General features: G+C 35.2%; 4 protein-coding genes across 4 annotated transcripts; 2 read left to right on the top strand and 2 right to left on the bottom strand.

Moving 5' to 3' along the window:
* The first annotated feature begins 12,609 nt into the window (after positions 1–12,609).
* Positions 12,610–28,269, top strand: LOC120089935 (putative pentatricopeptide repeat-containing protein At3g13770, mitochondrial). The gene is made up of 4 exons (XM_039047382.1): positions 12,610–13,237; positions 22,967–24,838; positions 25,005–26,854; positions 28,179–28,269. Exons 1-2 carry the CDS (start codon positions 12,766–12,768, stop codon positions 24,409–24,411), a joined length of 1,917 nt encoding a protein of 638 aa, XP_038903310.1. The 5' UTR covers positions 12,610–12,765; the 3' UTR covers positions 24,412–24,838; positions 25,005–26,854; positions 28,179–28,269.
* A 5,741-nt stretch (positions 28,270–34,010) lies between these two features.
* On the top strand, positions 34,011–37,052 carry LOC120090105 (chaperone protein dnaJ 6-like). Its single transcript, XM_039047617.1, has 8 exons — positions 34,011–34,298; positions 35,131–35,229; positions 35,360–35,461; positions 35,612–35,671; positions 35,754–35,860; positions 35,939–36,021; positions 36,355–36,445; positions 36,555–37,052. The coding sequence occupies exons 1-8, from the start codon at positions 34,197–34,199 to the stop codon at positions 36,754–36,756; spliced, it is 846 nt and encodes a 281-aa protein (XP_038903545.1). The 5' UTR covers positions 34,011–34,196; the 3' UTR covers positions 36,757–37,052.
* A 1,452-nt stretch (positions 37,053–38,504) lies between these two features.
* On the bottom strand, positions 38,505–46,457 carry LOC120092181 (exo-poly-alpha-D-galacturonosidase). The gene is made up of 3 exons (XM_039050414.1): positions 45,735–46,457; positions 39,839–40,170; positions 38,505–39,159 (listed from the first exon to the last, which is right to left on the bottom strand). The coding sequence occupies exons 1-3, from the start codon at positions 46,370–46,372 to the stop codon at positions 38,669–38,671; spliced, it is 1,461 nt and encodes a 486-aa protein (XP_038906342.1). The 5' UTR covers positions 46,373–46,457; the 3' UTR covers positions 38,505–38,668.
* A 487-nt stretch (positions 46,458–46,944) lies between these two features.
* Positions 46,945–52,188, bottom strand: LOC120092182 (transcription factor bHLH48-like). Its single transcript, XM_039050415.1, has 7 exons — positions 51,149–52,188; positions 50,897–51,016; positions 50,734–50,799; positions 48,831–48,899; positions 47,863–47,934; positions 47,475–47,691; positions 46,945–47,378 (listed from the first exon to the last, which is right to left on the bottom strand). Exons 1-7 carry the CDS (start codon positions 51,686–51,688, stop codon positions 47,341–47,343), a joined length of 1,122 nt encoding a protein of 373 aa, XP_038906343.1. The 5' UTR covers positions 51,689–52,188; the 3' UTR covers positions 46,945–47,340.
* Positions 52,189–72,089: the final 19,901 nt, after the last annotated feature.

The raw sequence follows: 72,089 nt of genomic DNA, 5'->3' as shown, positions 1-72,089 counted from the left end.
CTTTCTTCGATGTGTCACTGTACACAGTTAAACCCCCTGATCCATCAGGTATAGTGAGAATGGGGCTGTGGTCAACTTTTCTTTTGGTTCATGGAAGCTTTACTCACATGCTTGGTTCCACACAAAGGATTATTCTTCTTAGTGAGGTTAGTTAAGGGTAATGCTATACTTGAGAAGTTTTTCACAAATCGTATATAATATCCTGCTAATCCAAGGAAGTTTCGCACTTCGCTGACTGTTGTTGGGCGAGGCCAGTTGTTAACCGTTTCAATCTTAGCAGGATCCACTGAGATTCCTTCTTGCTTTACAATATGCTCTAAGTAGGCAACTTGTCACATCCAAAACTCACACTTGGAGAATTTGACATACAACTTTTCATTTCTTTATGGAAAGAACGTCCCTAAGATGTTTTTACATGTTCTGCCTCTGACTAAAATATCATCTATAAATACGATCACAAAGTTATCAAGATGATCCTTAAAAATTCTATTCATCAAATCCACGAAGGCTGTGGGGGCATTCGTCAATCCAAAGGGCATCACAACGAATTCATAATGCCCATATCTTGTTCGAAAAGCAGTCTTGGGTATATCTGACTCCTTGATTCGTAGTTGATGATATCCAGATTGTAAGTCTATTTTGGAGAATACTGAGGCTCCTTGTAATTGGTCAAATAGGTCATCAATGCGTAGGAGTGGATACTTATTCTTTATTGTCAATTTATTCAATTCCCGATAATCTATACATAAACGCATTGATCCATCCTTTTTCTTAACAAATAAAACAGGTGCTCCCCATGGAGACACACTAGGGCGTATAAATCCCTTATCTAACAATTCTTGTAATTGTATTTTGAGTTCTTTTAATTCTGCAGGTGCCATTCTATATGGTGCTTTTAGTTATTGGTTCAGCTCCGGGAATTAGATCTATACAAAATTCTATTTCTCGATTCGATGGTAAACCCGGTAGTTCTTCTGGGAATACATTTTCAAATTCTCTTATTACAGGAATGGCCTTAATTTCATTCTTTTGGTTTCGTAAATCTACTACGCTTGCTAAATATGCCCAAGCTCCATGGTTGAGCAAATGTTTAGTTTTTAAGGTTGAAATTATTCTTGGGGCTAATGGTATATTAGAACTCTTAAACTTAAACTTGGTTCCTGTTGGAAAGGTGAATATGACCTCTTTATTATGACAATCTTTGCTTGCATAATTTGCTGCTAACCAGTCCATACCTAGTATTATGTCAAAATTACTTATGTCTAGGATGATAAAGGTCATCCCTAGTTTATGTCCTGATACTAAAAACTTACAGTTTTCCCATCAGAACTTTATATCGTCTTTTAACATGAAGGTGGCACAATTTACTTTCTGTTCTTCTGGGATGTTCATGTGGTGGAAAATAGTTTTATTTCTATCCAATTCAATGTTATAGTTGGATGCACGGATGATTCGTCAAATATTGAAGGATTGAACATCCTGTATTCTCAAATCATTTTTTTAACTCATACCTATGTTTACTAAATTATTTACTAAATTACTTATTCAAAAATTTCACTTACCAGCGTATTTGGCATAACTATAGGCATCACTTAACAGGCCAAACCATCAAACACCACGACTCTTCTAATGCAATAGAGCCTATTTGGCCCAAACGCTCTGATACCAACCTGTAACAACCGGATCCTTACATATTATGGCCCGACCGCTACGACATGCATGCTTAGAATTTTCTATTATGAAATGAGTTTTGGTAAAAATCTCAAAAGAACATATCTAAGATTTTATAAATTAGGTAGAAAACTATATAAAAAGTTTATTTTACAAAACACCAGGATCCATAAAATACTAGTGTAGTGATACAAAAATGCATATGCCTATAATAGTGAGTTTGATGTTTGGTCATTTGAGCGACGTCCAATTCTGTCATCTACGCTGTGTCCTTACCTACAAAGTCTGTAAAAATATAAGATGAGTATATAATATACCCTGTAAGTAGTTCTCACGTAGGGTAGTGACCAAATGCACAATCACAAGCAACATGTCATGAAAACATATGGTTGGAACCGAAAACGTATAATAACATATGGTGGTTGGTTATGCTTCCAACATAAATCTCTCCGCCCTAATAAGAAGATGAGGACCTAAGCAAAAACTAACCCACCTGATGATTAGCGGGTCATGCAGTCAGTAGGGCCAGAGTCGCATCCAGTATCCAACCATTAGCATAAACGTAAATTGGACTAGAGGGGTGCAACCATACATACCCTGCTATCCCTAGCACAAACATAACGTAAGATTGGGCCTGGAAGGCGCAACCATACATGCACTTGCCAGTCCTGGAAGCATAAATTTCTCTGCCCTGATAGGAAGATGAGGACTTAAGCGAAAACTAACCCATCTGATGATTAGCGGGTCATGCAGTCAGTAGGGCCAGAGTCGCATCCAACATCAACCATTAGCATAAACGTAAGATTGGACTAGAGGGTGCAACCATACATAACCCTACCAGCCCTGGAAGTATAACCTAACACCTAATTAAAACTTGATTTTAAAACATGATCGTAAACAAACATAATGCATGGGGTTCCCTTGCAGAGAAACATGTTCTAAACATGTAATGCAACATAACAATAACATAATCATCAACATAATAAAGGTACACTACCATAGAACACTTAAAGAGAGGGTGAGATAAATTACTTACCTGACTGTGATCTAGTTATTCCTTATTATTCCTTTGTGATTTGATCAGTAGAGCTTTCTTTTTAAACTAGAAGGAAGGAAATTGGGCAGCACCTTATTCTCTTTTAACCTCACAGAACTTCCTCACTGCACACTTATTCTTTCACACTTTGTTACTGAGTTTTTGTTAAGAATGGTTCAATCTTCAGGCAAAGAGTCCTATTTATAGTGGTTTTCAAGCTCTTCTCGGTGTGACAGCTCATCCTACAGGTGGTTTCTTTAAAATTTACTTAGGGTTTAAGGATTTCTCTTAATAAGATACCTAATCTTGACTAACATTTGCCCTTACGTCATCATTCTTTGTTGTATTCAATTTTAGGGTTTTTTCATGTTTAATCTATAAGATCGTGGCCAAATTCAACGCATAATTCGTGCTTCTGTCCAAGATCTCGCTCACTTCTGCTCTCAGAATCTCTCTCTCTCCAGCTTTCTCGCTAGGAATCTCTCGCTATCCAATTCTCTTCAATCTCGCTCTCTCCTATTTTCAGATATCTTGCTCTCTTCAGCTTTCTCGCTGGGAATCCTGCTTTCTCCACTCTCGCTCTCAAATTTTCTCTTCAGTCTTGCTCTCTCTAGGAATCTCGCTCTCTCTACTCTCGCCAACCTCAATCTCGCTAGCATCGCTCGCTGGGGTTTCTCGCTCTCCAATTCTCTCTTCGATCTCGCAGCTCTCTTCTCAGAATCTCACTCTCTCCAGTTTTCTCCCTGGTGTGGCTCTCGCTCTCTCCCACTTTCTTGCTGCAAATCTTGCTTTCTCCAATTTTCTCTTCAAGAGCTCTCTCCAGCTTTCTCGCTAGGTGGCTCTCGCTTTCTCCAATTTTCTCTTTAAGAGCTCTCTCCAGCTTTCTCACTGGGTGGCTCTCGCTCTCTCCCATTTTCTCGCTGCAAATCTCGCTTTCTCCAATTTTCTCTTCAATCTCGCTCTCTCCAGGAATCTCGCTCTCTCTACTCTCGCTTTCTCCAATTTTCTCTTTAATCTCGCTCTCTCCAGCTTCGTTCTTTCCAATTTTCTTTTATTTTTTATTTTTATTTATTTATTTATTAATTAATAATAATATTATTTTTTAATTGTTTATCTGCTTCCTAAATTAAGGTTAGAGTATTTATATTTATCATCCAATAAATTTCAATATTTAATTTCCTGTAGTGTATGCATACAAATCTGGGTTGTTACAAGTTCGCTTCCGCTGGACTGAGTTTGAGTGAAGATTGTCTTCAACTGGTACGTTTACTCAGTCTTTTGTATTTTAATTGTTAAAGCATGTCTATAATTAGTGCTACAATGCATATCTGTTCGTTAAAATAAATGTGTGGTAATTCTGTCACAATGAAATCGGAAAGATCCGCATCCGCTCATGGATACTCTTGTTTAAGAGTTCCTTCAAAATAAGCTTATCTTCCCTTTGCCAAAAACAACCTTAAATCAAGACCTACAATAATTAAGCCAAGAATTAAATTAAACCTTTGGAGTCTAATTCGAATTAACCAAATTTATCTAAATGTCTCCAATTTAACTTACCGAAATTGTTGCTCGGTCCAAAATTAGTTCCAAAACTCAATTCAGTTGGCCAACCTAAACATAAAAAAAATCCAAATTTTATTAACTTAGGCCCCATTTAGTAATAATTTGATTTTTTGCTTTTGTTTTTTAAAAGTTAAGTATATTTCATCCACATTTCTTTTTATAATTTGCATCCTTATTAAGTACGATGGTTGAATTCTTAGTCAAATTTAAAAAACAAAAATAAGTTTTTGAAAGCTATTTTTTTAGTTCTCAACATTTGGCTTGATTATTTAAACTATTGGTGTAAAATAGATAACAAAGAAAGAAATTTGGATGTGGAAATAGTATTCATAACCTTAATTTAAAAGAAAAAAACAAAAAAACAAAATGGTTACCAAACAGGAACTTAATTTTCAACCATTTTCATTAATCCAAAAAGGACCAAAGTGCTAAAACTCACCAAAACTTACCAAAATCCTAAAAAAAATCAATCCTTGTTATGTTGGATAGTACGTTCCCAACTTTAAACTTAATTCCAATCTTCAAAACATAATGGCATCAAAGTTTCGAAAACAACATTCAATGGGTAATGGAACAATTCGAGTATCCCACCAAAAACTTATCGAAAGCATTCTGAACGACTAGACAGTAGCCTAAAACCTCCCAGAAACTCCAATATAACCTTTCAATGTCAAAAGGAAAATGAAATTAAGTTTAATTCGTAGTAGGTGTTCAAGATTTAAGCCAAAACCCTTCAAAGAGAATGTCTAAAACCAACAAGAATTCACCAAAAACACCCTTGAATGTGCTGGACAGTGTGACTTGGATCTGGCGTGGCCGATGGTGGCGAAGCACGGAGATATGATAGGGAAAGATGGCGGTGGTTGGACAAAAAACAGACAGCGGTGTTGAGCTGAGCGGAACAGACCGCAAGAGGGAGAGCGAGCGACACAACTAACTATTGGGTTTTATATCCTAAAACTCATGGTTTGTAAATAGTAAAACATATTCTGAAAATTCAATAAGTTGTTTTTGAATATATGTATTGCTTATTTCGTTTTAAAAATAAATCCAATAAACTAAAAGATCTATGACTATTAGATGAGTACTTGAACTTTATGTGGAGACATAAAAGTAAATTAGGTTCGAGTAAATAGTCAAAATGATAAACTAAAAGATCTATGACTATTAGATGAGTACTTGAACTTTATGTGGAGATATAAAAGTAGATTAGGTTCGAGTAAATAGTCAAAATGATCTATAGTATATGAATGAGGTTGGATGCCTTATTCTGGTAATTCTATTGGATGTGGCCCAATAGTTGTTACAAGGAGTTGTAAAATGCTAATGATGTGATCCTAATTCGTATATGTTATGACATGAGGAGTGACATGAGGAGTGGGGGCATCTTGTGCAATGAGTTTGTACAAGATCGAACCACGAAATTAGTCACTCTTACTTTATAACATTGTTTACTGTTTAAGACTGACTATTTCAAAACGATGACCTAGGTAACTTGACCTTAATTCTGAACTAACTATGAATCCCTATTTATTCGGGATTATCCTTAGATTTGCATAGGTGAGGGTTGGCTAACAGCGCCGGCTCAATAAACCTCCATTTCAGAGGTAAGACCGGGTAGGTAGCTGGGGTGCAAGATGAAATTCACTCCTACCCACTTTTAGGGATAGTAAAGAGGTTGTTCCCTTAAGTGCTGACTTTGGATCTTGAACAAGGAGCCTCACCCTCTCATTGGCCCGAGAGGGACTCAATTTGTTGATTGGATCACAAATCAATTGTTCATTAGAGAATTAGTGAGACTTGAGGAACAAAAGGTAATCTGGGGGAAAACAGACATTTGACCAGTCATTATTACGAACAACATGTGAAGGGTTAACTTACTAATCATAGTTATATCAAGTAGACATAATATATCTACAGTGAGAGAGGTGCAACTATGAGTTTTAGTGGAGTAACCCATTAGTTAACCAATGGGGGTTAATTCGGTGTAAAAAATTTAGCCAATTAATCTCGGATCGTTGGAGCCCATGATTTGTAGGTCCACGAGGTCCCCTTACTAGCTCCTAAATGGATTAGCTTTAAGTAGCATGATAAACTAATTTGAAAAGTTCAAATTAGAATTAAGAGAATCAGTAACTATACGAGATATAATTATGAGTTTAATTTTGGAATTAAACGAAAATTGGAGAATTTAATTAATATTTAAAATGATTTAAATATTAAATTCATGAAAGTGGAATGTGTGTAAAATTAATTTAATATTTGATATTAAATTAATTAGAATTAATTAAATTATTTAATTAATTATTTATTATTAATTTTATTAGAAAATTAATTTGTGAAAGTAATTTTATAAAATTAATAATGTTTCCAATTTTGAAATCAAATTAATTTTTGAAATCATTTTGTAAAATTGGAAAAGTTTGAAAAAACACGAAATGAAAATATGGATTTTTCCATTAACACCTTCAACTAGCTCACACTAAACCCACTTAAATTTTGCTTCAATTCTCCAAGCATGGGTTGTATCTCATACAACCTTCTCTGTTGCATGATAATCCTGCAATAAATAAAGAAAATTGAAGTGGAAATGAGGCATACATCATTTGAGTTTTTTTCTAAAAAATTCTAGTTGAAGAAAGATGTTCTTCGAATGGGTGTAGCAGTGAGTTCTTCTCCAAATTCCCTTCATTCAAGCTTATTGAGTCCCACAACTCAATCTAAAACTCCAAGAAAATAATAGGGAAGATCTTGAGGTGGTTCACAACAACGAGATTTGGAGAAGATCTAAAACTCCAAGAGAATAATAGGGAAGATCTTGAGGTCACAACGAGATTTGGAGAAGATTTGCAGCTGATTCAAAAGGTTCTACAAAGGTATTACTTGAAACCCTTTTATTTTTGTATGAGCATGCTTCATTTATAACCAAAATTGATGAATTAGAATGTTTATTGATTTGTGTTGCTTCCACTGCATGCTGAAATACTCCTACACTAATAACGACTCACGAACATAATGACACGGACATGACCAATGGCAAGAACGATCGACGGACAACAGAGCTTGAGCGGTAGCCAGAAGAACCTGAAATGGTGATTAAGGTTGAAGTGCGGCATGCTTGAAGAAGAAAACGAGAGGGGGGGAACGAGTCTGATGCATGAGTGAAGAGGAGAGAGCGAGAGGAGTTCTTTATTTTTCTTTTTTTTTTCCCTTTAAACTCTTATACTTTTAATCCTAAACCAATGGGTATATATAATAGTTCAAAACCCCTTTCCTTTTCCTTCTCCAATTCTACATTTCAATTTTTTTTTTAATAAAAATAAACTCTCAAATCCTTTTGGAAAAATAAATTTAAATCAATTATCCTATAAAAATTGATTTAAATTAATTATTTTCTCCAAATTATCAACAATTTCTAAATCTTCCAATTTTAATTCAATTTTCCAAATTGAATTAAATATTGAGTGAAATCCAAACTCTCATTAAATTAAATTTAAGTATAAATTCTCAAATCCTTCATCGAAGCAAAATTTAAAATTAAATGATTCTTGCACAATAATTCAACTTAACCTCAACAATTCAAAATAACCCTCACTTATTTCAAAATAATTTAAATTACCTAAAAATTTGTGATGTCACATTGTTGATCATAATATTTGTGATGTAAAAGCATAGAAGTGTTATTGTGAGTATAGCTCAATAGTTATTGATATGTCTTTCTTGAGGTCGATGAGGTTAAAAATTTTATTCCTCATCATTTGTTGTACTAAAAAAAGAAATAGAATCACAAATATGTGTATGCAACCATTCGTAAAATATAAGAGAATAACCTCATAATAAATTTTAATCAACTTTTCCATATCGAAATTTAATAACCAATTATAAAAGTCAAGGTTTAAAATGTCGATGTTGACAGAAATATCGAGATCTTAATTTTACGAAAATTTCTATGGAAATATCAATAAAATATTGATTTCAATGGATATTTCTGAAAAGATTATAAAAACAAAAATTCAAAAAAAAAATCTTAAATTAGTAAATAAACTGTTTATGATTTCAAAACAAGTTATTATGCCTATTATTTATATTATATTTATATTAGTGGTGTTTTGATGATTATTTTTTATGTTTCATGAGTTTTTCTACGATATAATGAAAATATTGATTTATCCTTAATGTCAATGTCAAACCCACAGAAATGTGAAAATATCGAAAGAAATATGACATTTTAATAGAAATTTAATACTATATGTAGAACATATATTTTCACATTTTATAAGTTAATAACTAATTAATCCAACATGATTCTCAACTTTTTACTACCAAAATTTAATAACTATATATGTCTTTTTATTTAGAAAGATTTGGGAATATGTGTAGAGTTCATCAAATAATGATTTTGTAAAATTTATCGACTCAAATGAGATGTAAATTTGCTTTACAATCCGGTTGATTCACATAATTATTTTAGCCCAGAGTTAAATTTTTATTTTTATCAGAAATTTATTTATTAAAAAAATTAATATTAAACCTAACATTATTTATAGCATTTCCAAGCAGTAAAAAATTCTAACATGTATAGCTCAACAAATATACTTGACTGTTTTACTAAAAGAAACCCTTCATAAAATCATCTATAAAAATAGTAAAAAAGTAAAAAAGTAAAAAATTAAAAAAAAAAAGGGAAAAAAAAAAAAGAATCCTGGCCTGATTTGCTAGATGTAGTTGGGAATATAATAACTTGAACACCATCAAATATGGTAATTGTTTTTGCTACTTTGTTACGATCTTGTAAGAAGAATAATGTTATATTTTAGATCCTATTTTGAGTTGATTTTATTAGATAAAATAAAGTGAAAATAGATATGAATTACTAATCAAGGTGGTCTAAATTGATTCACTGTAAAATTAAAAAATTTAAGACTTTAAGTTGATTTTTTCCAAATATATAATAAAGGATTAAAATTTGATATGTTGTCTACATTAACTTTGGGTGTTGTTATTATCATTATATTTTAGGAGATTTTCAAAACAGAAAAATAAGTAAATTATTTACACAAAATAGTAAAATTTGATTTTCTTTGATATAGGTTGACAAAGACTGATAGAAGTCTATTAATGTCTATTAGTGATAAAAACTGATAAAAGTCTATCATTAATATTATATGATAGACGCTGATAGTGTCTAACAGTATTATTTTTGTTATTTCTGTAAATAGGTTGACATTTTTTCTATCTGTGAAAATTTATCATAGAATTTTGATAAGTAAGTGATGATTTAATTTTTCACAATATTTTCAAAATCATTTAAAATGCAAATTAGTGTCTTCCACTATGTATTAGATTGTGTGTTTTTTTTTAATAAATTGTTTATTAGGTTAAGAATATTTTAATTTTATTTATCAGTATAATAAGTAGAGAAACATAGAGATTTAAACCTTCGATCTAAAACCGATAGTAAATGTCAATTGTTACAAAATTATATTCATGTGGCACAAACATTAGTTACTCTTAAAGATGTGTGAATAGAAAATAATTGTAGAAATAAAAGTGGAAATGAAGACATATTTGGTCTTTTTGTGTTACTTTGTGCAAACTTTAGATGGTGGGAGCAAGGTGCACTATTTTCAAATGATCTCCTTCTTTATATTTTTGACCATCATATTTCTTCTTACTTTGAAACCACTCTCTCTTTTCCATTCATTACTTCTTCCTTTTTCATAATGTTATTTTTTTTTTATTTGAATTTAGTTTTCTTGTGCATAAACTAAAGTAAAAAGATTCTATATCGATGAATATATATATATATATATGAGCGTTTAATAGAGATGTGAACATATATAATTTCCTTTTAAAGTTGCGAGTTCTCTTTTTCTTTAATTGTCTTAGGTTGTTTCTTACTTCTTTTTATATGGGTTATTTTTCATGGTTTCTCTAACCATATTCTAATTTTATTGTTGTCGGATCTGTTTTCTTAGCAATACTTTCTTTTCTACAAAGAAGAAAAAAATAATGATGAACTCTATTTAAACGAGACATTTTGGATAGAATTCAAAAATAAAATTAGGTAGGTTTTGGTTTTATGTGGACGATAGACCTTTTATGTTTGGATAGTATAACATCATATCATTACATAAAGAGCAATGATTAGGTGCAATTAACTTAATCTCATGCTCCCAAATAAATTGATGCATGACAATTTTTTATTAGACAGTTGTTTGAACTGTATAAAAATAAGTATAGCCAGACAACACTTAAAATGAGAGCTATATTTTAGATTTTTGGTTATATTCTTTCTCTTGTTTTAATTAATGGAGGCTTTATTTTTTATCTTCCTCGCACATTTCTTGTCTGAAATTTACTTTGGGAAGTCCAATGGAAAACAATTTCTTGGAAAGATGAGGTAGCTTAGAGTTGTTTTTAGCTCATATATGGATCTTTCTTTTTGACGTATGGTATTTGGCCTCAAAATAATTTACAAGACAGAGAAAATATAGTCATGAAAAAAATTGTTTGTTAGGATTGCGTTTAGCTAGTTAAGTTTAATCTTAAAGTTTTGGTCTCAATAAATTGAATATTTATGATAAGTAAGGGGATAACTTTATATCTTTAGTTAGCTGTGTTTTTGTTTCTTTGATAATTTATCTATAGATGTGACATTGTCATTAGGATAGACTATGCATTTTGAGTAGGGTTTGAGTACTTTCTAAATAAACTTTTATTGTTTTTTAATCACTATTTAAGTGCATGGTATATATAGATAAATGTAGAATTTGTTTAATACTTATAAGTTCAAATGTCTAAAATAAATTGGTTGTCAAGTGGATATTGTTTTTAAATTAACTCATCCTAATGCAAGTATACAAAGGTAAGTAAAGACATTTTTTTTCTTTCTTTTTTTTTTGACATAAATGTAAGAACATAGCTAAAGATGCATAATTTGAAAACTTTGATTTAAAAGGCAACATTGTGGTTCATAAATGCAAAGTAGTTGGGGTTATAGAGGGAAAACGGTACAATAGTTTGTGTAAATTAAAGGTGAGTATGAATGAGGCAATGAAGCATGTGTTACAAGAAAGCCCTTTCAAGTGGTGTTTCATCATTTTATGCTACATTGATTTCACCCTCACATGCTTTGTTTCCCCAAATTTACCCTTTCCTTTGACCTATATCTAGTAACCCAATTATTCTCTTAAAATTAGGAAATATTGTTAGAGACTGATTAATTTGTTGGGTTGAATTGCAACAACTTCATAATTTCGAGGATATTAATGATAACAATATATTATAGACTATGGTTTCTTCAAGGCTTATTGACTATGTGAAATCATCATTAAACCCAAAAGTTTAAGCTGATAGGCTTAAACAATATTTTATAGGTTTGAAAAGGTAGAACTTTTTGCTTTTATACTATGTGTTAAATCACCACTAATTTAAAAGATTCAAGTTGATATAATTCAACAGACTAAATTATAATAAAATTCTTAAGGTTTTTGAAGATAATTTAACACTTTTTTTAAACAGCCCATACATTTATTGAACACTTTTTTTTCAACTTGATTATAATGTTATGTAACAATATTACAATCTTTTCAGTTGCACCAAACTCGCCTTGAGCACATATTAGCATTATTCTTTTGGATTAGTTGATTAGATTTTAATTGAAGATTATACTAGGTTTGATATTAACAACACTCCCCTATGTTTTGAGAGTTAAATTTGCAACCATTTTCATAGTTCCTTGCCATAGAAGAATAATTATAACTATGTGACATAAGAAGATTTTCAATAGGATAAATATATGATATTGTGAGTTCTCTTGAATGTTTGGACCAACCTAAGCATAACTTAATTAATTAGTTAATAAGTCATGAATCATCGCTCCACAAACTACTTTAGTCCTTTAATCCGTAAAATCAAAGATATTGAAACCTTTTTAATGTATTTCTTAAAATTTATAGACTAAAAGTATTTTAAAATTTTGATGACAACTCAATATCAAAAGGTTGTTTATTATTATTAAGAAAAATATTGACTAAACCTTTAAACTGATATCAATTTAAATCATAAACTTTGTAAATGTACCAATTTACCCTCTCTTTTAGATTTCATTAAAAAAAATATCATATGAAATAACTGTTTTCATTAAACTATTAAATTTTTACAAGAAGATCAATTTAAACCTTTTATGATAAGAATATTTTCGAAATTATCAATGCATCAATTCTTATAAGTACTATGTAGACTACTTCAAATGTCATATTAATAAAATGGACCACTATTTTAATTGATACAACTCATAAAAGGATATTTGTCATTTGCCCTCTTCTTTTAGTTTAAGCAACTTGAACTAGAAGATTCAAACTCTTGAAAAATGTTTTGTTTTTGAGTTTACTTATTTAACAGTCACAAATTGGGGACCATAAGACCACCATGGATGAATAAACTCGAATGCTTAAATTTGAAGGAGAAATAAAGTTTAAAACACCTGAAAAATGCCATGGAAGAGCTTCTGTTTGTACTCTCAGGTCAAACATCTACTTCTCTCTCCCGTTTCTCACTACACATTCTCCCGCCAAATATCAATTTCCCCATTACCCAACTTGAAAACTCTGTGTTCCAATGGCCAACTGAAGGAAGCATTGCTGCAAATGGCCATTTTAGGCCCTGAAATGAAGTTCGAAGGTTACGATACAATCTTGAACGAATGCGTTAGTCAAAGGGCTATTAGAGAAGGCCAAAGAGTTCATACCCACATGATTAAAACTTGTTATTTGCCACCCGTGTACCTCAGAACGAGGTTGATTGTGTTGTACAATAAGTGTGACTGTTTAGGTGATGCACGGGAAGTGTTTGATGAAATGCCCCAGAGGAATGTGGTTTCTTGGACGGCGATGATTTCGGCTTATTCACAGAGAGGTTTTGCGTTTGAAGCCTTGAATTTGTTTGTGGAAATGTTAAGATCAGGTACTTCTTTTTGTTCATTCTATTTGTGTAAGTGGGTTTGTGAGATGGACATCTGAGAGGTTTAATTTGGTTTTCTTTCCTTAGAACTGACATTTTGTACTTGTTTTATGGATTAAAAGAGTATTCACAGTTAAAATATGTTATTCTAGGGCCCCCAAAAGGATGGACCTCCCTCTTCTTGCAATTTAATGACAAAGAAGACGTTGCTGAAAAATAATGTGTTAGGAATATTGTTTGGAAGAATATTAGAAATATTATTAAGATGCTAGGGACATATTAGTATTTGTATTAGACAGATAGCTGGAGTTCCAATTGTTCCATAAGATTAGTCAAGATCCATGTGAGCTTGCATGGATACTCATGGATGTAAAAAATAAATAGAGTGAGTTATGGGAGCTGGTTGACAGTATTTTTAACTGCTTGTGGGAGATTCGAGGACTGCGGTTCTTGAATTGCTTGGGGTACTGTAATTGACTTCCTCATATCAATATTTTTTTGCATAAATTTCCATTTCATGTTTTGGTTCCTACCATAACAATGAATTTCCCTGTTCACATAGATTGGTTCATAGATATTACTCCCTCATCAGGAAGGAAAATGAAATCATTAAACCACCAGGAGTTAGCTTATTGGCCAATAATGGTCAATGTAAATAAAAATGACTTAGATGGAATGACATCTAGTGACCATCTATAGAGGATTTAATATCCTATCTTACGAGTTTCCTGAGTAATCAAATGTAGTAGGCTAGATGATTGTCCCTTAGGAATATTCGAGGTGCACGCAAATTGGTCTAGAGATGATAGTTTGATTAACTACGTATACTAAATCCTTGCCAAAGTTCTTGTAGATAGATTACAGAAAGTCCTCTCAAGGATGATCTTTGAGTTTCAAGGTGCATTTATTGTTAGCAGACAGATCCTAGATCAATCTCTTATGGCCAATGAGGCGATTGAGAACTACAAAAATCGTAAACAAGAGGGGATTATTTATAAGATTAGTTTTAAAAAAGCCTATGATCATGTGGACTGAGTTTTTTAGACAAAGCTCTACATAAGAAAGGTTTTGGATATGAGTGGATACCGTGGATTTGGAGTTGCAACAGGATTATGAGATACTTAATCCTTGTTGATGGCAAACCTAGCGGTAATTTTTACCCCTCTACAGGCCTGACATAAGGAGATCCTATTTATCCTTTCTTGGTTTTGCTTGTGGTGGATATTCTGAGCAGAATCATTAATCATGGGGTTGAGGAAAATGCTCTTAAAGGCTTCCAAATGGTAAAGATAAGTTGGCTTTGTCTCACTTAACATTTAACCGATGATACCATTGTCCCTCTCATCTTAATCATTTATCATCTTTTCTGGGACTACATTGGGTTTAAAGAATGGGGAAAATGTTTACTGTTGGGGATTTGTTGTGATCCTTTTAAACTCAGTAGAGGTATTTCTTGGGTGGGTTGTGGGATTGGGAGTTTCCTTCTTATCATCTAGGTCTTCCTCTTGACCACAATCCTAGGAGTCAGGCGTTATGAGATTTTGTTCTGGAGAAAGTTTAAAAGCAAAATTCTTATTAGAAGAATAGTTACTTTTCGAAAGGAGGAAGACTTACCTTGACTCGGTTAGTTTGAATCCCAACATATTCCCTATCCTTATTTCAGATTCTAGTGTTGGTCTGTAAATCTCTAGAGAAAAGCATGAGGGTTGGTAAAGGTAAAGGTTCTCATCTCTTGAATTGGAGTGTAGCGACAAAGCCAAAGGAACTCTAAAGGCCAAGCATCAGTAATCTTAGGAAGCACGATGAAGTCATTTTGGCTTAGTGGTTGTGGCATTTCTCCTATGAGTCTAATTCCCTTTGGCATAAGGTTATTGCAAGCAGATACAGTACTCACCCGTTTTAATGGATCTTGAGTGGGTTTTCAAAAGGCACTTCTCGACACTTATAGAAAGATATCTCTGAAAGGGGTTCCTTTTGTTTCATCTATGTTTAAAATGTGGTGGGAGGGGTGAACACTTATTTTAGGAGGACATTTGGTTGGGTGACAGATCCTTTCACTCTCTATTCTCTCATTTATATATGTTGAAATATGGTGCTTTAGCCCTAAGGGCATTTTTGTCTTTTTACTTTATGCCTACTAAATTAGGGCTTCCCCTCATTCTATTTATATATGAGGTTGGGGTCTCTTGTATGTATGACATTAAAATAATAAAAACTTCTCTATCGTGTTTTTTTCTCCCTGTGTTAGGGTTTTCCACGTAAGCCTTGTCTTGTCTCTTCTCTTTTCTCCTTATTTTTCAATATGGTATCAGAGCAAGGTGATGAAACCCTAGTCTCGATAGAAGAAATTCAGTTATCAAACATGGTAGGTGATGGAACAATGGCAAACGCGACTAATATGGTCATGATCCAGGCAGCCGTGTATCAGTATCTCCGGACAATCTTGAACCCGGCGCAATAACAATCGATTGGAGAGCAGTCGCCGATCGTCTTCAACCCAATAGCTGCGCCATCCGCAATCCTTAGAGCCGCACCATCAAGCAGCCACAACCCAGCTAGATCACGGATCGCCCAGACGGCTGGCGATCCTGCTCCAGAAGACGCGCCAGTTTTCGTGCAAATCTCCCAGTCGCAGAAGCCGTGGGGCGAATTTGTTCCAGCAACCGGGTCGAGTTAGTTGATCGGAGCTTCTCTTGCCTCCAGTAGCTAGTCGATCGCTCCCGAGCCGTTCCCGCACTACCTGATCGCGCCTCCGTTCGGGAGCAGTGCCGAGCTTGGTGGGCAGTACTCGATTGGAGCTCCTCCAGCAGCACCTGTCCAATAGCAACAGTACCTCCCAAACGTGTATTTGGTTCAACCTCGGTATCGAATACGTGACTCCATGGGAGAGAATTCCATTCCCGTCTCCTATGGGCAGAAAGATCCAAGATCAGAGTTCCATGGGGAACTCCAACAGCAATTGGCAAATCTCCAACAACAGTGGCAGCTCTCGGGGCAAAAATGAATGGCCATGAATCTTCGAGTCTTCCAATCTATTCAGAAAATTCAGTAACAATGTTTCCTACTCTCCCTATTGTTAATTTTTGTCTGAGACTATAGGAAACTCTGCAGGGATGATCACAAGAGAGAAACTGGATGGCCAGAATTATTTTTCTTGGTCCCAAACAGTTAAAATGGTCCTTGAAGGGCACCATAAATTCGGGTACTTGACCGGAGAAATACCGCGACCAAACCTTGGGGATCCCTAAGAGCGTGTCTAGAAGGGAGAGGATTCGTTACTTCGCTCGATGTTGATCAGCAGCATGGAGCCTCAGATTGGAAAACCCTTGCTCTATTCAGCCATGCACGGGATATTTGGGATGCAGTCCGAAGGTTATATTCTAGAAGGCAGAATGCGTCTCGCCTGTATACTCTACGTAAACAGGTCCATGAGTGTAAAAAAGGGAGGATGTAACGTCATACTTCAACAAGATGTCCTTATTATGGCAAGAGATGGATTTGTATAGGGAGATCGTCTAGAATTGCTCACATGATGGAATTTAGTGTTCGAAGATAGAAGAGATTGATCTTTGTATGACTTTCTTGCGGGATTGCACCCAAAATTTGATACGGTTCGGAGTCGAATTCTAGGGCAAAAGCCGATATCGTCTCTCATGGAGGTTTGCTCAGAGGTCCGGTTGGAAGAAGATAGATCGAGTGCGATGAGTGGCTCTGCTGTTACCACTATGGAGTCCGTTGCCTTTGGGGTGAAATCCTCTGGATCGGACAGTGACAAGCAAAATGGCAAAACACCTCCAGTATGTGAACATTGCACGAAGTCGTGGCACACGAAGGACTAATGTTGGAAACTACATGGTCGGCCTCCTAACGGCAAACATCGCCCTCCAAATGACAAATCAAAGTCTGGCCGAGCTCTTGTGAGTGAATCTGTTGAGGAGGCCGCACAACCTCAGGTGACCAACCCGGGTGACTCAGGTAATGTAGGGATCGCAACAGTTGTTTAGTCAGGTACTCCTCAGTCCTTTAGTTTCTTTGTTGAAGAGAATGAATTATGGATTCTAGATTCAGGAGCGACCGATCACTTGACTGGCTCATCTGATTGATTCCTCTCTTATTGTCCGAGTGCTGGAAATGAGAGGATTTGAATTGCAGATGAGTCATTCGCTCTTGTTGTTGGAAAAGGTCATTTGTCCCCGTTTCAAGGATTAGTTTTACAAAATGTACTACATGTGTCGAAGATTTCTTACAACTTGTTGTCAATAAGTAAAATAACAAAAGATTTGAACTATAGAGACGTCTTCTCACCAGATGCTGCTTTGTTTCAGGACTTGAACTCAGAGACGACGATTGGCACTGCCCAATATGATAGAGGCCTCTATTTCCTTTTTGAAGATGCTTCCTCTAGGAATTTGTTAAGGACTAGTCTATTATCGTTATTTACTATGTTTGAAAAGGATTATTTATTGTGGCATTTTCGTCTTGGACATCTAAGTTTTCTATATATGAAATATTTGTTTCCCTATTTATTCCATAATGTGAATATTTCTTCTCTATCTTGTGATGTTTGTATACGTGCTAAACAGCCTCATGTTTCCTTTGTGTCTCAGCCTTATCCTACCCAGCCTTTCCACCTAATCCACAGTGATGTCTGGGGCTACTCAAACATCTCTACCTTGTCCGATAAACGGTGGTTTGTCACGTTTATCGATGATCATATCTGGCTTACATGGGTGTATCTCCTTACTGATAAGTCCGAGGTTGTATCTATCTTCCAACAATTTTACACCACAGTCTTAACTCAGTTTAATACGAAAATTGCCATTCTTCAGAGTGACAATGAACGTGAGTTCGTCAATCACACCCTCCGGAAATTCCTAACTTCGAAAGGAATTGTCCATCAAAATTATTGTGCTTACACTCCGCAATAAAATGGGGTGGCTGAATGGAAAAATCGCCATCTCTTTGAAGTTGCTCAATCCTTGATGATTTCGGCGTCTCTTCCATCGTATTTATGGGGAGATGCTGTTCTCACTACCGCCCATCTCATTAATAGGATGCCCTCACGCGTTCCTAAGTTTCAAATACCCCTTGAGTGTTTTAAAGAATACTGTCCGTCCACGCGTCTTATTCTTGAGGTTCCTCTTCGTGTGTTTAGGTATATAGCTTTCGTGCATACTCACGATCCTCACCAGACTAAGTTTGTCCCACGAGCTCAAAAGTGTGTGTTTGTCGGGCATCCCCTTCATCAGCGGGATTATAAATGTTTCCACCCATCTTCAAGGAAGTACTTCGTCACTATGGATGTTACGTTCCTTGAAGATGAAACCTTTTTTCCCATTAGTCATATTCAGGGGGAGACCATTAATGAAGAAACTAACAGTTCCACATACTCCGTACCTATTGATTTCAACCTTGAACCTAGTCCAAATACAAATACAAATGTTCCTGTTCTACCTAGTCCCGAATCTGGTCCAAATATTCCGGTGTCTGTTCTCCCTACTAGACAGGTGCCTTGGATAATATACTATAGGAAGAAAGGAAACCTAGGAAACCCCTGTTGTCTCATTGGAAGCTGTCCAAGAATTGGAACCAGCACCAGCTCAAGTTCAAGATCTTGTTGTTTCAGAGAATGTCCTCGAAGGAAAGTCTGGATGTGTAGAAGATGGTGAGACAAGCTCAGAGAAGGGTGAAACTAAAGATGGTAATGAGGTGCTGGAAGGTCCTCGGGAGAATGAGGACTTGCCACAGGAGTCCGAGCAGAGTCAGTACCCTGATACTGGAAAGAGGTTGGAGAAAATTGGCGATTATGATACCACTTTTGATATGCCAATTGCTCTACGGAAAGGAACCAGGTCATGCACCAAGTACCCTATGCAGAGCTTTCTGACCTATAGGAATTTGTCTCCTAGTTTTAAAGCCTTTACTACCCAACTGGATGCTCTAGCAATTCCTACCAGTGTGCACACAGCCATGGAAGTTCCTGAGTGGAAAGTGGTAGTATTGGAAGAAATGAGAGCCCTCGAAGAGAATAAAACTTGGGATCTGGTGGCCCTCCCTAAAGGTCACAAAACTATTGGATGCAAATGGGTGTTCACAATGAAGCATAAATCTGACGGAACGCTCAAAAGATACAAGGCTAGATTAGTAGCTAAAGGGTTCACTCAGACGTATAGGATTGACTATTCAGAAACTTTTTCCCTAGTGGCTAAGCTCAACACGATCCGAGTTCTTTTGTCCGTTATCGTGAATAAGGACTGGCCTCTACATCAACTGGATGTAAAAAATGCCTTCCTGAATGGTGAGTTAGAAGAAGAGATTTACATGAGTCCTCCTCCGGGTTTCGAAGCTAAATTTGGGAACCATGTTTGCAAACTCAGAAAGTCCTTATATGGGTTAAAACAATCACCGAGAGCGTGGTTCGATAGATTCACGATGTTTGTTAAATCCCAAGGGTTTGTTTAAGGGCATTCTGATCATACCTTGTTCACCAAAAGATCATTATGCGGGAAGATTGCTGTTTTGGTTGTTTATGTCGACAATATCATTTTATCAGGGGATGATACGACAGAGATTGTTAAGCTGAAACAGAGTATGGTATGCGAATTTAAGATCAACGTCTTGGCAATTTGAGATATTTTCTTGGGATGGAAGTGGCGAGATCACAAGCAAGAATATTCGTGTCTCAACAGAAATATACACTGGACTTGTTAAAGGAAACGGGAATGACCGGATGTAAACTTGTTGACACTCCTATTGAAGTCAATGGCAAACTGAAAAATATTACGAATGGAGTTCCTGTAAATAAAGAGAGGTATCAACACCTTATGGGAAAATTGATTTACCTATCTCATATCCGACCTGATATATCATATGTTGTGACTGTGGTAAGTCAGTTCATGCAGAGTCCGTATGAGGAACACATGGAAGTCGTTACTCGAATTCTGAGATATTTGAAATCTACCCTAGAAAAGGGCTTAGTTTTCAGAAAATATGACAAATGGAGCATCGATGCATATACTGACTTAGATTGGACAGGATCAGTAATCGATAGAAAGTCAACCTCGGGATATTGTACCTTTGTATGGGGAAATTTGGTTACCTGGTGGAGTAAGAAACAGGGTGTGGTTGTCAGGAGTAGTGCTGAGGCAAAGTATAAAGCTATGAGCCTGGGAGTGTGTGAAGAAATATGGTTACAGAAAGTTTTTTCTGATCTGCACCAGGACAATCCTGGTCCCATGAAATTGTATTGTGATAATTAAGTATAAAGCTATGAGCCTGGGAGTGTGTGAAGAAATATGGTTACAGAAAGTTTTGTCTGATCTGCACCAGGACAATCCTGGTCCCATGAAATTGTATTGTGATAATAAGGCTGCCATCAGTATTGCCAACAATCTAGTGCAACATGATAGAACCAAGCATGTTGAGATTGACAAACACTTTATTAAAGAGAAATTAGACCACAGTATGATTTGTATTCCCTACGTTCCTTCAAGCCAACAGGTCGCAGATGTTCTTACCAAAGGGTTGAAGCTTGTGTTAGCAGGTTGGGTCTCGTTGATATCTACGCCCCAACTTGAGGGGGAGTGTTGAAATATGGTATTTTAGCCCTAAGGGCATTTTTTTCTTTTTACTTTATGCCTACTAAATTAGGGCTTCCCCTCATTCTATTTATATCTGAGGTTGGGGTCTCTTGTATATATGACATTAAAATAATAAAAACTTCTCTATCGTTGTTTTTTCTCCCTGTATTAGGGTTTTCCACGTAAGCCTTGTCTTGTCTCTTCTTTTTTCTCCTTATTTTTCAATAATATCATTTGTCTTTCATGATGCTTCATTCGGTGGCTTCCTTCTTTCCCCCTTTGATGGCTCTTCCTCCCTCTTTAACCTTGGGTTTTAGTGGCCATTATTCAGTAAGGAAATGTCGATATTTAACTTTTTATCTTCATTGGGGGGTTTTACGTTTGTCCAGGGATCTTCATTCTTGGATTCCTAGTTCTTCTCAAGGGTTCATGTGCAAATTCACAAGGATGACTAATGTGGTACTTAAGTGGCTTGGCTCTCCCACCCCAATAGCTAGCTTTTGGGGTGTGGTTCTCCAAGGTGCTTAAATACCTAACAATGGTATCAGAGCCAGTTGTCGACATTCCAAAGTGGAACCGATGGGGGATTCTGACTAGGTGTGGTCGAGTGAAGTATCGCCGAAGTAGCCGCCGGGACGTCGGCTTTCTAGAGATGAGATATTGTTAGGAACCAAGGTAGTATGGGATGTCTTTATTCCACATTAGTTAGAATGGGATGTCTAATGTGGTACTTAAGTCGCTTGGCTCTCCCACCCCAATAGCTAGCTTTTGGGGGTGTGGTTCTCCAAGGTGCTTAAATACCTAACAATAAGACCTCCAATAATGAAGGTTTGCGAAAGGAAGAAAGGGAAGGGCAAGATGGGAAGAAGGGAAGTTGGAGGAGAAGAGGGGACCAGCCACGGAAAGGAAGAAGGGACCAGCAATACCATTGGAGGCGCATAGGGTGGCATGGTACGGGAAGACAGGGGTGGGGACCAATGAAGGATCTATTTGAAGGAATGACCAAGGAAGGGAAGGGAATGTTTTTTTTTTTTAAGGTTTTGGTGGGAGAGTCGTCTTCTCGAAAAGCCGAGTGAAGCTTTGTTTCCTTTCTTATTTTTTCTGAGATTGTTGTCTTTCATATTTCTATCTTAAGACTCTGTCGCTGTTATCTTTTATCATATCATATCAAGGTGAGTTAATACCTTGTTTTCTAGCATTGGGTGTCCATTGGGTGTATTTGTGTTCGTGTTCCTTGTGCAGGTGAATCGGATACCTAACAGAAATGTTGATATTTAACCTTTTATCTTCATTGGGTTTACTGTTTGTCCAGGGAGGAGGGATCTTCATTCTTGGATTCCCAGTTCTTCTCAAGGGTTCATGTGCAAATCTTTTTTTTTTTTTTCAATTGTTTGGTTAATCCCTCCTCATCCAACATTTTTTTTCCTTTGCTTTGGAAGGTTTCAAGAACGTAAATTTTTTTGTTTGGCAGGTTCATAGTAGAGTGATCGTGGATCAGATTATTTGAAGGGTGTCCTTGTTGATTGGTCCATAGTGTTGTATCCTTTATAAAGGAGCAGCAGAGGACCTTGATAGTCTTTTGTGGTCTTGGTGATTATGTTTCGGCTGTCTGGATCCATTTATTTCAAACCTTCACATTAGCATGACTTGGCCTAGATTTTTAGTTCTATCTTCAAAGAATCAATGTAGCATTCCCCTTTTAGTAAAAGGGTTGTTTTTGTTGGTTGTTGACATCTGTGCTTTGCTTTGGAGTCTTTTGGGAAAGAGGAACAATAGAGTGTTTATAGGTATGGAATGGTTAAGAAGGAAGTTTAGTTCCTTGTTAGATTCCGAACCCCCCATATGGGCTTCAAATTGTAAGGACTTATGTAATGATCTGTTAGGTCTCATCTTGCTTGATGAGAAGAGCCATTTTCTTTAGTCGGGCTTCTTTTAGGTTTTTTCCATTCATTTCTTTCTTTTTGTATACTCCTTGTATTCTTTCTTCTTTTTTTGTTTTTTTGTTTTGTTTTTTGTCAATAAAATCTCGTTTTTAATAATAAATCATTAAATTTCATTCTTGGGTGAAATGATAATTGAAAACACATTGATTAGATGATCCCAGTTTTCTTGATTCACTTTTAATATGTCGATAAAATGGTCTTTTTCGCAGATACAGAACCAAATGAGTTCACTTTTGCTACCATACTCACTTCTTGCGTAGGTAGTTTGGGATTTGAAACTGGTAGACAAATTCATTCCATTGCCATCAAAAGAAATTATGAATCCCACATGTTTGTTGGCAGTTCACTTCTTGACATGTATGCAAAATCGGGTAGAATTCATGATGCTCATGGAGTTTTCCATTGCTTGCCAGAAAGAGATGTTGTTGCATGTACTGCTATCATCTCTGGCTATGCTCAAATGGGTCTTGACGAAGAAGCATTGAAGCTATTCCGTCAATTGCAAACTGAAGGAATGAATTCAAATTATGTAACTTATGCTAGTGTTTTAACTGCTCTATCCGGACTTGCTGCACTAAATCACGGCAAGCAAGTTCACAACCATGTTCTTCGGTCTGGACAGTCTTCTTATGTGGTTCTTCTGAATTCTCTCATCGATATGTACTCAAAATGTGGGAATGTCTGCTATGCCAGGAGAATTTTTGATAGCATGCCTGAGAGAACTTGTATATCATGGAATGCGATGCTCATCGGGTATAGTAAACATGGAATGGGGAGAGAGGTGCTTGAACTTTTTAAATTGATGAGAGAAGAAAATAAAGTTAAACCTGACAGCATTACATATTTGGCTGTTTTATCTGGTTGCAGTCATGGACAGTTGGAAGATAGGGGGCTTGAAATATTTTATAACATGGCAAATGGAAAGGATGGAATTGAACCAGATATTGAGCATTATGGTTGTGTTGTTGATTTACTTGGGCGTGTTGGCCGCATAGAAGAGGCTTTTGATTTTATAAAAAAGATACCTTTTGTGCCAACTGCTGCTATTTGGGGAACACTATTGGGTTCATGTCGGGTTCACTCAAATGTCGAAATTGGCATAATTGTGGGTCAGAAGCTTCTAGAGATAGAACCTGAAAATGCAGGGAACTATGTTATTCTCTCACATTTATATGCTTCTGCAGGAAAATGGGAAGATGTGAGAAATATTAGGGACCTGATGCAAGAGAAAACTGTGATAAAGGAGCCAGGCCGCAGTTGGGTAGAGCTTGATCAAGTTGTTCATACTTTCCATGCAAGTGATCACACTCATCCAAGAAGGGAAGAGGTGGCAAAGAAGGTAAAGGAATTATCCATTAAATTCAAGGAAGATGGTTATGTTCCCGACTTGAGTTGTGTTTTATATGATGTGGACGAGGAACAGAAAGAGAAGGTGCTTCTTGGCCATAGTGAAAAGTTAGCTTTGGCATTTGGGTTGATTGCTACTCCTGAAGGAGCAACAATCCGTATCATAAAAAACCTCCGAATTTGCGTCGATTGTCATAGTTTTGCCAAATTTGTATCGAAGCTTTATGCAAGAACAGTAATCCTAAGGGACAAAAACCGGTTTCATAATATAGTTGGGGGAGTATGCTCTTGTGGAGATTACTGGTAAGCTTTGAAGTTATAAATGGTAAAGAGTTCTCGCATGCTGCTATACTGCAGTCTAAAAGTTTTTTATACATGAACTGAAGTAGCATATGATTCAACGAACGTGAAGAACAGTTAAAGATCAGCCTTAATTCACAGTCTGGAATATTGTGGTGTTGTGGGAAGATATGAAATCTGAAAATCTTTTGACACAGAGTTCCGACTTCCAGATTTTTCTGAACCTATTGAGTTTAGCATCAGAGAAACTGCTGCAATATTAAGAACATTAGCATTTCTCATCGGCTTGGAGGTTGAAACAAGTCGGGTATCTGCTGGTGGTGGTGAAATCATCCTCCAATAGCTTGAGAATCAAGGCTTTTACCTTGAGGAAATGAACACTAGAAGATGGACAGGACGTGGATGTCTGCTGATGGGAACTGGAAACCTTGTAGGTATGTTACAAAAACAGCTCATAGATGTTAGATATAAAGGGTAATCAAATTAGTTCCTATAATTTTAAATTTCAATTTGGTCCTATAGTTTAGTTAAATCTCTCTAAACGTTTTTATTATTTTGCCATGAGATTGTTGATTTATCCATTGTTGTTCTTCATTTCAGAATAACCAAGAATGTCGGGATTCCACCCCGTTTCGACCAGCTTCGAGAGAACAAAATTTTTATGGCGGAGTCTGCTGTATATTTCTTAATGTTCCTGCTCATTAGGAACTTCGACGTTTTGTTATTAGATAATTTTATGTTTCCGTCTTGGACCTCAAACATTTGAAACATGATTTATGAATTATAATAAAGTACTAAGGTTACTTTGCAACACTATAGTGTGTTTAAGGGTTATAAAGTTTGGTGATGCAACTATCTACAATAACCCTTAAGGGCATGTTTGGGCCTAAGATTAGAGTGAGGTGGAGTGGGTTACCTTGTTTGGGGCTCCAACATTTTTTAGTTGGAGCTACAATTATACTTCACACTCTAATCCTAGGGGAACTGTTCCCAACCCTTATGATACATTGTTTCCATCTCCTCTGTTCTCCATCACATTTCTGTCTGATCGTTCTCCCTTGATTTTTCTCCTTTCTTATCCGATCGAACACTATGCTCAGGTTTCGTTCTTCCTTCTCTTTACTTCTCCAGCTTCAGATCTAGTTTCGTTTTTCCTTCTTTTTACTTCTCCGGCTTCAGATCTGGTTTTGGCGCCGTCTTCAGATCTGGTTTCACATTTCTTGCATGTTTTTCTTCAGATCTAGTTTTGCATTTCACAGATCTATAGATCATGTCTCTTCCCCTTGTCGCTCCAAACAATCTCTCTCTCGCCACTCCAAAACTTTGATTCCCTTTTCTGCTTTATTCAATCTTCTCACTCTGTCGAAATAGACCTTGGAGCTTGATAGGGGGGAGGTCGAGATTTGAAGCTTGGAAAGGGGGGACATCCAGATTTGGAGCTTGGAAAGGGGGGAGGTCGAAGGTAGTCTTCTTTTTCTCTTTTCCAGCCGATGATGAGGTTTTGAATTATTTTTTTTCCAATTTTAGCTCAAAATTTTGTAAATCAGTGGACAAATTATTTGATGTTCCTTATTTTACTTTCAATTATTTTGCTTCCAAATTATGTTATTCATTCTACTAAATTCATTCTTTTGCTTTGAATAACTACTGTCTCTGAAAATATAACGATTTGTTTGTCCATTGGTTAGCCAAATTGCTTTGAATTACTACTGTCTCTAAAAAATTTTGTAAATGAGTGGACAAATTTGTTCATTTCAGTCTCTGTTTGTCCATTGGTTGTCCAATTTGTAACTTTTGGCCTCCATTTGACCATTGTTTATTGTATATTGATTGATTGCGGTTGTTAGGTACTGTTTACGCATTCATCATTAGCATATCTCTTATTTTTAGGATGATTTATTGTATATTGATGGACAGTAGTTGTTAGGTACTGTTTATGGTATTCATCATTGCCATATCCCTTTTTTTGAATGGTCTATTCTATATTTACTGACAGTGGTTGTTAGTTTACTATTTATCGTATTCACACAACTATATATATGTATCTCACTTCACTTCGACTTAGGTCAAACTCATTCTATCTACTTGCTTAATGCAATTGGTATGTTATTTCTCTTGTTTCCAATATTTTCTTATTGTGTTATTTCTTTTGTTGGTTTACTGCATTCATCTTGTTGGTTTCTCATTTTGTTGGTATTGTTTATTGCATTCATCTTGTTTTATTTTTTGTACTTTATAATTATGCTCTCACTTGTCTTCAAGTATAAGGACAAACACATTCTATCTACTTCATAAATGCAAATGGTATGCCTTCTCCCTCTTTATCTAATATTTTTTTTTATTACGGTTCTTGACTAGTATATTAATGTTGTTTATTGTAATATGTTTTAGGGTTGGTCTTATACAAATTAGCCGGATTAAACACTGTTTACCAACTTTCTCTTGCTGAGGTATTTACATGCACTTAAATATATGTTACTTTTGTTAATTATTTTTTTATATTTGTTACTTTTGTAATTTGTTTTTCGCTATATTTGGATGATTGACTGTAATAATATCACGATCCAATATTTGTTGCTATATTTGTAATTTGTTTTTATTTTTATTTATTTATTATTTTTTTGTGTTCATTATTTTGCAGCTTTAAATTAAAACAGATTTTCATGACAATTAGTTAAAAAATATAAAACTTGGGAAACTTTTGCAATTGATATATATTATTATTATGAATTGGTATGTATTATTATTATAGAACAAGAAAAAGTAACAAAAACAACCATTAGAATAAGAGCATTAGAAAAAGTAACAACCATTATTATCAAACAAGAAAAAGTAACAAAAACAACCATTAGAATAAGAGCATTAGAAAAAGTAACAACCATTATTATCAAACAAGAAAAAGTAACAAAAACAACCATTATAAAATTTGGAAAATTTTTACAATTGATATGTATTATTTTCTCAGTTAGTATGTATTTCAAGAGTTTCAAATAACTACGGGTGTGTTTTCAACAATTTTTATCAAAGTTATTTTCTCAATTTATAAAAATGAGTTTTATCAATGTGTTGCAAAGGAGTGAGACAAATACAAACAAACAATTTCTATGGAAATTTTTGTTATTTTTAACATCCACAACCAACCGTTGACATTCATTCCCCTTTTTCTTTTCGTAGACAACAAAAAAAATGTTATAAATGGTAAAATCAAAGTATGACTAAGTTTATGGTATTAGAAAATAAAAACCTTTTGGAATTTGACTAAGTTTACTTAACAAAATAATACTTTTTTTATAAAAAGTTATATAAAAAGTGTTGTTTTTTAAGTAATATAAAAATAGTAATATAAAAAATTAGTGTTAACATGACTAAGAAATATTTTTGGAATTTGACTAAGTTTATTTTTTAGTTTTGTAATTATTTTATGATCTAAAATTTTTCTTCAAGACCAGTTCCAAATTTATTAGTACATAATGGACCCAACAGAACTAGTTACGATACTAACAATATTTACAGCTTCACAACGTCAGTTACTTTTAACACTAGAGTTATTATTGAATGACCATAGGAGGATAGAAAACACATCACACGACAGTTGACATCGTATTAGACAATTAGCAATACTTTCGACTCATTCATGAATCCAATTTATGTTGTCATCAAAGTAAGATGTTATGCCATTTTATGTCAGTTACTTAAGACAACTAGCGGATTAGTTGGAACTAAAGTTATAGATGTGGAGGAGATGGTTGCTATGTTCTTACATATTTTGTACAGTCTGGTGAGACTATTTCTAGGCATTTCAACACTGTTTTATTAGCGGTGTTACGATTACACGATGTGTTGTTAAAAAAACTTTGCTGGTCACAAACTCATGTACAAATCCGCGATGGAAATGGTTTGAGGTACAGTTCAACTACACCAACATTAGTTTGATGTGATTGATGTGACTTATTTCTTAAGAGAACTTATGTGCATGAGTATTTCTTATTTTGTTTGAATGCAGAATTGCCTGGGTGCATTAGATGGCACGTACATCAAGATAAATGTCAGTGCAACTGATCGCCCAAGGTATAAGACGAGGAAGGGTGAAATTGCAACAAATGTATTCGGTGTGTGTGATACAAATGGCGACTTTGTGTTTATCTTATCAGGGTGGGAAGAATTCGCAGCTGATTCTCGAGTTCTTAAAGATGCAATATCACAATCTAACAAACTGAAGGTTCTGAAGGGTAACTAGCTACATGTCACGGTCATGCTTGTCCAGGTCTTCGACATGCTCCTCTATGTGGGCAACAGAGCCCGATGAGCTATCGCCTCGTTCAAAGCTACCGGGCCATGCTGTTTTGGTCTCGAGGGTCTCTACCCTCATCTCAATTCTCTGACGGGTAATCCGTCTAGGCGGCCTACTACCGCATCAATTTCATCGGCTTTCTCAGCAACTTCTTGTAGCCGAGTCTCTAGGAAACGAACATTATCCGGGACCTCTCTCAGGTAGAGCATTTGCTCTTCCATCTCTACCAAGCCTGTCTCTTATACACATCTAGATGTGTATAAGAGACAGCTTTCGGAAGCTTCCCTTAGCGATTGTGCGGCACTTGTTCCCGCTCACGAATAAGTCAGCCAACTCGAATACGGACTGCCGGTGGCACACCGAGTGCCTCTCGCAACCTCCACCCCCGTTTTAGGGAAAACGGTTTTAGAAAACGGGTTTGGAGAAAAGGTTTTCGTAAGAAGTTTTTGTGAGTGTGAATAAAGAAAGAAAGATTGTAGTAGACTAGAAAGCAATAAGCAACAACAACAGCTTTATAGAGTACTACTCCGGGTATGAGGAAGTGATGGTTAGTCTTATCCCCATATAGTGCATTTTGAACAAAAAGCCAACTGGCGCCCTTGCATATGCAAAAAGGCGAGTGGTCACTTACAATGAAAATGTAAAGAAAGCAAGCTAACTAAGCTAATACAATACAAAATATGAAAGTATGCTAGAAGGGGGTTGGATTGGGCATGCGACCATGGGCAACAGGCCCTGGACAAGCATGACCGTGACACTACACATACCATCTCTCTCTACTCATTGTATTTGTAATATAAGGTTTGAAACGATTGGACATTCAACAGGGTATTATTATTTATGTGATGTTGGATACCCAAATGCAAAGGGTTTTTTTAGCTCCATATTGAGGCGAAAGATGTCATCTTTCAAAGTGGCGTGGAAGAGGTAATGCATCAACAACTCCATGAGAATTTTTTAACATAAAACATTTTTCTGCACAGAATGTCATCGAGAGAATGTTCGAGTTGTTGAAGGGTAGATGGACAATCTTGCGAGGAAAATCATACTACCCAGTGCAAATCCAATGTCGAACCATCATGGTGTGTTGCCTTCTGCACAATCTTATCAATAGGGAGATGACTAATAATGAACTAACTGAGGATTTGGATGAGGTGGATTCAAGCTTTGCTACAACTGGGGGGATGAGATAAATTATATTGAGAGTTCAAATGAATGGACCTAATGGAGGGATGAACTGGCGCAACAGATGTTTGCTGAATGGGAGTTGCGTAGCGTGTAGTGCCTTTATACTTTTTGTTTATTGTAGTGCCTTTATGAATGATATCATTCGAAACTCTCTCATTATGTTTACAATATTTTGTACTTAACTTTATCCATGAACTCTCTCATTAGTTATGTTACAACTACTTGTCATTTATTGTTTAATTATATTAAAATATGTACGTGTATATACTAGAATGTCAAATTCCTCAAGAGCCTCGAAGTACACTTGGACTAAACAGGAAGAAGCAAAGCTGGTCGAGTACTTGGTGGCATTAGTCACATCTGGTAGATGGAGATCAGACAATGGTACGTTTCGACCTAGCTACTTGGCACAACTACAACGTTTGATGGCTAAAAAGTTGCTCGGCTGTAATATCCAAGGATCACCAACTATAGATTGTCAAGTCAAATCCCTGAAAAAAAACTTACCAAACGATCATGGAAATGAGAGGACCAGCTTGTAGTGGATTTGGCTGGAATGAGGAATTCCAATGCATCACTACAAAGTGGGACTTATTTGATGGATGGGTGAAGGTACAATTTTGTCTAAATTGATTTACGAATATTGGTAACAAAATCATAACATCCACTTCACCCTCGCATCTTGCAACAAAGGGGCTTCTACACAAGTCGTTCCCATACTATGATGATTTGGCCTATGTCTTTGGCAAGGATCGGGCTACGGGCTACGGGAGGACAGTCAGAGATTTTTATGGACGTCGGGTCTAACGTGCCAAACCATATGAATGATGGAGTTCCTATTCATGAATCATAGGATCCAAAAATCTCCACGATGTCTAGTCAGGGAATGGACATGTCACAGGATGACATGCATGGAACATGTACCGGTCGAAGTACTGAACAAGGAAATGCTTCGAGAGGAAGCGAAGTGGGAATCAATATGAAATGGTAGAGATTGTTAGGAATGCGATGGAGTTTGCAAATGACCAATTGAAGGCGATTGCAGAATGGTCAAAAGAGAAGCGTGCAACTGAAGTCGAACTACGTGCAGAAGTTGTAAACCAACTTCAAGATATTCCTGAATTGCACAACCGACAGAGGGTAAAGATTATGTAAATCATATTCCGCAACGTATCTGATCCCACAACCCTAAAGTTGGATTATTGCAACCTCCTCCTTAAAGAGAATGTTTGATCAACTCGTGTTTTGGACTGCTTTTCAATAATGAACAATGATTAGTTTGTTTCAATTATGCATTTAAGTTTGTAGTACATTTGGTACCTAAAAATAAAAGGTCATATTTTATTCATCAAATCATGAGTTAGTTATTTTGTCTTAGAGATGCTTGTACCTAAAAAAAGAACTTTATATATGAAACACATGAATTGCATCCGAAAGTAATGCATTTTTTTTTTCTTTCTTGGCCATGTTAACTAAGGTATCTCTGAAAATGACAAAAAAATCGTTGTTAGCTTTTAATATAAATTACAATGAAATTAATTTTGTATAAATTGGTGGAACATATTTCATATGCATAATTATTAGTATTATAAAATATGGTAGTAGAAAAAGTTACACATGGTCTAAAATAATCTACATTCAAATTACAGACGGTTACAAATACTTTGCACCCCAAACACAGACTATTATAACCCACAGACTATAATAACGCATCCCAAGCACAGACTATAATAACACATCCCAAACACAGACTATTATAAGATATAATACAAATACTCACAGTTTATTATAACCCACAGACTATAATAACCTACTTGTGCCCCAAACGCCTCCAACTTTCAAAATCCTATCATCATCTAATTTTGGTCCTTGAGATGTTGGTAATAGGTTAATTTTTCTCAGTTTCAAAATCATACAATCAACGCTCTCATGCAAAAAATAATCAATTTTGATCATTGACATCTTCTCCCTATTATATACTTTAATAGAAAAATGAGTTTACAATTTTTTTTTTGAGGATTTTGATTGTATAGCAAAATTTCAAGGGGCAAATAGAAAATTAGCAAAAACGAAAAAAAAAGTTGATTTTTGGCAAAGATGATGTCAGCATGATGGGTAGCTTTTATTGTATTTCTGCTCTTTCGATTGATCTAAAGTTTTTCTTTCACCTCCTAATTTACCGTGGTGTATATTTAACACATCCCCTAAATTTAAGTGTTATTTGTACTTTTTAATATAAATATTTTATTTTATTTTATTTATCTTTAGATTAGATATTCGATTTAGGTTTTGAATTTCAAATCACGTGTTTTTTTTTTTCATTTGAATTTTAAATTCGCATATTTTTCTCCTTACAAAAAAAAGAATTTAACCCTTTAAATTACTGATTATTGATCCAAAAACTTAAGTGAGTCGTGAAAGCGAATTTAATTATATATTATCGAGTACTCCTCCTCACTTCCCAACAAGTGAGTGATTTGAATACAAGAATTCTCTGGATCAAAGCTTAAATTAGTGGATGAAGATGAATTTAATTATATATATCATATAACAAACCCTATCTTCAAATTTTAATAAACAAATACAGATCCATCTTTTAATGCAACAAATAATCGAAGCAGGAAGTGAAATTCAAAATTCCAATTGAACAAAGCTTTTCTCAAAAGGGAAGGGTAAAGGACATAACCTTCATCTAACAAAAACCCACAACTAATAATCATACCAACCAACCACAAAAGCTTCTTGAAATTCTAGTTTTGGGTCAAAAATAAAGAGTAGAGGTTGAGATCTGAACGGCCAAAAGGAAATAAACAAATTTCAAAGAAACCCTAATGTGGTATTTGTTTGTTTGTTGAACTCCTTCCTTTTTTTTAATAGTTATTTTGAAAACAATATATTTTTTAAATGTTTCTTTTTTGTATGTGTTAGGTAGGTTTTTTATGCTGAAATAATTTAACGTTCGAGAGTTGACAAAATATTTGAATTTTTAATAATTAATAGAATCTTTATCGCATATATATTTTTTTAATTGGTTAGTATTTTCGTGAGATTTAAAAAATATTAGATTCTTAAATAGTTAATGGAATCTTCTTTTGTTATGATTTGAATTTTAGATTTGATGTTTTCGGTGGTTATGGGATATTTTCGTTTTTTTGATAATTAGTAGTTAATAATCTTGAAAATAATTTTGCTATTTTCTAATTTTAAAATATTTTTGCTATTTTTTAAAATGAATCTTTAAATTTTAGCCTTTCTTGTTTTCTTCTTTTAAAGCACGCACTTGATGACCACCTACTTAGGATTTTATATCATAGGAGTTTTCTTGATACTCAGATTTTATATCCCAGTAAATTTTCTTGATACTCAATTGTTGAAGCCAGGCAAGTTGTATTGTAAGATTAGCAGAAATATGCATAAACTAATCGATAAAAAAATAATAATAAAACAACATAAACAATTATAAACTTTAAAAAAGTAAGAAGGTTAAAATTTCATTTTCAAAGCTTAAAATGGGTCCCCTTCTATAAATTTATAGTTTTATTATTATCATTGTGTCTTTTCTTGCATGGATTTTCAAGGCTTAAAATTGGTTCTTTCAAGTTACATGAATTTTAGAAACATGTTCCGATTGTATCTTTTCTTGTATATAAATAATAATTATTGCTTGGCCAATTTTGATATAAATTAACTTCAAATTAACTTATTAAAAGTATAGTAAAATTTTAGAACTATGAACGATAGATGTTGATACAAGTCTATTGGTGTCTAGTTCTAAAATTTTGCAAATATTTTTCACAGATTTACATTTAAAATAATTTTTCTAGATTAAATAATATTCTAACAAAACAATTTTTTGGCAAAAAAAAAAAAAAAAAAAAAAACCCTTCCATATACCTCTCTTATTTATCTCTATCTCTCTCTCTCTCTTTTTTTTTTTGTCTCGAAAATAAATAAATACGTTTTGTAATATTTGTTTAATAGATCAACCGTGTAAAAGTAGGAGCGTGGATGTATTTGGAGGGAGTTAATCAAGTGTGGTTAAATTGAAATGAAGGGTTAAGATCAAATATAGAGTGTTGTTGACGCTACACTCGCTTGTAGAAGATCATCGCGCGGGAAAGGAATGAACCCAAAGCCCTTCATGGCGGGAAAAGAAAAGAATAAAAATCCTCAAAATGAAGAGTTTTTCGCCCACATTGAGAATCAAATTCGTCCATCCAACGAAACAATCATCGTCTTCTTCATCCAATCCTATATTTCTTAGGTTCTGCGCTGCGATTCTCGTTTTCATTTGAGCTTTTACTCCAATTGCAATGGCGAAGAAGAAGAAATCTAGGGTTCCAATGGAAGAAGAGGAGGAAGAGCAAGTTGAGACTCCCACCCAATCTCCAACCAATCAGAATAGCCTCTACGAGGTACGGGGTTTGTGTTATCGCTGTTCTGGAAGTTTTTTCTGTCTTTATATTTATCGCTCGATTGACCATTTTATCTCGAGATTCTTTTGCCCTAAATATGGTGTCGGGTTTTTTCGGTTTCTTTTGCGGAGGGAGGGGGCGGGGGGTGGGGGTTTGAGCTTTGTTTATTTACGATCTGAGTTTTAGTATAATCATGATGGACGTTTTTGTCTTACGATGTGTAGCTAATCGCTAATTTTCAAAGGAGAAAATTGTTGTTCATGCTCAAATTCCCAACCTTTATTTGAATTTGGTGGGAATTGGTTAGTTTTGAGACAACAGCGGAGTCAACCGGATCACTTAATGCCGGCGTGTAAATGAAAAAGAAAAGGGAAGTTAAAGGCTCGCTAGAGAGGGACATGGAGGGGAAAAAACAACTTTAATCACCCGTTCATTGTCTAACTTTAATCCAAAGAAAAGGGAAGTAAATCACTAGCTCTCTGGTTCTGTGAAAGTGAAGAATTCAGTTACCCAGATCAATGAAACTCGAGAGTGTCCTAGTTTTCGTTTAGGCATTATGTGCTGATAATTTCTTTGGATTGTGATTTAAGATTTTTTCCTGCACAATTTTAGTTGTTTACTTTTTCTTGTTACTGATACTTGTTCTTAAGATACTAGGATTTTGAACTTTAACTTTCCCATGTTCTTTCTACTTTAATAATGAGTTACAACCATTTTATTATTCTGAATGTAGGGGGTTAAAGAATATATTATTTACTAACTGCAGCACCACAGTGTAGTTGCCAGTTGTTGTCCTTCACTTCCTAATTTTCATTTATGATAATGCTTGTAGGTTCTTGGAGTGGAGAGGACAGCTTCTCAGCAGGAAATAAAGAAGGCATACTATAAGTTGGCACTTCGCCTGCATCCTGATAAAAACCCTGGAGATGAGGTTAATTCTGATTTTAACATCTGCAAATTTTAGTTCCGATTAGCTTAATTTAATCTTATTTTTATTAAGCATATTTTCTTCTCTATCAGAAATTATCAATATTTGTTTATCTGTCACGTTTCTCCCTTAGGAAGCAAAAGAGAAATTTCAGCAGTTGCAAAAGGTTATGTCGATTCTTGGGGATGAGGAGAAGCGTGCAGTTTATGATCAAACTGGCTGTATTGATGATGCCGTAAGTACATATTAAACTTTATTACAGTTGGTGTAAAAAGAATTGCATCTTCCTGGACAACATTGTGAAAAGAAGAGAATAGTTTTAATATATAGTGACATATAGACGTGAAGATCTAATATGCCCCTATGTTGGTTCTTTTCATATCAGGACCTTGCAGGGGAAGTTGTTCAGAATCTTCATGAATTTTTCAGAACCATGTACAAAAAGGTTTCACCATATCAAAATATCAATACTTTCATAATCTCACTGCAACTAGTTTGTCTATAATGATATATATGGTTAATTGTAGGTCACTGAAGCTGACATAGAAGAATTTGAGGCAAATTACAGAGGCTCCGAGTCAGAGAAGAAAGATTTGATTGATTTGTTCAAGAAATTTAAGGGTAATATGAACAGGTAAGGAGAATGTCCCAACTGTCCTATTTTTGTCTGCATATGCCTAGTTGCTCTCTCTTAAAATTTCTTCTTCCACAGGCTGTTCTGCTCAATGCTTTGTTCAGATCCCAAGCTTGATTCACACCGGTTCAAGGACATTTTAGATGAGGCAATTACTGCTGGTAAGCTTCCATCTTGCTTTATTGGTAACTACCTGGGCAAGTAATTACCTTGATCCGTTTCTTGTGCTGATGGAACTAGTCCAATTGCACTTGTCTTCGAATTCAGTATTAAGTTTTATATTGAACTGAATGTTTGATCATGTTCTGAAGAAAATGTTTGATTATGTTACCTAACTTTTTCTTATACTTATTCTGCTCTAAGGATGCTACTCATTCAGTGCTCAGAAGCAGTCTACCTTCTCTTGGATTTTCTGTCGATAATTCTGATACATTTCTTGGCAACTTTCTTAGATGTGATGGTGCTAATCTTCGTATTTTCTTCCTTTTTGTTAGGAGAGCTAAAATCGACAAAGTCCTACGATAAATGGGCAAGGAAAATATCTGAAACGAAGCCACCTACCAGTCCTTTGAGGAAAAGGGTGAAGTGAGTTTTCTCTGCATGTTTATTACTTTAATGATGATATTATTAAGTTTTTTATCAGCCAAATCACGTTTACTTTCAAAGCTTACCTAGTGTCTGGATTTTTATACAGTTCTAAGGAGTCAGAAACAGACCTCTATGCAGTAATATCTCAGAGACGGAATGAGAGGAAAGAACAATTTGATTCCATGTTCTCATCTTTGATATCTAAATATGGGGGAGGCGGTGCCTCTGAACCGACTGAGGAAGAATTTGAGGCTGCCCAGAAGAAGCTAGAGAGCCGAAAGTCCTCCAAAAAATCCAAGAGGAAGTAATTCTCATCTTCAATGAAAAATCTGCTTGATCGATTGTTTGTTTCTGTACAAACGTTTTAGCTCTGTCCTACTGAATGACTGCAGAAATGTCATGTCAATGGTTTTCCATGATGAAGTTATTTATGTTTTTTACTTTATGAATGTACATTTTTCAGTTTGCTGTCGTTCTTTATGTTCCCTGCCTATTAATTATTCCAGGAAAGTTTGCACTTAAAAGACTAGAAGAAGCAAAAGTATTTTTGCATTTGAAATCTTAAGTAATGGTTTAGACTCTTTCATTTAGGGTCTTGGTCTCTTCCCACTGCTTGGAAGTGTTTCATATTACCATTTTAGTATGAAGATGTGGCTATCCTTGGAAGTTATCCTTAGTGTAGGGAAGATCCGTCTAATGCTGTAGTGCCCCATATTTGATTTCATCTGTTACAGCAAGCACAAATCTATATTGTATATGTATTCTTCATGACTTGTGATTTCATTGTACTCAGTTCATAGTGGTTAACCCCATATTGATATTTATCATAAGTTTTAGGTTGTGTCATGAAAAGTATTGTTGAACTTTCGATAAAATATATTCCTATTATTATAAAAGTTACAATCTTTTCCAAGACCTTTCATCAATGAAAATTGAGACCTAAGATAGTGTGACAATGACCTAAGTTACAATCTTTTCCAAGACCTTTCATTAATGTTTCAAAACTGTTGTTTGAGTAGTAATCCTTTAAAATGACGAATGAAAATTGAGACCTAAAATAGTGTGACAGTGACCTAAGAACAATATATCGACCCAAATTTCTATTCAAAGTCACAATTACATTGTTTTGTCTCAATTTTTATCTAACAATCGAAAAAGTTTATACTTCAAGGATGGTTTTGAAACACTTACGAAAACGTTAAGGCAATAACGTGCCTTGCAAAAGAATGGTGATTTTTTTTTTCTTTTAAACAAAGGATAAATTCCACGAGTAGTTTTTATAATTTGGGCTAATTCTTGTTGCAACCATACTTCAGTGCCATGCTTACTTGCTTATTGGACTATGAATTTATTGTCTCGAATTGTCTACTTAACTCGATCAACCAAAATTTTTCAATATCATTTTGGCATCTTCTATAAAGAAAACTAAAAAATTGAAAATAGGTTGAAGTGAGAAAAAGCAACTGAAAGTGGTTTGATAAAGGACATGAAGAACTCAACCTTTCTTCAAATTGAAAGTGAAATTCACCTTTGATGGTTAAAGAGGCTAGCCATATCAAATAAACATGTGTCATCTTAGGAAAAACTTCCATTCATAAGCTTTCTTCCTTGGTGGAATTGGTTCAAATATTCAGTCGGGACCTTACTTTTTATATTGAAAGTTGGAACTCAAACCATCCAATCTAACTACCCAAAGTCCAATGTTACGATTTAGTTTTGAATTTTTGTTTATAATGATTTACTCTCTATATTTTTAATTGGTAAAAGTTTAGTCCGTAGACTTTAATTTGTAATAATTTAGTTCTTATAGTTGACAAACATTTTTAGATAATATAGACTAAATTGTCACACATCTGAAAATACATAGATAAAATGTCAAAATACCGTAACTATCTCTTAGAAATCTTTTTAGCATTAAGTTTTCATTTTACGTATTATTAAAAATCATACGAACCAACGTAGAAACAATTAAGAGTCTTATTTACTAATTCAAACCATTTTAACCAAATTTCTCAAAATTTCCATCCATCAAAATTTTGTTAAGTGAAATAACCCATTTGCAACAAATGAAAAATACAACTTTTATTGCCAAATAATCAAGTCTAGGAACAGACCATTATGCGGCAAGCTCTTAAGTCTTTGCAGAATACAATTATTCTATTCTATTCACATTTTACTAAAAAAAAAAAAAAGGTTAGAATTCAAATAATCCACAAACTCTCATTCACTGAAATAACCAGAATGAAAGTTCGAAAATGAGATGTTATTCACAGTGGAAGGTCTGAAATCCAAAGGATTGTTCCATTGTAATGATCCATCATTATCAGACCAATTCATATCAACATTTTCTAGATTCAATCCTTCAATGTGTTCCATAATCATCCCTGCCATCCCATGTTTAACAAAGCCTTGGCATCCAGGTCTGTAGTCTGCTAAACCACCACCATACTTTGTCCATCTTTTGTAGGTCAGCTTCACGTTGGTGAATCTCAGATTACTTAGAACGCCAGATTTCGATCCTGATAAGAAAACCCCATTTTCGGATTTTGCCGTGATATTTATGAAGCGTATATTTGAGATTGAACCTTCCTTCGATCCTGAATCTCTTGGACAAGTTGTAACGTAAATCGGCTCGGCTCTTCCCCACCATGAGGGATCATAGTATCTTGTAGTGATGTTCATGTTTGAGAATGTAATATCATTTGCACTTCCTGCAGAAGAGAATATTGAAGAGAATTTCATTAAGCTTTTGAAAGATGAATGGTTGGATTTTTTTCCTCCAGTTTTCAGGTTGAATTAGCACATTAAACTTCAGAATCATGTGGTAAGCTAAGAGCTAAGTTCTAGCTGGCATACAACTCTACGGAACATTTCACTCATGGTATGGTATCAATAAGTCTAAGGACATGTTTGGGAGTGATGGCTCAATCATTCAAAAACACTTTTAAACACAAGCAAATGCACTCAAACATTTTTTTTTTTTTTTTTTGAGACAAGAAATTTGATAAATGAAATATCCAAAGAATCCATCAGAAAAGGCTCCTATAGAGATACATGAGGACCAAAGTGACACCCCAATGTAACATAAACCAAGGGGGAGGGGACGACAAAAGGGAGAGAGACGAAAAGATGTAAGTTGGATTGAAAAACTAAAAACATGTTTCGAGTGAATTTTACCCTGACATAAATGATTTTAAATATTTCGAAATCACTCCCAAAGATACCCTGTTATACTCATGTTATGAAGCACAAGACTAGAGTTTCTAAAGTTGTACCATTTACTTCTGGAGGCTTGGAATCTTGTTCTAAAAAGGAGAGCTATAAGCTAAAATGGCTCTCAGAAAGCCTCAAGTTTCTGCATCAGAACTAAGAAGGGAAGCAAGAACTTACCTCCATCACGCAGCTGAAACCCGAGACCTCGATGAGAATCGACAATGGTGATATTGTCAAAGAGCATCCGGGTGAAATTAAACCAACTGGCGCTGCCCAGCTTAATGGCAGAAGATTTAGTTCGTATCCAGCAGTTAGTGGCTGTTAAGTTGAAGACAGGACCATTAGATGTCTTGGGGCAGATTGCATCATCCCCAGTGTCAATTCTACACCTTGTAATGAGCGTATTATTGGAGTCCTCAATATCAATTCCATCGTTGTTGGGTGTATCGAAATCTCCATAAATGGAAACATCTTTAATGACTGTGTTTTCACATCTTACAAGATGCAAGCTGCATAAAATTTCACTTTTAAAACATATTGATAACAAACTCATTTTTAGTTTTTATGTTTTAGCGATAAAAATACAACAAAATTTTCATCTTTTAAGGTACGTTCAATAACAAATTCATTTTTAGTTTATGTTTCTATGTTCATTTTTTCACAATTTCTTTACTACAATACAAAGAAATACTTGTAGTATTCTTAATCAAATTTCAAAGCAAAAACAAGTTTACTATGGTTTCACCATCAATGTGTAAGGGATAATGGGAATATTAATTTGGTTATTGGAAAGGGCAAATTAGTAATTAGATAGTAAGTTTGTTAGAAATTTTAGTAATAAATAGAGGGAGGGGTTGGAGAAAGGTGTGAGTAATTTTGCGGTTCCTTTGGGAAATTGTGAGAGAGAGTAGCCCTCTCGAAAGGTTGTGGTATATTATAATTTCATTATTGATATAGTAATATAAATCTATCTTTTACTATTCTTGTTTGTTCTTTGTGTTCTGAGTGTTTCTTGTTAGGAGGGATCCTAGTACAATAAAAGTATTTCTTAATTTGATAACTCATTCGTATTCATTAGCAATATAGCACAATCAAAGATTCATTGGACACAAATTCAAAGAAAAGGAAAAGCAAACAAGGTATTAAACATAAAATAATGAAACACAAAATTATACACATATTCGTTGAGTTCTAAGGACTGTTGAACAGTGAACACTAAATCAAAAGTGGAAAGCATACAATTCTAAAATTTGAACAAAATGGAGCACAAAATCACACAAATTACAAACCTCTATGGTAACTCAAATTTTCATTTCCTTCTAAAACTGTGACCAAAATCGACATTCAACACCAATATTTCGTTATCTCAGCTCCAAATATTTGTTTCTTGAACATATACTGTAACGATATTAAAATTTAACTCCAAATTATCTTCCTCTAATTGCTAATATAAAAAATGTGCTTGGATTTTCCCCCCTAATTTGAAGTCTAGATGAAGTCAAAAAGATTGGCACCGACAAAGTCAAAGAGAAAACGAAGTCTATGGATGAAGAGATTGAAAATTGATGAATTAGTGAATTTCGACTGAAAACTGATGAATTTTGGTCAGAATTCATCAAATATCACTAGAAATTAACTGAGATTCAAAAGGTTTTTTTCCAGAAAATTCAAATACCCTTGAAATATTTGTTGAAACATTTTTTTTTGAGAGACTATTTTTTGAAACATTAAATAAAATCAACCAAAAAAACTCTCAAATTTAGTCTTAAAGTAAGAATAACTTATGTAAATTCCGATTCTTTTATAGATACAAGTTAATTCAACAACAAATTGACAGCTTTCATTCAATTGGAGAGAATGAGTAAGAAAGTTGTTGGATTAAACACCATTTTGGTCTGGTCATTTAAGATTGGCTTTTCAGCCAAGTGGGAATACATATAGACTTTTGGAAACATTGTTTTAATTGCATTTTTTTTAGAAAAATTTTCCCAGATAGAAAAAATGTTAAACTATTTACAAAAATAGCAAAAAAAAAAGAAAAAAAAAAAAAACACTGATAGACTCTATCAACCTCTATAAAAAAAGATTAAATTTTGCTATTTTGTGTAAATAGTTTCCCTTATTTTTCTATTTTTGAAAATCTCCCTTTTTTTATACTAGCATGTCCCAAACCACAAACTTATCCAATTGCACTTTTAAGATGATGAAAAAACTACAACCAAGATGCACTAGTTTCTTTACCATATATCCCCAAAGCACCAAAAATATTTGGTTGTTTCCATCAACCCCCGTCGAAAGTAGAAGTCTAACATTGTCCTTACCTCTTAAATAAGTTCTACTTCTATCTACAACTAATACGGAGCAAATGCAATTAAAAAAATTCCCTGGGTGCCAAGGCCATGAATACATGCTTGAAGTATCTTCCTACACTTCAAATGAAAAGACTGAACCAAAATCTTTTAATTTGTAGGGTTTCACCAAACTTTGTAACATTTTGTATGATTCTTCTGGTGATCCCCTAACTAGAACTAACGCTTCTTCTCTTGATTTCCATGCCTTAGCTTTAACTAACACCGAATTTATGTCTCATGTCTTTCAAAATGTCTTTTGGCCTATAAGAATAACCAACTTCTTCATATTTCTACTTTATTATATGGCCAAGAACCAATTAGCAACGTGCCTATGGTCATCAGTCTAAATTTCATTGTTACATGTACGAACATTATATTACTTGAAAATCTTAAATATTTCACAACCTTTCAATTTAACACCACCCATTCTCCATTTGCATTTTTCAACAATGCATCTAACTTTGTATAGCTTTTTGGTCGACTTCTTGACCCTAAACCGAAAGTTACATCTAATTGCTAAAAGAGACAACCTCATCATCTTTAAAATTTTCTTAGATAGAAGAATAAGCTTGACTTAGCATGACAATTGAGTTACTTTACGGATGTGGCAAATTAGGACATACTGTATATGGAACATTAGAAGGAAATCTAGAGTTCTACACATGATGATCAAGGACTACATCATCTACTACATGGGGTTCTTCTGAATGATATGCATCAGCATCTGCATCTACTTCCTCTCCATCATCACCTGTTTCCCTCCTGAACCATTCATTAAAATCTTGAGTAACATGGTCCACATCACCCCCCAAGTTATGTGTCACCAAATTGCTAGGCAATGGAATAAGTGATGGGTTCAGGCCAAAATATGTGGGTGTCAATGGAAGGGGCATAGATGTTGATGGAATATCATCTATCTTATAAGTGAATGACCAAGATGTTGATGGGATTTCTTGAGATGGTCACATATATGATGTTTGACACTAAATATAGACGAAATGTTTGGTTACTCGAACGCTTTAGAAAAGTGGATACGTAAAGGGATATTATTATAGAGACTTCTTCCCATGTCAGGAATGTGTGAATGTCTTATTTCTAATGACAAATGCATGATCTTGGACCTCAATTGGAATACACATCTTATTACTACTCATCCAAATGTATACACCTTATCTTATAAACCCAATTTAATTACCTAAAATTTTTAAATGAATAGTATTACAATGGGTGCAAAACAAAACAAAAAAACTAATTAAAAAATTTTCAAAAACTCAATCTTATGCCGGGCAAAAAAACAGATTACATCATTTTTGGTCCCGAATACCCCCAAACATCTTGGGTCATCGGGTATAAAACCAGAACCTATTTTCCCCAACTCCCATTGTTTAAACCCAATTATGGCCCAACCGGGTAAATCAAATGCCCTAGTCTTTGCCATGTTCTTAAAATATGAGGCCCGACTGGGATCCATAATAAAGTTCGAAATTTTGCAAAAATCATTATACAACACATATATTTTGAACTATGCAGACAACATAATGTTAAATGGATGAACTACATATCTTTTTATGTAATGACAAATCATAATGTTGGGGAGTAAAATTTGTGCCAAGAGACAAACGTTTTGTGGAGAGAAATTGATTAAGTTGTGACTGATGATAATGTTGTGAGTACATCTTTTTAGTAAAACATTCAATTAATTGTTAATGGTAGATAAGAATGTTGGTCGATTAATAAGTATATTGTATTTAATGAGGTGAAGAGGATAGAAAAGTAACTAACTATTCCATGTTTTCGGGAATTTCATATGGTTTAGGGGCTCAAATGAAGGGGAAAAAAAAACTAGTATTTAAAAATAATTTTTTTTTTACCTTTTGCTTGCTTCATCACATAGTCAAATTACCATAATAACCTTGAGATGCATACATGGTGGCTTGATCAAGGTTGGCAAAAATCTCTGTGGGTTGGGTCCCCGCCTCGACCAGGGATTATAACCAGGTCTCCAATCGGGGACGGAGCGGGCATGGGGAGGGTATCCTCGCCTTGTCCCCGACCCCGATCTCGCCCCGCTTATATTTTTAATATATATTTGAAATTATTATTTATATATATTATACTTAAAATGAGAAGAATCAAATTAGGGAGCCCATTTAAGGCTCAGGCGCAAACATTTTTCCACTTCACCATTAAACCCTAGCTTTTAGACACCTATTTTCCTTTTCATTATCAGTATCTCGTACCAATACTGCTTCTTGGCTTCTCCTTTCTTACTTCACGGCTTCACCTCAAATTCTAAGTCGTCACCATCCATGAACATTTCCACCGCCGCCAACAGTGGCAAGGGAAGTGTCTTTTCTGCTATTTTTTCCCAACAGTAGCAAGAGAGGTGTGTTTTATGCTATTTTTTCCCCATCATTTGAGTTAATTGTTTCTGTTTTTTCAACCATTCTCTCTCTTCTTTATTTTTCCTCTCTCTCCATCAAGATCTATCGCATTATAACAAATTAAGATTTAAAGATTAATTTTTAAAAGTTGAGTTTAATAAAAACGGAGAGCTTAGTTGGGGTGCCATTAACACTACAGATCGTATACAACGTCACATGCTTTATATGGCTCTTTCTCCCTCCTGATGTCATATGTGTTGTCAACAATCTGAATCTCCGATCCATTTGCTTTTCCACTGTTCTTTTGTTAATTTCTAGACCACGGTTTTGTCTACTTGTGGTTGGTCTTTTACACGCCCTAATTCCATTTCTGACGCGTTGGCTTCGTGGGTCATCCCTTTGGTGGTACAAAGAAGTTGATTTGGTTGGCTCTCTTGCATTCTTTTGGAGTTTATGGAGCGAGAGAAATAGACCTCTTTTTCAAGGATCTTTTTATAACTTCCATCGTTTCATGGACTTTGTTTTATCTATGGCTTTATCTTGGTGTAAAACAAAGCACCCTTTTACACACTTTAATTTATCCTTTTTAGTCTGTAATTGGCGCACACATTTCATCAATGAAATGTTTCTTTTACCAAAAAAATAAAAATAAAAACGGGGATAGGTCTCTACGAGGACTCGATTCCCTGACGGAGATAGGTCTCTGAGAATCCCCATCTCCTTCCCCGACTTCAATTCACGGGAATGGGAATGGGGAGTGCTCCCTCGCCCCGGCCCCGTTATCAACCCTTCATGATACTTACGCAAGCTACTTGATTCTCACTCTAGTTCTTGTTTTTTTCTTAAGATTTTTTGTAGATATTTTTTTTTTCAAAATACAATTGATATAAATATCTTTTTACAAAACACGTGATATTTTTTCACTCATTCAATTTTTTTACAACAAAATTTTAAGAAAATGAGAACTAGGGTGAGTATCGGGTAGCTAAAATGAGTATCAAGTAGCTAGAGTGAGTACCGAGTAGTTAGACCACCACGTGTTTGTCAAGATTGTTATAATAATTTAACCATGTGATGAAATAAGCAAAAGGTTAAAAGATAAATACCAAATTTTCCATGCTTACATCACTTTTCATCTTCAAGGCTTCAAAAAACGGTTTTTTCAAAATGGTCTATTTTCCAAACTAAAACTTGGAAGAGGCTATAATTATCAATTTCTTCTAAACAAGACAAAGTAGTTTCATTTTTCAAAATATAAACTTGAGGGGTTATAATTGCAAATTTCCCACAAATAATAAAAAAAATGATGTGAGAGAGAGAGAGGAGAGAAGATCGCACCACCAGTGAGCAGGCTGATTGAAGCTAACATTGGAAACCCTAACATTGTTGGAGCCGATGAACCCAACCAGATCCGGCCTGCACTCGTCGCCATAGCACGCCCCAGTTTTGTTCCAACTCACCATCACATTCTTCCTTTTATCAAACTTCTCCACAAATTTCAGCCCCTGCCCATCCACCGTACCTCCGCCGCTGATCCCGACGTCGCTCGCGTTCTCCGCCACTACCGCGTACCACCTCGACGAATCCGCCGGATAGTCCTCCATCTTCGTCCCGGCGAGCACGGTGGCGCCGGGCTGGATGTCCAGTACGACGCCAGATCGAAGCCAGATCGTCGCCGTCAGGTACGTTCCTGGCGGAAACTTGACGTAGCAGCGAGAAGGCGAAGGACAGCTGTTGATGGCGGACTGGATGGCGGCGGTGTCATAGTGGAGGCCGTCGCCGATGGCTCCGAAGTCGGTGACGGAAAAGGAGGTTGGTCGGCGGGGAAGTCGAATGGAGGGAATGGCGCAGTGTGAATGGATGATGAGAAGGAAGAAGAAGAAGAGTTGAATGGTGTTCGGCGTCTTCATCGCTTCCCCTTTTGGTTTGGTGTATGGACGAAAGCCACTTTGTTCGAAATTTATGAATAATTGCATTTATTTTATTTCTTTGAGTTGAATAAACTAGCGTTTATTGTATTTATACATGTGGATAAGGAAGGAGTAACATTAATTAATGTATATATTATAAGTTAAAATTATGCAAAGTTACATTCAAACTACTCGTTGATTTTTCAAAATTACTAGAGTAATAAAAACCTCTACAACCTAAATACTGCCACACTCATCTCAAGTTCTAATTTTCATTAAAACAAAATTTAAGGTATTTCTACTAATTACGTAATCAAAGAGTAAAATTCTGAGGTATTTTTATAATTTACCCCATAATATATAGTTAAGAAACTAAGATGATGTCATTTGATTCAATTCTAATGTAGACCCATTGAACAATAACAATATTCAATATTTTATATGTGACACGAATACACATCATTATCAAGCTAAACCATTAGTCAATTCGAGTATAAAACGACAATTACCATCTCAAATTGGGGAAGGCAAGTAGGGTTGGGTTGAGATTCATGGCGTTAAGCTTCTTTGTGTTTTTGTATTTGACCCTCTCCAAATGAAAATGAAAAAATGACAATAATGAGAGGTTGAAAAGACACTGGCAGAACAAAGTTTGCACAAATAAGTGGAGTAAGAACATGGGTCAAGTAGCAATCACTTTAACAATTGCAATCACAATCAATACAATTTTAATCAGCCAATCTCAGTATTAGCTTGAAAAGAGCCTCCAAATTAGTATACACATAAAAATTCAGATATTAAGAATTGGAGATACCAACATTCCTCTTTGGTTGTTTGTTGTTGATAGCAATCTGGTTTCCAACCAAGTCGACGCTCGGCTCTCAACTTGATAATTAGAGAGAACCTTGGAGAAGAAGAACCAGTTGAAAGCTGAGGAAGATTCTCTACTTCTCTGCTAACTGCTATTACTATTATTATATATATGGCTATATACACTACTTGGCTACAAGTAAAACAATTATCATGTTTGCTCTTCAGAGCTCCATCTTCAATTGATTTGAGTGCAGAGATGCTGTTTCATGACAGTAATATCAACTTAGTTTTCATTCTCATATTTAGGCTCAATTCAATGACACACTAGTTTTGTTATTTTCTAAGAGTTTCTTACCTGAATTTGCTGAAGAGTCATAACTTAAAAGAGAGTTTTCAGGAGTACTGAAATTATGATGATTATTATGTTCATCCCTCGCCCAGGCTTGCTGGTTAACTGAAACATCGAAATGCCATTGGGGTTGATATTGTTGTCTTGTTCCACTTACAGGGATTTCTGGCCATATCAATGGTGTTACCATTGTCGGAAAGTTGCTCTCGAGTACAGGTTCGTTCTGAAATTTCAGTAGACAATAACATGACAGAAGTTAAATTTCAGTAGCTAGTTTACAGAGACTTGTAGAACAAAGTGTAAATTTCCTCCCAACCTCACTCTTTCTCCCTCTCTTATAGACACACCCACAGAAAAGCTGACAAAGAAAAGAAGCAGAAGTACTGATACTTACTTCTGCAGCCAATATGCTATCAATATTGAAATCAACTCTGGGGTTAACTGCTGCAAGCCTCATTGACAAGAACTGAAACACAGCAAGCTCAACAGAGTTGGTTCATATAAAAAATAGATGGTTCAACCTTCAAGCAAGCGGTTCAATAACTACCATGCTTAATATGATAGATTTTACCATGCTCTTCATTGAGTTTTCATCTTCAAATTTACATGGGTGGAAAATAAAAAAATAAAAAAATAAAAAATAAAAAACTACACCAGTATCACATAATAGAATATGAATTAAACCTACAAGCAGATGAGAAAAATCCTATGCTTCCTGAAGCCAACTTCTTTGAAATTTAAAGTTAGTGCCATGGAGATTTTAGATTTTCCAATTGATGCTAGAAACCTAAAATAAAAATCTGATGAAACGTAGGGATGTTTGATTCCACAATACATGTTACAATACTGTCATTGCTAAAGAAAGTTACTAAAAAGCCATGCAGCAACTTTTGCGAAACGAAAGCCATGTGACTATGTGTCACAGGATTAAACGTGGTGGGACACTAAGACATTCAAGAATCAAAACAATGGGATAGGCAAAGATCTATATCAACGACCACTGACTTGGGAGAAAACTATAACCATTAGAGTTGATTATAAAATTACTAAATGAGTATATTACCTTTTCAAAAAAAGCAAAAAGATACATTGAAAAAAAGACACTGGTTGACAATTCTCATGGAGCTTACACATTAGCCTATAGAATTTCAGCTTGACTTTCAAGTAATGTTCACATAAAAATTGTTCAACATTTCTTTTTACAGAGTTATGGCTAATACGTACAATTCCACAATGAGTCGTTTATTTATCTAGGAAAAAGTTTCTTACATTTCTCATTTCTATTTTCTACCCAATCAAATTCACGGAAGCTTAAGGCATTTTGTCTCAATCTAAAATTTATTGAAGTAGTTAGATTCTGACCTCCACTTGACGCTGCAGTGATTGTACATGGTTGATGATTTCATCCAACACTAGGGCTGTACCTGAGATCTACACAGAGAGGGAGGAAGAAAGAAAGAAAGAAAGAAAGAAAGAAAATCAGTGTCTAACTTGCAGGGTGCTTAATTGCATTTGACAGTAATAGATTAATAGTCAACAGCCAAGTGCTTAATTGCATTAGTTCCATCACTGGTCGAGTAAAAGAAGTATTATGCCTCTACCAATCCAATTAAAATCTTAATTTAGAACACGGGAGATTCATTTTCTTTTTCTTTTATTGTATAAAGGTACTGTTTGGAAATGTTGACATTTTATGATAGGCACAATCATAAAAAGCATTAATGTCTATTATCATAGGAGTCCAATAATTTGATTTGACAGCCATGCTTTAGCCAGACTAACTTGAGCTGTTTCAGCACTTAATAAAGTAAAATTTCTTGGCATGATAATATCCACAAAAATAAAAGGGCCCAACATGAACTGAATAAAATTAACAAATAGACTTTACCAAAAAGCAATAAAAACAGACAGTTGTGATGTTCAAACATTATTATGTATTAAATCTAAACATATAATCTCAATCATTCATGGAAAAGATATGCAGGAGCAGATTCTTGTAGAAATATTTATAATAAAAAAAAAATCCAAATTTTATAGTCGGAACCACTGGTCCCCGGACCTTATCCTACAAACTATTAAGTGTGCATGATTATCAGGAGTTCAGCAAAATTAAAGTTCCGAGTGCTGTAATTGTGCCTTGAAGTGTAATTTTAAACTTAGATTAGACATATATACACACCATCTAATCTGATGACATTAATTATCAAGTAAACATATAATCTTCCTCTTTCTACTTCTGAATCTTCAGAAGATATTGATTGTGGTTTAATCACATGAAAATTAACCATTGAGGTAAGGTCGGTCTCAATCCCTTCATTACAAAACGTCTCACAATTCGTTGACAATAAAAACAAAACTCAACTTGCTCTGTATTGGCTATTCTCAAATCAATCTTTAAAAGCTAAAGGGATGGATATTTTCTAAAGACTCTCACGTTTTCATATCCCTGAGAAGTTAGGTGAAGGGAAGTTTGGTATATATGCATATACTCTGCTGATAGAAGTTGCTCTTCTGTCATCCTATATTCGTCACCCAATTTATGATGGATGCCTAACTCAAAACAGATGGAGAGTACTATGGACCCTCAAAAGAGAATCAACAAGCCAACAAGCAAATGGGACCCTTCTGATTCGACATGCCCACTATAGATGTCCCCCAACTGCTTCAAGGCAACTCCAGCTAGCATTCCTTTGGGACTAAATTTTCCAGCCAATCAAATTGAAAATTGCTGAGGTTTCAAGCAATCTCAGGGATGTAAAAGAAAATATCAAGCACTGATGAGTGGAATGGAGGATAAAGTTGACTACCAATTTTTAATAATTTGAGCTCTTCCAAGCCAAAATAAACAAGTAACATCTAAAATTCATCTTCCCACTTCTCAAAGTTATCGGCCGAACTCATACAAGTTTTTCACCTCAAGTCTCCAAGTCCAAGTAAAAGGATAAACCCACATAGTAATTTTTCTTTTTCTTTTTTTAATTTTAAAAATTGGGTTCCTGTTAGATGCAAAATGAAGGCAAGAAAGAGAAAAAAAATCTGGAATGAAGATAAAGAAAAAGACCCACAGTGCACTTCCCTTGGCTCAAAAGCAACCACTTTATTGCAGAAAAGGTGACAATGACAAAAACCGTTATTAAAGCTCATAATCCAAAAACCGTAATTCCACTTTTTGGCAGACAATTAGACAGAAATCATAATAAAACTCCACAGATCTCAATCAAGAGAATTTAATTATGATAAAGACTGCATAACTACGAAGACTAACCTTATTGCAACCAGGGACCAGTTCTTGAAGTAGCTTCATCCGAGCATTAATTTTCTCTCTCCTTGCCTTTGGAAACCAAAAAGCAAATGAACAAAATTAAGTGTTAATTTTGCACAATTAATCGAAAATTAACCCTTAAATACAGATTAATTAACAAAATTACTCGTTCTGCAAGGCTATGGCTGTCTGTAGCTTGACCACGGCGAGCTCGGACATGAACATAAGGAAGCTTTTCGGCATCCTCGTTGCTTTCGTTCTTGCTCTTCTTTGTTGACCCTTTTCCCTAAATTGATTGAAGATTGTAATTAATTGAAATTCAAACATGGAAATTGCTGAAGTACCATAGAAACCCAAACCCTAGATTTCTTCTTCGTTTTTATTTTCTTTTCTTTCGGAATTATTGGTTACTGATTACCTTTTTCTCGCGCTCCTTCCTCTTCGCCGATCTCTGGTTCATGTTCTCCACCGTCGGATCGGAGATTAAAGTCTGCAAGGGATTAGGGTTCGAATCGGTTTCAGTAGTGGGCTCGTTCTTCACCTTCTCCAAATTCACACTCGAATTCAACGGCACTGAACTTGTCGTTTCCGGCGAATGCTCTTCGGCCAAGACCGAGAGCTTGGCAGCCCGTTCAATTAGAGCCGAGTTAGTCGGGAAGGTCAAATTGCAATTGAAGGCACTGAAGTAGGGTTTCGGAACGTCTTTGATACAGTGGTGAACGGAATCATCGTTCACAACAGCCGCCGTCGCGGCACCGTCAGAATCCGGCGAGTGGAGTAGCTCTAAAGCCTGCGTCGCCGGAAGTTCCAGAAGTGCCGTGAAGGAGCTAGCATTTTCCGGCGGAATCGTCATCAACCCCTGAATTTCTTCGCAGAATTGAAGCGACTCAAGTCCAGTATCATCCGATTGACGCCCGATTGGACTGGATCCACCTACAGTCCCTACTTTAATCTCCATTTATAGCAACAACAACTTCACAATTCACCAAATCACTTCCAAATTTAGCAACAACCCACCTCAAATTCCCAAAAGAAAATCGTATTCAACAACCCAAATTCCCCTTTCACGGAATTCCCAGTAAAACCCAACTCCTCAAATGTGGGATTGCAAACCCAGTCGATCAATCAAAGGGGAAATGGAGGTGAATCAAAGAGAAATAGCAACTGGGGTTGAAGGAAAAGAGTGTTTTCGTTTAAAGCTAAGATGTATTAATGAGAAGAAAAAGGGAAATTAAAGGTGGTGCTTCAATGGCGGCCAATCTACTTCCTTTCTTCTTCGTCTTAAATCAGTCTATCTTCCCAAGAGATTACTTCTCGAGCCCATTTGAAGTATAGCGAAAGCAACGTTGCTTGGTGGTACCGTTCAACTTGGACTGCATAATTATACGCAAAACCGAGTAATTCTTTATAAAGATCGGAAAGAAATTGAAGAAAGGAAATGAGAGAAAAATGGTTTCTCTACGGTTTTTTACTCTCTACGGTTCCTCTCTGATGATGTAGACTTTCGGATGGACCACCAACAGAAATTTTTGTCCCCCTTTTTTTTTTAATTTCATTTTCTTTCATTTCTCTTTTTTAGTTAATCTTCAATTTCCTTTTCTCAATTTTTAGCCACTTATTTTTGGATTACATTTTTTCATTTCGATCAAAGAAGATGAAATATATTTATTTTTTTGTCGTGTGGATTGTGAACAGATCCATTCGTCTATGACGATACCGAATAGGATTTTCAGGCCTTGATTAGTTTAATTTGTAATGAAATAAATAACATTGAAGTCTTTGATTTTACATTGACGAGAGAAAAAAAAAAGAATATCTTAGATATTATGATTTGATGTTGATACTCATATTATGGTCCACTAATGGAATCGGATCGATTTCTATTTATATATAATTAATTATGTTAATTTCTTAGGCTTTTTATAGATTTTGTTGCATTAGTTATGTCCAATATAATTGTGACAAGTATACATTGATTAGAAGAATTGAAAAATATAGAGTAAAATGTGCATAAAACTTAAATAAATTTTAAAATATGGATAGTTGGTTGATAAACCTATAAATATGTTGATAATTATGTGAACCGTAAGTTGACTTAATATTTTCAACTTTTTAAGTCATTTTATCAAAAGTAGATTAATATATTTTTTTAATTTTGACTAATAAAGGGAGAATAAATTGATGGAGGAGAAAATATAGTCATGATAATGTGAATTGTGTTCCCCTTCCAACTTTTTAAACATAGATGGACAAAAACTATTCATTCTCAATTAATCAAATGACTTACCAATAATTAAATTATCTATATTTAAATAATATTTCCCTTAAGCTTCTCGAAGTTCGATGAAAGACAAATATTGCACTTAGATAGTATGAAAGTATTTATGTGGCCAGATATATTTACCAAGATTATTTAACTTTCTAACTATCATGATTATAAGAAAATACATTTTGATGTAAGTAACATGATGTTCTGACACAATACAATAATAATATCAATGGTCAATATATTGCAAATAGTATATAAACTATCATTCTCTCTTTTCAGAGGCGACAAAATTAGTCAAGTTAGTAAATCGATCACCACAACAAATAAAAAAGAAAGAAAGAAAGAAAGAGAATACGATACTGGTGATACTAATTCGCCTAAACTTAGGACTAAGTAAATCTAGTCTTATTAATCTACAAATAAAACTCTAACGGGAGAGATTACAAATGACATTCACGCTCACTTTACAAATTATCATTAAAAAATCTTGACAATGACTACTTTGATTTATAAGTACTACAACCAAGTAACTTAGGTTATAATTTGCAACAATAAATCAGGAAAAAAACCACTATTGCACACACAAAAACTTGTAAAGGAATTTAAAAAAAAAAAAAAAATCAAAGTCAAGCTTTTGTGACATGTCGTAATTTTCTAACGCCTCAATCCCACGTAAATTGCTTTTCGTCAAATTGTGTTCTTTTGCATCAAATTTGAGTTCTTGCAATAATAGTGTTAAAATGATACTATGTATATAAGTAGCGTTATTCGTCACTTCTTGCGACAAACATCATAGTATACCTCTTCTGACCATATATATACTTTGTAGTACTATTTTATTTCTACAATCCAACATAACATCTCTTAATTAATCGAGTTTATAATATGTTATTTTTCGCTTCACAAATGAGGGGGAAAAAAGATGGAAATATTAGATCTTAAGGAGAAAAGAGAAAAGAGAAAAGAAAGCAATTGGCAGTGAGGCAAACCAGCTATGGAAAATGAAATAGACAACGTTGAGGGAGGGAGTATTAAATTATCAGATGACACGTGTACAAAGTTCATTGGAAGAAGGCACGTGTGTGGACCATGACACGTGTGAACTTGTGAGCTCCACAAAGAAGAAAATGTCAGGGCAATTGGTTTTGGCAAAATTAGTCATTATCTAACCTTTTTGTCTCCTAATTAATCAAGTTTGCTCTTTATTAGTAATCACTCCCCTTTAATTGGATCTTACTATCTCCAGCTCATCATTTTCTTTTCAAGGTCCAATTATAATAAATGGGTCAAAATACATCACTTTCTTGTACAAATACCAAGGAAAATCTGCTAAAATTTGTTGATTATGTCATTAAAAATTAAATTACTATAATTTTAAATTTATTTTAAATTTACTCCTTATTTGATAAAACTTTATAAATGATTTTTATAATTTGATAAAATTCTCAAATTCTTTGAAAAGTTCTATCCAACTGTAATGACTATATGAGATCTCATAAGGATTAAATTCTAATTATAAATCATAAGGAATAAATTTTAACTTTTTTTCGAATTATAGGAACTAAATATGTAAATTAACTATCATTAAATTATTGAGTTGTGTAATATTGTTCAAGTGGGTATGTAAGAGTTTGATTATAGTAGGATTGAGTTTCATGTTAAATAATATTTTAGTGATATTTAAACATGTGTTCAATTATATTAGTGACGTAAACATATCATAAGGCATCGCCTTTTTATTAAAAAGTATTGACAATTTTCTTACTAAATACGTCCTAATTGAAAACAAGTACATTAAAGAGAAATTTATGAAGTTTAAGAGATTAAAGATGAACTTAATAATTACTTTAGATTAGGTAACATATAATATATTTAGCCCAAAACCAATCATTAAGAATTTTACTTGGGAATAAATAAAATAGTTTTTTTTTTCCAAAATGAGTGATAGTATAAAACTAAATATTGGTATTAGCTTCATTTGGGTTTAGGGATCAACATTTATCATTAAATGCCTAAAGATTTTGTAGTAATTTGGACAAGAATTCAAACAACAATTACTTGTTCTACATCTTTGTTTCAGCTAAGTTTATTTGCATATTTTCTGCTATTATTTCACTACATCAAGGATAAGATATAGAAATTTGAACATTCGATTTCAAAAGAAGAAGAACGTATCAATTATTTTAAAATATGCTCATATTGACCAATTCAAAATCCATGAAGACGTGATTATTTTAACTTTTTCCCTTTTAATCTCTTTTCGCCTTCCTTATTTCCATTAAATTAATTAGCCTCACAAACTTTTTAAATGTGAAGATAAGAAAATTTAATTCGATATCTTTAATAATTCTTATAATGACATTAGCATAGCTCAATAAATAAAGTACTTATTATAATGTGGTAAAATAAAATGTATTATATTCCTCATAATTAAAAGTTTGAGTCTCACTTTTACATGATCAACTTGAGTATAATTCAACTAGCTAAAATATATACCTTCCATCTGTTGGGATTGATGCTCTAAATCTCTTAAGGTCCTGTAGTTTGTAATTGTATTGTTCAAACTTTTTATTTATTTAATAAAATATGAGATGTTTTATTTGACATTTAATAGCATTAAACCCACAAACCAATAAACTAACATCCAACGTTATCATCTGTAGCTTAAATATGTATGTAAAGACATACAAGTGGATCATGTTTAAGTGATAACCTTAATGGTCTGTAGTATATGGATAAGGTTAGATACTTTATACTGGTGACACTACGAATACGATTCGTTTTGTAGGTGTTACAATTGTTGTAAAGTGCTATAAATGATATAATCCTGATCATTCATGTGGAGACATGTGAGCGGGGATATTCTATGTAAAGGAGTTTGTATAAGATCGGACCACAAAATGACTAGTCTCATTATATAATGTCGTTCATAATAGAGACTTACATTTCATCAGGATGACCATAGGTGACATGACCTAAATCTTGAGTGAGTTGTGAACTCTTACCTATGAAGGTGGTTCTTTGATTTATAGATGAGAGTGGCCGAACGACCGACTCAATAAGCCTACCATTTTGGGGATTCATCTGATTGGAGAGCTGGGAACAAAAAATATAATTCCTCTTCCCCAATGTCGGGCTAAGTAGATAAATTGCTCTCATAAGGGTTGATTCCGAAGTTTAAACAATGTGGCGCCACACCATCTCTTAGCTTGAGAGGGATTTGGTCATAGTTGGACTATGACTTCCTGTTCATGGGAGGGATTAGTGGTACTAAAGAAATTAAATGTAACTACAGTGGCAAAACGGTAATGTTGGCCTAGCAATACTTACGAGCAATTTGTGAAGAGTCATTGCAATGTTGATTGGTTATATCCAATAGACACAAAAATATATCTGTAGTGTGAAGAGTACAACTGTCGGTCTTTAATAGAGTGCCCGACAGTTAATGGATGTTGAATAATTTAATTAAAGAAGTTTAATTAATTATTCAAGTACCATTGAAGCTTCAATCTATAGGTTCATGAGATCCCCTCTGTAGCTCAACAAGGATTTAATGAGAATCAATTAGATAGATATAATTAATTTCATTTAATTATATATGATATAATTACTATAATGTATTTGATACATTATAATATAAAGTTTATTTGAAAGGAAATAAATACTTGAATATGATTCAAATATTAATTATGTGAATTGGATTCATATGATTAAATTTAGTATAAATGATATTTATATTAAATATCATTGATGAGAGAATTAAAACTATAGGTTATATTGTATATTATACAATATAAAACCATAGGTTATATGTTATATATGATATAACATATATATATATATAATATAAGTTAGATATTTTTTATATATAGATATATATATTAAATTAAAATTAATTAATTTATTATTTATTATTTTTAATTTTAATTTTGAATTTTAGGGAGGGAAATAATTCCCCTCCCCTGATCTCTCTCAATTCACGTAATCGGTGGAAAGTTATGTGAGATTTTGGTGATTTTCTTTTTATAGAAAAAATTACACTGAGATACACAAAAGTAGAGTTCTCTATAATTTCCCAGACATTCCTCTCTCTTCTCAATCCTTCCCTTTCTCCCAAAATTTCAAGAGCCCACATCTCCTTAGATTCTCATCCCAGAGAATACAGAAGGTTTCAATTGGTGGTGGTCATTTGGATTGTTCATTTTTTGTTCATGACAAAATTAGGAGAAGAGGAAATTCGTGAAGACTATGAATTCTTCAAAGGTAAGGTTTCCTGAAACCCTAATTTTTCCTTTTCTCAATTTTTTGGCATGCTGTAATTTTGTGATTTTGCATAATTTATATTTTGTATTTTTCGATCCTGTGAAAACCAAAATTGGAATGATCCATGTTTCTGCTCAAGACCTTCACATGTTCCTTCAATTGGCATTAGAGCATGGTTTTGGTCCCCTTTTTTATTTTTTCTTTATTTTCTACAATTTAATTGTAATAATGGTGTGTTTTGCATGTTGTGTTCATATGATGAATGTGTATTGAATGTGGTTTATAATTATTGGATGTTTCGGAATTGGCCATTTAGATTTACTACTTTAATTTACAAAATTGATTTGTAAGGGCTTGAGTTTTGGGCATATAAATTTGCGATCAAGTATGTATTTATCTGTAGTGAGCCGCTCATGATGTTGCTCGTGAAATTATGGAGAAAACGAGGCCCAATTTGGTGATTTTTCAATGAAGATTGAATCTGTACAATAGCTTGGCAACGATGTGCCCTAGCGTCGTGATGCTCCGATGTGGCAGATGGAGTTCTTTTTTGTAGCGTTGCGACGCTCTAAGATGAAGAACAAGCGCAGTTCAGCATCCATTCGCCCGCGATTCATGGAGTGTAGTTCCGATTCAGATCGTGGCTGGTTTGTGTTGTTCCCAGTCCGATTCAAGCGGTTCAAGGGCCAATTCATTTGTTTCGAACCAGTTTAACTATTAATTTATAATAGGTAGATTTTTTTAAAAAGATTATTTAAATTAATATAAGTGTTATATTAATTTAATTAATTGTTTGGGTGTCCAATTCTGGTCCAATAATTTTTTTAATGATGCATATGATGTATGATTTATTTTTATTATTATATGTCATAATGTATGTCATATAGTATAAATCCCACCATAGGTTATGCATATTAGATGCACAATTTATATTATAAATGTTATAATATATAGTTGCATGATTTTATATTTATAGCATGCTCATGCATCATATAATATAAGTGTTATAGTATATGGTTGCATGTATTAATAATACAGGCATGCATCATTTATATTATAAGTGTTATAATATATAGTTGAATGTATGTATGGATATATGTTGTTAATTATTTCATTGCTTTGTTATATAAGTGCTATATAATTTTAGTAATGAAATGAAATTGCATGATGCATGAAAATACTTTAGGTAGTTTTATAATCGTTATAATTTTACTAAATACGTCATAACATGCAATGATTGATTTTAACTTGTTTCATTTATTTTATAAAAGTTATAATTAAATGAAATTCGAAATTAAAATCAATAATTCAAAATTGCATGCAAACCTTCGGTTAAATTCATTTTTTTAAAAAATAGTTTTAAAATATGATTCACATAGACCTAAGATCACATTCTAATAATATTAGAAATTAGGTTTAATCTTTTAATCAATTTAATAGGATTAAATTAGTCTTAATTAAAAGATTAAATTTGTAGTAAATATATATATAAGGGACCTTTTGTTTAAGGTTAGTTCTATCTAGGTTGGGATATTTAAGTTGACGGAAACGTGACACCCCTAACTGAGAACTTACATGGAAAGATGAATTAGATAGATCTGCTACAAGAATATAATTGTTGATTAAAGTTTATTAAAGTGTTTAATGAACATTAATCAAAATTATTCCAAAGTAAATGTTACTTTTGGGCTAATTTAAACAATTACTTAGTTAAAATCAATAGCCGAAATTTTCTAAGTTAAAGAACCCTAGGTAAAACGTTCAGTAGGAAGAAAATTAGGTATATGATACTTCATTTTTCCTTTTCACGTTTCTCCCTAAAAGTTCACACCATGAGATCTATACTTGGTGAAAACCCCGAACTCTAGGTTTTTTAGATAAGCATGTTTAGCCAAAGGAAGGTTATATTACATATTTATTAAAGTAGCAATTCATGTTTATTTATAGGAATTAGATGGAAGGGAAGGAAAAACATCTTAAATGAGGGGTGACGTGGCGGTTAACCCTTGAACTCGGGAGGCGGTGGGAAATTTTTGGAAGAAAAATTTCAAAAGCATGGTTTCGGCAATTGACATGAGCAAATTTAGTAAAATCAATGCCATTCAAAAACTGAGAGAATCTAGTTTGCGAGGTTGTCTTACCAAAGTAAGATTGCAGGAGGAGAAGAACAAGAAGTGAAAAAAGTTCAAAGGAGGCAGAATCTCGGGTTAATCAGGGCTGAGATAAAGATTGAAAGTTCCAGGCCAAACTATAAGGAATTCTCAATTGAAATTTTAAATTAAGAAATCTAACTCAATTCTAAACAAGTTTGTAAAAGGAAGTTTCTTGAAAAGAGCTCTGGATTTTGAGTTATGAATTTTTGAAGTTATAATAGAGAATCGGTGCATAAGCAGACAGCTACTTGGGAAGAACAAACAAGCAGTTCACCATGGAGAGTTATAGCGAGATATGGGAATGAGGATCTCACTTATAAAGGAAATCTCGCTGATTTTGTGATAAGGATCTCGCTTTAGAAGGAAGTCTCGCTAGGAATTGGGCTGAGTATCGCTGGTAAAGTGAGTATCACTAGGATGAAAATTTGCCAGAAAAAGCTTGATCTCGCTAGTAAGGATCTCGTTAATCTCACTCATGAGGATCTCGTTGATCTCGCTCATGAGGATCTCGTTGATCTCGCTCATGAGGATCTCGCTGATCTCGCTCATGAGGATCTCGCTGATCTCGCTTATGGAAATCTCGCTGATCTCGCCCATGAGGATCTCGCTCATAAGGGGGATCTCGCTCATGAGGATCTCGCTTATAAGGATCTTGCTAGTAAAGTTGTCTTTATTGATGAAAGTTCCTTTAGTAAATGAATTATTTGAGGTATTTTACTAAGAATTCTAAGTAGTTTAACCGGGAATTATGTCCTTTCAGGCCAAGAAGAGCTAGGAGAGGCGTATAAACCATTGGGAGCCCTGAAGAGTGGTGAGTGACTAAGTGAATGTCTCCAATACATATGTATATAAGATCAAGTAAGTTACATGACATTAATGATGAATTTATACTCCCCCAAACAACAAATAGTTGGAGAATAACTTAACGCATGTTTCCCGACTTGTATATGTGTAACACAGGCCAAGGTATGTTATGTAATCATTACAAAAGTTAAGTTTCTAATTTTGTAATATGCTTCCTAGAGGAAGGCTATGAGGGAATGAGTTCTTGTGTAAATAATAGGCAATGGAACTTAATTTGATGTTATAAAATACCCCGGTACCGAAGGACATTTAAGAAGGTATCTGACCAACTTGATACTGAAGGACATTTGAGAAAGTATCTGACCAACTTGATAACGAAGGACATTTGAGAAGGTACCTGATCAACTTGATACCGAAGGACATTTGAGAAGGTATCTGACCAACTTGATACCAAAGGACATTTGAGAAGGTATCTTAGTAGCTCGATACTAAAGGACAAGTTTGAGAAGGTATCTGAGCAAAAGTACCTAAGATATAATGGTACTTAGCATGGCCACGTGCACGTAGACGATTATGAATGAGAGGCAGAAGGGGTCTCTTGGCCGGTAATAAATGTTGGGAGCTAGAGTGGTTAGACTCGTTCTCAACTAGGGAATAATGATGTTTAATGATGTTTAAGAATGGTTTAAAGCTACATCTAGAGACAATGGCTTGAGTTACTCATTAGTATATTTACAGGTTTATAGTGATTTAAGGCTTGATGTTATACGATTTTATATTCGCTCACTAGGCTTTTAGCTCACGGGATTTCTGTGTTTCCATTTTCAGGTAGCAGTCAGTTTCCTCAGAGTTGATCCTACTGCTGCTTGCCACTGAAAGACTTGGCTTATTAAGAAGACTTAGGTTGATGATCTGTTTATGTACACATGTTTTGAGAGGGACTAGGGCTTCTTTAGGAATGTTTGGGCCATCTGTGGATATTTTTTTGTAAATGTTATGTCATGGCTGTATGCATGTATTTATGTAATCTTTGTAGAATCTTAAGGGGGGTTTGTTGTATATGTATATTACTAATGTTTTAAACAGGCTAGTATTTAGATTAAAAGGCTTGGGTGATTGGTGCTGGCAATAGGGTTAGTAACTACCACAGTCATATCCTTTATTAGAATAAAAGGGTAATCTTGGAAAGGGTGTGACAAGTTGGTGTCAGAGCATAAGGTTTTGGGAATGAGATGGGAAGTTCATGCATAGGTTTAAGTCTCTAAGTGTGAGTCCCTAACATATGTAGATTGTATTAGGTAAAATTCCGAGGCAACATGGCAGATCGAGTAAGCAGACAAGTGGCAGGAATACTGACCCTACCACTAGGGGCCTAGAGGTTAGAGAGAACCCACCGGGTGGAAAAAAGAAGGTGAATGACCCAGTGGGTCAGGAAACAATGTCTGAGAGAGAGTCTAGTACTCCCCAGGCAAGGGCAGATTCTCAGCTAGAAGATGTAGTTTTTTACAGGATATTACAGAGATCAGCAGCCAGTGTGGGCTTTGTACGAGCCAACCCAAAGAAGAAATACAGTATTGAGAGGTTTAAAGCCTTAGGGGCTGTGACATTTGAAGGTACAATAGATTCGGCTGAAGCTGAGTTATGGTTGGACGTAGTTGAAAAATGTTTCAATGTTATGAGTTGTCCAGAGGACAGGAAAGTAGGGCTTGCTACCTTTCTACTACAGAAAGAAGTAAAGAAATGGTGGAAAGTGATATCCGCCAGACGAACTAGCACAGATGTGATGTTATGGCCTGAGTTCAGGAAGGCTTTTGAAGACAAGTATTTCCCCAGCGTTCCAGGATGCAAAAAGCGATGAGTTCCTCAGATTAATGCAGGGAACGATGTCAGTGGCAAAATACAAACAGAAATTTACAGAGTTATCACAGTATGCTCTGCTGATTATTGTTGAGGAAAGAGATAGATGCAAGAAATTTGAACAAGGTTTGAGGAAGGAAATTAGAACTCCAGTGACATCTACGACTAATTTGCTAGATTTTAACCAATTAGTAGAAACAACAACATGAGTCGAGCGGAGTTTGGCAGATGATGAGCAGTTGCCAAGAGGCAGCGAGGTAGTAGTAGGGCCTAGAGACAGGGGATCTTGACCTCCAGTTGCAACTCAAATTAGTGGAAGCCAATTTAGGAGAACCAACCAAAGAGTGCTGGAAATCGAGGCGAAGGGTCAAGTGGTGCCAAGCAGAAGAATGTCATAAGTCGACCTTAGCAGTAGGGGCGAGTGTANCAGTTGGCAGGGATCCAAGAAAAGAAAAATGAGACCATTAGCCAGTGCAGTTAGCCGACCAAAGATGCCACGAGCTGGTGAATCGGTAGCCAACACAGACAAGAGACCGATGTGCCCTAGTTGTGGCAAGAGGCATTTTGGGGCATGTTATTGTGGCAGAGATGTATGTTTTCAATGTGGACAAACAGGGCATTTCAAGAGGGACTGTCCCCAGGTAAATAGGGACGTCCCAATAGCACAAAAGCCAACCTCTCAGACAGTTAACCAACCAAAGAGTGCTGGAAATCGAGGCGAAGGGTCAAGTGGTGCCAAGCAGAAGAATGTCATAAGTCGACCTTAGCAGTAGGGGCGAGTGTACGCCGTGACACACCAGGAGGCAGCAGAGTCTCCAGTTTTTGTGACTAGTAATGTCATATTATGTGGATAGTTTGCTTATGTTTTATTTGATCCTGGTGCCACACATTCATTTATATCTAGCATGTATGTATCTAGTATAGATAGGTCGGTTGAACCTATGCCTGAAGAGTTATTTATCTCTACCTCTTTGGGAGATTTGATAACAATAGATAGATGTTATAATCATTGTGAGGTACTGATCAATGGTCAGAACTTCTATGCTTATTTACTTCCCTTGGAACTGTTGGAGTTTGATGCTATGCTGGAGATGAATTTTCTAAGTAAGTATCGTGCTTCAGTAGACTGTTACAAGAAGAAGGTGGTGCTCAGAAAATCAAATGGCTAGGATGTAATGCTGACAGGAATCAAAAGATTAGCTGCGGGGAATCTGATATCGACAGTGAAAGCTCGGAAGCTGTTGAGCAAGGGATGTAAAGCCTATCTGGCTTATGTAGTGATTGCTCAAGGGAAAGAGCTGAACCTAGAAGATGTCCCAGTGGTAAATGAGTTTCGGAATGTATTTCCTGAAGAACTATCGGAATTACCACCTGACAGGGAGTTGGAGTTTACTATTGACTTAATTTCAGGAACAACTCTTATATCGCAGGCACCATATAGAATGGTGCCGTCTGAGTTGAAAGAATTAAAGGTTCAGTTGCAAGAGTTAATTGACAAGAGATACATTTGACCTAGTGTATCACCTTGGGGAGCTCCAGTATTGTTTGTGAGGAAGAAAGACGATACACTTTGATTGTGTATCGACTATAGGCAGCTGAATAAGGTAATGATTAAGAACAAATATCCGTTATCACGCATTGATGATTTGTTTGATCAGCTAAGAGAAGCCGCGGTGTTTTCAAAGATAGACCTGAGATCAGGTTATCATCAATTAAAAGTGAGGGAAGCTGACATTCTTAAAACTGTATTTAGAACAAGATATGGACATTATGAATTTTTAGTAATGCCATTCGAATTGACAAATGCCCATGCAGTATTCATGGATCTTATGAATAGGATATTTCATCCCTACTTGGACCAGTTTGTGATAGTATTCATTGATGATATACTAGTGTATTATGGTAGTAGGAAAGATCATACAACCCACCTGAACATAGTATTGAAGACGTTGCGAGATAGGCAGTTGTATGCTAAATTCAGTAAATGTGATTTTTTGTTAGATCGGGTGGTATTTCTTGGGTATGTTGTTTGATCAGAGGGAATTAGTGTGGATGCTCAGAAGACGGAAGCAATAGTTAATTGAGAACGAACCACGACTATTTTAGAGATACGTAGTTTCCTAAGTTTGGCAGGTTATTATCGAAGGTTTGTGGAGGATTTCTCTAAGATAGCCTTTCCGTTGACGAACCTAACCAAGAAAGGCATGAGGTTTGAATGGTCGTCGAAGTGTGAGCATAGCTTCCAAGAGCTGAAACAGAGACTAGTATCAGCACTAGTGCTTACCTTGCCTATTCCAGGTAAGGAATTTGAGATTTATTGTGACGCATCCCGACAAGGATTGGGATGTGTGTTGATGCAGGATGGAAAAGTGATTGCATATGCCTCTCGACAACTTGAGAAACACGAGAGCATTTATCCTACGCATGATCTGGAGTTGGCAGCAGTTATTTTGGCTCTAAAGTTGTGGAGACACTACCTATTTGGAGAGTGTTGCAGAATATTTACAGATTACAAAAGCTTAAAATATATCTTTGATAAAAAAGAGTTGAATCTAAGACAACGAAGATGGATTGAATTGATTAAAGATTACGACTGTTCCATCGAGTACCACCTTGGTAAGGCTAATGTTGTAGCAGATGCACTAAGTAGGAAATCCTCAGGACCCAAGGCCATTATTGGTTCAATAAGAGGAATGCTAATGCAGGAGTTCAGGAATTTTAGAACCGCCTTATCAGTGAAATCGTCAGGATGAATGATAGCTACTTTCCAGATAAGGCCTACCTTAGTAGAAAACCTTAAGCAGGATCAGTTGGAAGACCCTGATCTTCAGAAGATTACTGATGATGTAAGTAAGGGCATCAGGGTTGACTTTCAACTGGGAACAGACAATGTACTAGAAAAGGAAGGGAGAATGTGTGTGCCTAACAAGCTACAACTTAAACAAGCCATTCTAGAGGAAGCACATAGTTCCGCTTATGCTATGAATCCAGGAAGCACCAAGATATATAGAACTTTGAAAAAAATCTTATTGGTGGCCTGGGATGAAGAGGGACATAGCAAAATATGTGGACCGATGTATAATCTGTCAACAAGTAAAACCTGAGAGACAAAGACCAGCAAGATTACTTAATCCACTCCCAGTGCCTGAGCGGAAGTGGGAGCATGTGACAATGGACTTTCTATTTGGATTGCCTAAGACACCCTTAGGATTTGATGGCATTTGGGTAATAGTCGATAGACTAACCAAGATGGCCAAGTTTATACCAGTAAAAGTTACTTTTACACCAGACCGTTTAGCTAAGATTTATGTGGATAGGTTAATCAGTCAATATGGAGCTCCAATGTCGATAGTGTCAGACCGGGACTCGAGGTTCAATTCAAAATTTTAGCCTAGTTTACAGAAGGCTATGGGCACTACATTGCATTACAGTACAGCTTTTCATCCGCAAATAGATGGATAGTCGAAAAGAACTATACAGACACTAGAAGATATGTTAAGAGCTTATGTTCTACAATTTAAAGGAATTTAGGATACACACTTATTGTTGATTGAATTTGCCTACAACAATAGCTACCATTCTAGTATCGAAATGGCTCCCTATGAAGCATTGTACGACCGACCGTGGAGGACCCCAGTAGACTGGAACGAAGTGGGAGAACGATAATTATTGAGTTATAGAATTAGTTCAACAAACAACAGAGAATGTGAAACTTATCAGGGATAATCTTAAGGCGGCTCACGATAGACAGAAGAGCTACGCTGATAAGCGAAGAAGAGAACTAAAATTTGAAGTCGGAGAATGGGTATTTCTTCAACTATCCTTATGGAAAGGAATTCTTCGGTTTGGGAGAAAAGGGAAGTTAAGTCCACGATACATCGGACCATATAAATTTGTAGAACGGGTTGGTCCAACAATTTATAGGTTGTAGTAACCGATGGAGCTAGCTCGTATTCACAACGTATTTCATGTGTCAATGCTAAGGAAATACGTGCTTGATCCTATACACATACTAGCAACACAACAGGTATAGCTCAAAGAAGATTTATCTTACGAGGAAGAGGCCATCGAGATTTTGGACAGGAAAGACCAGATACTCAGAAATAAGACGATTCCTTTGGTGAAAGTACTATGGCATAATCATGGAATCGAGGAAGTTACCTGGGAACTTGAAGAGCAAATGAAGAAGAGATATCCTCAACTTTTCAGATGATATATAAGGTAAATTTCAAGGATGAAATTTCTTTTAAGGGGGGGATGATTGTAAACCCCAAACTCTAGGTTTTCTAGATAAGCATGTTTAGTCAAAGGAATATTATATTACATATTTCTTAAAGTAGCAATTCATGTTTATTTATAGGAATTATGATGGAAGGGAAGGAAAAACATCTTAAATGAGGGGTGACAAGACAGTTAACCCTTGAACTTGGGAGGCGGCGGGAAGTTTTTGGAAGAAGAACTTCAAAAGCATGGTTTTGGCAATTGACATGAGCAAATTTAGTAAAATTAGTGCCATTCGAAAACTGAGAGAATCTAGTTTGCGAGGTTGTCTTGCTGGAGAAAGATTGTAGAGAAGGCAGAATCTCGGGTTAATCAGGGTCGAGGTGAAGATTGGAAATTCCAGGCCAAACTATAAGAAATTCTCGACTAAAATTTTAAGGTAAGAAAGTTAACTCAATTCTAAACAAGTTTGTGGAAGGAAGTTTCTTGAAAAGAGCTCTGGATTTTGAGTTATGAATTGTTGAAGTTATAATAGGGAATCGGTGCATAAGCAGACAACTGCTTGGGAAGAACAAACAAGCATTTCACCATAGGGAGTTATAGTGAGATATGGGATTGAGGATTTCGCTTATAAAGGAAATCTCGCTGATTTTGTGATAAGGATCTTGCTCTAGAAGGAAATCTCGCTAAGAATTGGCTGAGTATCGCTGGTAAAGTGAGTATCACTAGGATGAAAATTTGCCAGAAAAAGCTTGATCTCGCTCAGGAGGATCTCTTTGATCTCGCTAGTAAGGATCTCGCTAATCTCGCTCATGAGAATCTTGTTGATCTCACTCATGAGGATCTCGTTGATCTCACTAGTAAGGATCTCGCTGATCTCGCTTATGGGGATCTCGCTCATGAGGGGGATCTCGCTCATGAGGATCTCGCCAGTAGAGCTATCTTTGTTGATGAAAGTTCCTTTAGTAAATGAATTATTTGAGGTATTTTACTAAGAATTCTAAGTAGTTTAGTCGGGAATTATGTCCTTTCAGGCCAAAAAGAGCTAGGAGAGGCGTATAAATTGTTGAGAGCCCTGAAGAGCGGTGAGTGACTAAGTGAATTAATGTCTCCAATACTTATGTATATAAGATCAAATAAGTTACAGTGACATTAATGATGAATTTATACTCCCCCAAACAACAAATAGTTGGAGAATAACTTAACGCATGTTTTTCGGCTTGTATATGTGTAACACAGGCCAAGGTATGTCATGTAATCATTACAAAAGTTAAGTTTCTAGTTTTGCAATATGCTTTCTAGAGGAAGGCTATGAGGGAATGAGTTCTTGTGTAAATGATAGGCAATGAAATTTAATTTGATGTTATAAAATACTCAGTACTGAAGGACATTTGAGAAGGTACCTGACCAACTTGATACCGAAGGACATTTGAGAAGGTATCTGACCAACTTGATACCGAAGGACATTTGAGAATGTATCTAACCAACTTGATACCGAAGGACATTTGAGAAGGTATCTGACCAACTTAATACCGAAGGACATTTGGGAATGTATCTGACCAACTTAATACCGAAGGACATTTAAGAAGGTATCTGACCAACTTGGTACCGAAGGACATTTGAGAAGGTACCTGATCAACTTGATACCAAAGGACATTTGAAAAGGTATCTGACCAACTTGATATCGAAGGACATTTGAGAAGGTATCTGACCAACTTGATATCGAAGGACATTTGAGATGGTATCTAAGCAACTTGATATCGAAGGACATTTGAGAAGGTACTGACCAACTTGATACCGAAGGACATTTAAGAAGGTATCTTAGTAGCTCGATACTGAAGGACAAGTTTGAGAAGGTATCTGAGCAGATGTACCTAAGATATGGTAGTACTTAGCATGGCCACGTGCACGTTGGCGGTTATGAATGAGAGGCCGAAGTATGGGTCTCTTGGTCGGTAATAAACGTTGGNATGGCCACGTGCACGTTGGCGGTTATGAATGAGAGGCCGAAGTATGGGTCTCTTGGTCGGTAATAAACGTTGGAAGCTAGAGCGGTTAAGCTCATTCTCAACTAGAGAATAATGATGTGTAATGATGTTTAAGAATGGTTTAAAGCTACATTTAGAGACAATGGCTTGAGTTACTCATTAGTATATTTACAGGTTTATAGTGATGTAATGCTTGATGTTATACGATTCTATAGTCGCTCACTAGGCTTTTAGCTCACAGGATTTCTGTGATTCCCTTTTCAGGTAGCGATCAGTTTCCTTAGATTGATCCTGCTGCTGTTTGCCACTGAAAGACTCGGCTTATTAAGAAGACTTAGGTTGGCGATCTGTTTATGTACAAATATTTTGAGAGGGACTAGGGCTTCTTTAGGAATGTTTGGGCCATTTGTGGATATTTTTCTGTAAATGTTAGGTCATGGCTGTATGCATGTATTTATGTAATCTTTGTAAAAACTTAAGGGGGGTTTACTGTATGCGTAGATTACTAATGTTTTAAACATGTTGGTATTTAGATTAGAAGGCTTGGGTGGTGGGTGCTGGCAGTAGGGCTAGTAACTACCACGGTCATATCCTCTTCCAGAATAAAAGGGTAATCTGGGAGGGGGTGTGACACTTGTCCTCGAGACACCTTTGGTTGTGTCCTCCTACGGATGGTGTTTGTATAGGTCAATATCAAGGTGAATGGAGAGAGTGTTTATAGTAAGTGTGAGTGGGACGTGTCTTAATACATCCCACGATCTTTCTTATTAGTTTGTAGTAAATTTTCATGTTTGGCCTCGAGGCACCTTTGCTTATGTCCCCCCTATAGATGACATTTGCATAACTGTTTACACAAACTCCAAAATTGGATAGGGTTACTTTATTTTTTGTCCTAACTGGTTTTTACCTACGGTTGTCTCATTGAGGTGGAACTCTAGAATCTAAAATGAGGGATTACACTTACAAGAAAATGTTAAGCGAGTTTAACAATTTCTAGATCGAACAATGATGACTGATAGTTACAGTAACAAAAAGTTGTTCTATATATTGGTTGAGAATGTTTCATTTCAGTGAAGGGGCACCTGATCACCCTACAGTGGCTTTTGTTCTGTCTCACTCAAAAATCATTGCAAAATAAATGTCACTTAAGGTACATTAGATTATTTTGTAAAATTTGATTGATTTTTCTAAATGGGTTAATGCATAGAGTACTAATATAAATAAATTATATGGTTTCAACAAATTTCATTATGACTTCCGCGACTTTAAACTTGCTCGTCGCCAACAAACTTACTAGCGAAAACTATACAACATGAAAAAATACAATCAACATAATACTTATCATCGACGATCTAAGATTTGTCTTAATGGAGGATTGTCCTTCTATTTCTGCTCAAAATGTTGCTCGAAGCATTCGAGAGGCATATGAGTGATGGATAAGGGCAAATAAAATGGCCAGAGCGTATATCTTGGCAAACATTTCTGAGGTCTTGGTCATGAAGCATGATCCCATGATCACAGCCCATGAGAATATGGAGTCCCTGCGGGGGATGTTCGGACAACCGTCCGCGCAGCTCACGCATGACGCTTTTAAAAACATCTTCAATGCTTGTATGCAAGAAGGGGCATCTGTTAAAGAACACGTTCTCAAAATGATGGTCCATTTCAACATGACGGTGATGAATGGGTTTGTTATCGTTGAAGCTAGTCAAGTTAGCTTCATCTTGGAATCTTTACTTGATAGTTTCTTGCAGTTCTGTAGCAATACTATTATGAACAGGATTGACTACAACCTAACCACTTTGTTCAATGAGCTACAAACATTTCAATCCTTGATGAAAAACAAGGAACAAAAGGGAGAGGTAAATGTTGTCTCGTCCTCTAAGAAGTTTTACAAAGGATTATCCTCTGGAACTAAGTTTGTTTCTTCTTCTTCCGACATCAAAAAGTGGAAGAAGAAGAAATGTGGAAAGCGGAAAGCTAACCCACTAATTGCTACCTAGAAGGGCAAGAAGACGAATGCTGCAAAGGGAATTTGCTTCCATTGCAACCATGAGAGATACTGGAAGAAGAATTGTCCTAAATACTTGGGAGAAAAGAAGAAGCCAAACAAGGTAAATATGATTTACTTGTATTAGAGACTTGTTTAGTGGAGAATGATTATTCTGCCTAGATAATTGATTCAGACGCCATTAACCATGTTTGTTCTTTATTTGAGGGAATTAGTTCTTGGATGCAACTAGAAGCTGGGGAGATGATGATGCACATTGGAACAGGACACGTCCTTTCGACTGTGGTAGTGGGAGAACTTCGACTTTGTTTACAAAAAATCATATATAATATTGGATAATGTATTCCAAACTTGAAAAAGATCTTTATTTCTGTAAAGTGCTTATTAGAACAAAAATACTCTATTTCATTTGAAGTAAATAACGTGTTTGTTTACAAAAATTGTGTATATATTTGTTTTGAAAATCTCGAAGATAATCTTTATGTTCTAAGACTGTTAGCAACTAAAGCCCTTCTGAACACTGAAATATTTAAAACAACGGTAACTCAAAATAAAAGACTTAAAATTTCTCCTAAGGAAAATGCCTGTCTTTGGCACCTAAAGTTAGGACACATCAATCTCAATAGGATTGAGAGATTGGTTCAGAATGGACTTTTAAGCGAGTTAGAAAAACATTCTTTACCTGTGTGTGAGTCATGTATTGAAGGAAAAATTACTAAAAGATCTCTTATTGGAAAAGGTCATAGGGCCAAAGAACCTTTGGAATTTGTACATTCAGACCTCTATGGTCCGATGAATGTTAAGGAAAGAGGAGGGTTTGGATATTTCATCACTTTTACTGATGATTATTCAAGATATGTGTATGTTTATTTAATGCAACAGAAGTCTGAAACTTTTGAAAAATTCAAAAAGTTTAAGGCTAAAGTTAAAAATGCACTAAATAAAACAATTAGACTATTTATTTGATTGAGGTGGAGAATTTTTGGATCTTACATTCCAGAACTATTTGATAGAACATAGAATAGTATCCCAACTCTCAACTCCAGGTACACCTCAGCATAATGGTGTATCATAAAGGAGAAATCAAACCCTGTTGGACATGGTTCAGTCTATGATGAGTTATGCTTCCTTACTTGACTCATTTTGAGGTTATGTGGTATAAACTGCAACTTATATTTTAAACTGTATTCCATCCAAGAGTGTTATGAGAATACCTTTGGAATTATGGAATGGTCGTAAAGCTAGTTTATGCCATTTCAAGATCTGGGGTTGTCCACCACATGTGCTTGAGACAAATTCTAAGAAATTGGAACCTCGTTCAAAATTGTACCTATTTGTAGGTAACCCTAACGGAATGAGAGGTGGTTACTTTTATGATCCTAAAAAAAAAAATAAAGTGTTTGTGTTAACAAACACTACATTTTTAGAAGCGGATCACATAAGGGAGCATAAACCGCGCAGTAAAATTGTGTTGAATGAACTTTCCAAGGAAACTATTTAACCTTCAACAAGAGTTGTTGAAAAACCCAGAACATCAATAAGAGTTGTTGAAGTTGGTTCATCTAGTATGTCACATCCACTTTAAGTGTTGAGGGAGCCTCGACGTAATGGGAGGGTTGCGAACCCATATGTTCGTTATATGGTTTTAAGAAATCCTAGCTATGATAGCTAATGGAGATTTTGAGAATCCATTATCTTACAAGAAGACAATGGAGGATGTTGGCAAAGATGAGTGGATCAAAGCCATGGATTTTGAAATGGAGTCTATGTATTTCAATTCTGTTTGGTGTTAA

The sequence above is a fragment of the Benincasa hispida genome, chromosome 11, assembly GCF_009727055.1.
Source record: "Benincasa hispida cultivar B227 chromosome 11, ASM972705v1, whole genome shotgun sequence".
Classification (NCBI taxonomy): Eukaryota; Viridiplantae; Streptophyta; class Magnoliopsida; order Cucurbitales; family Cucurbitaceae; genus Benincasa; species Benincasa hispida.
This window is presented reverse-complemented; position numbering and strand designations above follow the sequence as displayed.

Excerpts from the sequence above, each read along its gene's own strand:
- LOC120092181 (XM_039050414.1), bottom strand. The coding sequence starts at position 46,372 with ATGCAATTATTCATAAATTTCGAACAAAGTGGCTTTCGTCCATACACC. Across the intron at positions 40,171-45,734 it reads AATCAGCCTGCTCACTGGTG|CTTGCATCTTGTAAGATGTG; the intron begins GTGCGATCTTCT and ends AATTTTATGCAG. Across the intron at positions 39,160-39,838 it reads GTTTCAGCTGCGTGATGGAG|GAAGTGCAAATGATATTACA; the intron begins GTAAGTTCTTGC and ends TCTCTTCTGCAG.
- LOC120092182 (XM_039050415.1), bottom strand. The coding sequence starts at position 51,688 with ATGGAGATTAAAGTAGGGACTGTAGGTGGATCCAGTCCAATCGGGCGT. Across the intron at positions 51,017-51,148 it reads GGAAGGAGCGCGAGAAAAAG|GGAAAAGGGTCAACAAAGAA; the intron begins GTAATCAGTAAC and ends CAATCAATTTAG. Across the intron at positions 47,935-48,830 it reads CACTGCAGCGTCAAGTGGAG|TTCTTGTCAATGAGGCTTGC; the intron begins GTCAGAATCTAA and ends GCTGTGTTTCAG.
- LOC120090105 (XM_039047617.1), top strand. The coding sequence starts at position 34,197 with ATGGCGAAGAAGAAGAAATCTAGGGTTCCAATGGAAGAAGAGGAGGAA. Across the intron at positions 35,861-35,938 it reads TTTAAGGGTAATATGAACAG|GCTGTTCTGCTCAATGCTTT; the intron begins GTAAGGAGAATG and ends CTTCTTCCACAG. Across the intron at positions 36,022-36,354 it reads AGATGAGGCAATTACTGCTG|GAGAGCTAAAATCGACAAAG; the intron begins GTAAGCTTCCAT and ends CCTTTTTGTTAG.
- LOC120089935 (XM_039047382.1), top strand. The coding sequence starts at position 12,766 with ATGCCATGGAAGAGCTTCTGTTTGTACTCTCAGGTCAAACATCTACTT. Across the intron at positions 13,238-22,966 it reads TGTGGAAATGTTAAGATCAG|ATACAGAACCAAATGAGTTC; the intron begins GTACTTCTTTTT and ends TCTTTTTCGCAG.